Source organism: Nansenia antarctica (genome assembly GCF_963989245.1).
Source record: "Nansenia antarctica genome assembly, chromosome: 16".
Taxonomy (NCBI): domain Eukaryota; kingdom Metazoa; phylum Chordata; class Actinopteri; order Argentiniformes; family Microstomatidae; genus Nansenia; species Nansenia antarctica.
The window spans coordinates 4,051,627-4,119,317 of record NC_137686.1 but is presented as its reverse complement, the minus strand read 5'-3'; the positions used below and the strand labels follow the sequence as shown (position 1 = coordinate 4,119,317).

General features: G+C 43.5%; 4 protein-coding genes across 5 annotated transcripts; 3 read left to right on the top strand and 1 right to left on the bottom strand.

Annotated features, from left to right (window-relative positions):
• Positions 1–4,729: 4,729 nt before the first annotated feature.
• gjc2 (gap junction protein gamma 2) lies at positions 4,730–6,007 on the top strand (the record flags this gene model as incomplete). The annotated part of the gene is made up of 1 exon (XM_080546428.1): positions 4,730–6,007. The coding sequence occupies one exon, from the start codon at positions 4,730–4,732 to the stop codon at positions 6,005–6,007; it is 1,278 nt and encodes a 425-aa protein (XP_080402554.1).
• A 5,584-nt stretch (positions 6,008–11,591) lies between these two features.
• Positions 11,592–13,872, top strand: iba57 (iron-sulfur cluster assembly factor IBA57). The gene is made up of 3 exons (XM_080546366.1): positions 11,592–12,002; positions 12,771–13,120; positions 13,351–13,872. The coding sequence occupies exons 1-3, from the start codon at positions 11,626–11,628 to the stop codon at positions 13,731–13,733; spliced, it is 1,110 nt and encodes a 369-aa protein (XP_080402492.1). The 5' UTR covers positions 11,592–11,625; the 3' UTR covers positions 13,734–13,872.
• Positions 13,873–18,115: 4,243 nt separating this feature from the next.
• Positions 18,116–22,896, bottom strand: jmjd4 (jumonji domain containing 4). Of its 2 annotated transcripts, XM_080546222.1 has the most exons (6): positions 22,418–22,896; positions 22,039–22,204; positions 21,393–21,518; positions 21,024–21,291; positions 20,515–20,661; positions 18,116–18,704 (listed from the first exon to the last, which is right to left on the bottom strand). In XM_080546222.1, exons 1-6 carry the CDS (start codon positions 22,677–22,679, stop codon positions 18,381–18,383), a joined length of 1,293 nt encoding a protein of 430 aa, XP_080402348.1. In that variant the 5' UTR covers positions 22,680–22,896; the 3' UTR covers positions 18,116–18,380. The 2 variants fall into 2 exon arrangements, with proteins under 2 accessions (XP_080402348.1, XP_080402349.1); XM_080546223.1 differs by lacking the exon at positions 21,393–21,518.
• Positions 22,897–23,266: 370 nt separating this feature from the next.
• On the top strand, positions 23,267–30,058 carry snap47 (synaptosome associated protein 47). The gene is made up of 5 exons (XM_080546806.1): positions 23,267–23,391; positions 24,048–24,572; positions 25,332–25,852; positions 26,279–26,400; positions 29,910–30,058. Exons 2-5 carry the CDS (start codon positions 24,073–24,075, stop codon positions 30,054–30,056), a joined length of 1,290 nt encoding a protein of 429 aa, XP_080402932.1. The 5' UTR covers positions 23,267–23,391; positions 24,048–24,072; the 3' UTR covers positions 30,057–30,058.
• The last annotated feature ends 37,633 nt before the right edge of the window (positions 30,059–67,691 follow it).

The window sequence follows — 67,691 nt, the reverse complement described above, 5'->3', positions numbered from 1 at the left end:
ACAACAATAAACAAGAGCTTCCGCTTTCCATGTCACATATATCATTTTCCAGGCGAGCTATCATAACTAACTTTCTGTGTAGTCCCAGAGAGACAGGGAGACAGGTTAGCTACCTGACAAGAGATGTTACAGAGATGAGAGATGTGGCAGAGAGAAGCAGTCTTCATCATAATGTGTTACCAATATGGGTGTTGAGTGTAGGGGGTAGGAAGAGGTTGGGGGGGGGGGGGGGGGGGGTGTTGCCACTAACAAGCTCCCTCGACTGGGTGGTGTTCGTTTCAATCTGCAGTCAGATGTCCTTAAGTCTGACCCCTTGGATGAGGGTCACTTGCCAGGGGAGGATTTTTTCCCCTCCTTCTCTTTTTTCTACTTCCTTCTTGGGCAGAGGGCTGGCGTAATAGAAACCAGACCCAAGTCAGAATGTGAGGCATTCACAGCAGAAAGACTTCAGTTCCCGAGTGAGGAGGAAGGAGGAGAAACAGGAAGGCTGCGTTACCTAGTCTAGTAAGACGGTTTGCTGTTTTACCATGTGGGGATCAGGTTGGTAGCTAGTGAGGGGGTCATCTGGATGTACCCTCCATGTCATTGTGGACACTTGGCACAGGATATCTAGATGCAGCTGTGGAAATGTGGACAAAGTTATGTCTGGACAGAGCGTGTGCAATTTTCTCCAGGTGGGTTTTGTCAGTTCTTTATTGACATTTCGTCTCAAAACTCCCATGTGATGGATTTTTTGGGGGGGAAATTGAAGATTAACTTCAAACCTTAAACCACTTCTGAGCTGCTGACTACCAAATGGAACCTATACATGGTTTATTCTGAAAGACTGAATATAGAAAAAAAACTTTTCAGGAAATATGTATGTATACGTATCTGTTATGTAGGACTAGATGTTGATATCCCTCCCTATGTATATATGAATTCAAAAAAGAAAAAAAATCAAGAAAATTAACACAGTATTTAAAAAAAAAAAAATATATATATATATATATTCCATTTTTTTCATTGTTTTAATATAGTGTAAAACTACAATATACAGATAACATGTTGAGGATAAATTGTCTATACTCAAGAGATTTAAACAGCATCACAGACAGTTCGTCCTCTGATCGCAATTTCATCTCATGCCAAAGCACCACGACATTTACACTGAAAATGAAAGGCGATTAGAATCTGTATAATGAAAAGACTGGGGAAATTGATACCCTTACCTAATAATATGCAAATTTTGCTAATTTGTAGTCTAAATCAATCAACTTTTAAATACAAGAAGGACATTTGTGGCATAGTAAGAGTAACTCAAATATTGTATTGGTTGACCTCCATTGGCAAAACAGAGGTTAATGTGCAACATAAGAATACAAATGTGTAGAAATGTGTAGAAAGAGTGCAGAAAATACATTTACATTATTTCTGCATTGTTTCAATTTACCGCTGTAGACACAAGCCAAGCACGCAAGCCCAGAAACGTGTATTATTGTTGAAGGATCATAAGGTGTGTAATTGTTGTTTATTTTGCATTTTTCATTTGTATTAAGTGATCATTAATTATAGTTTTATATTTATATTGAAAAAGTACAACATTACATTATGTATTTAAATTAAATTAAAAGGGCAAATGATGTTACATGTGGCTGTTGGGGTTACAGTTTACTGCAGATCCATTTAGCCATCTGACCCAGCCACAAACCAGCAGGCTGACGCTGACTAAGATAACTCGCCCAACTGAAAACAATTCACTCCTTACGTCATATTGATGAGTATATCTTTAAGTCTAGTTTTTGGATACCAAAACTGCCTTTACTAGATAGATAGATTGATTGATTGTGATAGGGTATCACACAAGAGGAAAAACAAAATAAATGGATGGCCATTTACTATAGAGCATAATGCAGGTAAGTCATGGCTGTAGAGTTTGCAAGAATTTTTTTTATGCATTACTATTTGTAACCATATTCACAAAATGCTCTTTGCTGTGCACCTGTTTTAGACCTACTGTATATAACCAGGAATTCATTTGTCATAGGAAACACACTAACATAACAATATAAGGCAGTACATCATTCTTGAATTTTTCTATTATTGCAGTTGACACATGTTTAATGTTTTAGAATTGTTTTATTGCCATGCGATCAACTTGTCAGTCAATTCTGTATTTTATGGTCTAGGCAGGAGCTCGGCCATAGACGATGACCCTGGAGCAATTAGGGGGGTAGTGGTGGTCAATTAGGGGGGTAGTGGTGGTCTAGTGGATAATGAGTTGGACTTGTGATCGGAAGGTTGTGAGTTCAAATCCCGCCTGAAGCCACACCACTACTAGTGTGCCCTTGGGTAAGGCACTTAGCCCTCAGTTACTCCAGGGGGAATGTCCCTGTAATTCGTAATTGTAAGTCGCTTTGGATAAAAGCGTCTGCTAAATGGCAAAATTAATTAATTAATTAATTAGGGGTTTAGTCCCTTGCTCAGGGGCACTTCGACACATGGCCAGCCGTGATTCGAACCGCTTGGTTGAAATGAAATGAAATCTAACAGTACATGTTTACATTAACGCTTATTCCCAAAGGCACTCTTACCAAGCTTTTATGCATGAAAATACATGTTATTGCTTTCTTGCTTGGGTAACTTCCTCATACTGACGTCTCGTGTGTAATATACATGCAATATCGTGCAAAGTAGAGATCACACAACATGACCTCCGTTGAACAACATCATCAAGGGGGATGATCACATCAAATTAAATTGTATGTAATCATTCCTCAAATAAATGAAAATAAAATAACCACAAACCTATTTCTGAAATATGAGAGGGATTCCTCAAAATCTTCAATTATGGGACAGTTTTCATAATGAAGCTATAGTCTTAGTTAAGAACCCTATCCTTGCGGTCCTCAGGCAGATATAGCGTCTCTCGCCGTAGATGCCATCTGTGTCCATGTGGCAGCGCCCCTCCTCAGTGTCAGCTGGGTCTGGAGGGGAGGCCTCAGACCAACAAGCCTCTCCTGTTTACTCAGATGGCGCTGGAGACGGCACATCCCACTCCAGGGAACACTGAGGTACAGTCATGAGACCAACGCTGATCTGCTCTGTGGATGAGAGGAGAAATCAGCACCTCCAATCTCAGTATCTCAGTAGTAATTGCAAGGAGAATCTTTGACTGCGGGCCGATTCTCTACCCCTCTTCATGTATTTGGATGAGGATTGGTGTTAGCATGCCTAGGGGGAGTTTTCACAATAGGTCTTACTCTAATAAAATCCTTAAATCCAGAAGGAAAGGTGAACATCGAGCCGCAGCCCAAATGTTCCAAATGTCAACCCCCTCCCATACAGTCAATATTCTGATACAGTATTAACTGTATTTTGATGGAGTGATACAAACTTAATTTGTAAAGGTAAATTGGCACCTTAGACCCTAATCCTATTCATTTATATTTGGATTAGATGGATTAGAATAGCATGGTGAACAATTTCAGTCACATCGCTAGGTAGCGAAACATATTTCCTAAAAGGACAATGATAGTTTTAAAATGGTATTTTATCTCCAGAGGAGGTTATGGCCTACTTTTCCTCCATCCAGTGTGTTATCTAATAATAATAATAATAATAATAATAATAATAATAATACATTAGACTTATATAGCGCTTTTCTAGACACTCAAAGATGCTTTACAAACTGAAAAGATTGAGTAGTAATAATAAAAAGAAACAAACAAATAAATAAAAGGTAATAAATTAAGGTAGTGCTGGGGACTATCTAAACCTGGATTCAACAGTCAACTCTGATGATCAGAGAGCCGCAGGTCAACATTAGGGAACCTATAGGGATTCTCTCAACAGATCTGCACTCGCCCTCCGTATGCCTCATATCCTCAGATCACCCAGGTGTGTCACTACCCTCCTTTAACTTGGAGAACAATCTGAATCTAATTATGCCTTCCTTCCTTCAGTCATATCCTGCCTTGCATTGAATCATTTAACAATAGTTTGTTAAATCTATCTATTTCTGTCTCAATGAGAAATTGAGAATGTTTATAGAATTTACATTAATTTACTACTGTACAGTTTGTACAAATGATCACCAAATTGCATTAATCAACAGTGTAACGTTTTTACTTTTTTACTTGATTTCATTTTTACACAGTATAGTATCATGTTTACACAGTATAGTATCATGTTTACACAGTATAGTATCATGTTTACACGGTATGGTATACGGTATGTACGGTATGTACTTGTAGATTTTAAAACCTAACTTTGAACGAAAAATGCTTATTTTAATGCTCTTATCATACAGAATTGCATTGGTGATGAGGTATTGGAAAAAAGAAAAACTATGGCTTCATAGTCAGGCAACACATCAGTGTTGCACATGGTAGAAAGTGGGAGCTGTCAGTTCATCATTTGATTAATTTCAGATGGGGCCATGGGATTGAAATTGTAGTCTAGTTGTAGTCTTTTTAATTGTAGTCTTGTTGCTTTTAATTTAACAATATTTGGCTGTTTCCCTCTAAGGTCTTGTATGTCCAGCCCCTTGGTGGTAGTGTGAATTTAATTGGATTATGTTGACTGCTGACAGGTTGGGGTGATTTAAGACATCGGAGGTCTGAGTTTGCCTCGGCAAGTAAGTTTGGCATGTGCTTTAGCAAAACAAGTGTGCAAGACATATCATCCCCTAATTGTTCCTTTGTGTCTTTACAGATTCTAGTTGAAAAGCCTCTATGACCAAGCCTCTATGACCATGAGCTGGAGCTTTCTCACTCGTCTTCTGGAAGAGATCCACAATCACTCCACCTTTGTGGGGAAAGTGTGGCTCACGATGCTCATCATCTTCCGCATCGTGCTCACGGCGGTCGGGGGCGAGTCAATCTACTCGGACGAGCAGACCAAGTTCACCTGCAACACCAAGCAGCCCGGCTGCGACAACGTCTGCTACGATGCCTTCGCCCCGCTCTCGCACGTCCGCTTCTGGGTCTTCCAGATCATCATGATCTCCACCCCTTCCGTCATGTACCTAGGCTACGCCATCCACAAGATCGCCCGCACCTCGGAGTTGGAGCGCCGGAGGTACCGCATGCTTAGGAAGAGGCCCCCGCACACCAGGTGGAGAGAGAGACATCCTCTGGAGGATGTGCTAGAACAGGATGACGATGACGAAAACGAGCCCATGATCTACGAGGACACACTGGAGGTCCAGGAGGCCAATAAGCCCGAGGTAGTCAAGTTCCCTAGCAGGGAACCGCAGAAACACGACGGGCGCCGAAGAATTATGCAAGAGGGACTGATGAAGATCTACGTCCTACAGCTGCTGTCCCGAGCCGTGTTTGAGATCGGTTTCCTGGTGGGCCAGTATCTTCTTTACGGCTTCCGTGTCAACCCGTCGTACGTGTGCAATAAGGTCCCCTGTCCTCACAGGGTGGACTGCTTCATCTCGCGACCCACAGAGAAAACCATCTTCCTTCTCATCATGTATGTGGTCAGCTGCCTCTGCCTGTTCCTCAACGTGTGCGAGATGTTCCACCTGGGCGTCGGCACTTTCCGGGACACTCTTCGCCAGCGCAGGAACAAAGATCGCCGACGGCCTTCGTACAGCTACCCGTTCTCCGGTAACATTCCTGCCTCTCCCCCGGGATACAACCTTGTCATGAAGTCGGACAAGCCCAACAAAATCCCCAACAGCCTCATCACTCACGAGCAGAACATGACCAACGTGGCCCAGGAGGAGGAGCAGCAGGGCACCAGCCCGGAAGAGAACATCCCCTCAGACCTGGCCAGCCTGCACCGCCACCTGAGGGTGGCCCAAGAGCAACTGGACATGGCCTTCCAGACGTACAGCACCAAGAACAACCCTCCAACTTCCAGGACAAGCAGCCCCGTATCTGGGGGCACCATGGCAGAGCAGAACCGGGTCAACACAGCCCAGGAAAAACAAGGGGCCAGGCCTAAAGGTGCCACTACAGAGAAAGCTGGGGCCATCGTCAAAAACGGAGGAAAGACATCGGTATGGATTTAGAAATCAGTGTCATGTGGGAAATCAAACGAGAAGACATTTTCAATCTCCAGGGCCGTAATGTGTGGATACTGGAAGATATGTAAGATAAGGCATGGCGTTAAAGATGTTGGACCGAGATCAACTGCACTGCCTGGATAGACACATTGTCTTTGCCATGAGGGAGACATTGTGTCGTGTCTGATCTAGAGCACACAAAATAGACACTATCACATTATGTGAAATCAAAACAATATTGTACAGAAAAAAGGGAAAACAAATATGAAGACATTACCAAATACAGTAGTGTGAATCCTCTTATAAGTTTGTCTTTTTGTGCTTACAATAGCTTGAAAATAATTAATATATACATATTGCTTTGTCAAACTTTTCTAATTTTAGCTACTAATATAGGAAACATGTTGACAATATCTGTTGAAAATATTTGGGACTATTTTCACCAGAATGATTTACCCTTGAACTGGATTTTGCAAAAATATATTTGTAGTACCTTTTACTTAAACTATATGCAAGGGTGTCTGTTAGAATTGTGGCCTACTTCAAAACAATGCAGTGCTATACACTGTGTAATGGCACTATGATTGAATCCTGATGATTTGAAAAAGAAAAGGGCAGCAAGATAAAGTATGTGCAAGAAAATTACTTTAACATAACTTTTTAGATTTGCAACTTTTATCTCATCTTTAAGTTTTATTAAGACATTTTGAAAAATATGCATATATCATTTATTTAAGGAACCAAACATGTTGGATGTATTGTTGTTTTGTTAGAAAAAGAGGTGTGCATTGTAAGTGGAGGAATACACATGGTGGGTTAAACAACGTCAGCAGAAGTTTGTGGACTGTTATGGTACAGTCCAGTCCATACCTTTTCAAACCCATACTGTGTTGCATTGAACATTGCAACATTCAGCAGAGTTTGAAGAAGTGAGTTGGAAGGAAAAGGGGAAAGTAGGCTGACATGTGGAAAACTCGAAGTACTGTAAACCATGTTCTGGTCATTTATTCTGATATCTTTGGGAGATAATGCATGTGGTTACGTTACAAGATTGCTACATTTTTACACATATGGCCTACAGGGCACATAGTAAATCTATCACAACATGTGAAAAACATTTGCTTATGTTTAGGAATCTAGGAAGATTTTTTTTTGTTTCTTAGGGTTCCTGTGTCAATAAATCAAACTATTTTCAGAGTTGTTCCACAATAATTCTGCCTTTAGTAGTATGATGCTCCCAAAGTGCCTAAAACAGTCAAGATTGTTCTTGTGTTTTATTCATGAGAAATAAACCTAGATTAAAATGATTGGTGTGTTTTGGTTAATTAAATAATGTATATTGTATATGAATGATGGCAAGATATACACACACGCAACGCCACACACACACACACACACACACACACACACACACACACACACACATTTTAAATGCTTTATTTATGCCCACATACATGTACAATTCTAAAGGACATAAATACTAACAGTGCATTTTGATATCATGGAAACAATCTGTTACAGTAATGCTGGGCCAACAACCAGTTCTGCCACACACAGGATGTTATTCACACCAGATGATACCAGTGGGTTGACAGATACAGTATCAATACTATAAGACAGACAGTATCCCGCTCATGGGTACAGGAAGCACCGCCTTCTCACACACACACACACACACACACACACACACACACACACACACACACACACACACACACACACACACACAGTATCACATTCTCAAATCCTGGCACCCATGGGAGAATATACAGAATGAAATGGTCTCCAGCCAAAGAATAATAGTGTTTAAATTATCCACTAAACAAAGTCATAAAAAATTTCAGTCTAGTATGTCTGATTACTCAGGTTATGATTTCCTTAAAGTGAAATTGATTCAAAACAATGAATGTCTAAACATTTATGTTTGTGTCAAGCCATATTAATAATTTAGATGGCAAAATTGGCAAGTCAACAGAGCGGTCACAGTCATGAAGTGTGTGTCAAAACAGACAATGGACACATACTACACTTCGTCAGAAATTGATTAAATATGGTTTCTCTAGTTTATATCTGTATTACTGTAAACAAGATCATGTTCACATGTAATACTATGTTGGCACAGTAATGCTCTAGACACTTTTGCTCTCCATTTCTCCTTCTTCGGTCTGTGTAGCCTTCTTTGACCTACGTGATCTAGAATTTCTGGGATCTGGTGTTCTTGTGATTTCTGGACAATCATTTTAATTTTCACAGATCTTTCTGAGCAATCGCCAATGGGTACTCTGGCCGGAAGTGTTAAAATCCTTGAAATCTGAAGATACTGGGGTACGGAAGTCAAGTTTCCACGTTTGTTGTTGCTGTTGTTATTTTGATGTTCTAATACACATGTTCATGAGTTTGGAGTGTCATTATCAAAATAATTTGCAGTCATCATCCTCAATCACCTGCATCATAGTTAAAAGACGATTGGAAAGCTGAACCACGCAGTGACCCAGACACATCACTGTCGGAGACAACAAACCCTTCCCATTCACATGTATTGTACTGTACTGTATTTGTATTTTGTGTCTTTGAAAAAAAACGACATATACTGTATACATTTTTTTTTAAAGAAAGAAAGACGATTTGAAAAACGCATTAGAAACCACACTTCCGTACCCTTGCAAATGTCCAAAATGTAAAAACCAAACGTCCAAATGTATTAATGAAGTAAACTGCACAGCGTGTATAACTGATCTAGTATCCAAGAGGCGAAGGGAGGGAGCTGCATGGCAGCGCCGCCAAGGGAACTGATTTGGGGGGTTAGTGTTCGATGCAGAAATTATTTGTATTTGGAATAACTGTGACCCCTACCAGTGGCGGCTGGCCAATAGAGGGCGCTAGGGCGCCGCCCCCACCTTCCAACGCAGCCCCACTTCCTAGTTGCTACTTGTAAAATATTTTTAAAAATAAACATTGTTTATTCATAAAATGCGGCTGATATTCTGTCGGCGCCTATCAGCATTCATTAAAAATCCTCCAATACAATAAACATTTTATCTGTGTGTGTGTGTGTAAAATTCACTGTGAAAATACATAGGGGAGGAGTCGGGGCGCCGGCCGAATGGCAGTCTATGGCAGGCCAAATACTTTTGGCTTACACGTGAGCTGTAGCAGCGCTCCAATTGGCTGTCTCCTATTTCTCGGTCGGGGCGCAAAAAATGTGCCCCGAGCATGCGCAGATTATAGGCTTACCTAGGCTGCAGCCTAGGGCCACTACCACTAGGGGTAGTAAAAATTAAAAAATGCGTGAGACTTGAGAGCCCTGAATATCCGGTTGTTAAGTCTGACGGCAAACGTGACGTTTTGCAATTTCCGAGTCCAAACCAGAAATTCTCCGCACCAGAATACCAGTGTACTACAGTGGTAGAATGACAGTTTAATCGTTTTTTAGACTCGGATCTATTCATACAACAAGGGACACAGCACTTTCCCGTTTTCCCCATATTGTCAGGGTATTTGAGCCTCGGAAAAGCGCTATATAAATATAATTAATTATTATTATTACTGAGGCATTTCGAAGACAGCGCCTCAGCCAACTTTGGACCCGGAAACACATCGCGACTTAACAACCGATATTCGGACAGACAACAGGAGAGGAGAGCAACAGAGAGACAGACAACAGGACAGCAACAGAGAGACAGACAACAGGACAGCAACAGAGAGACAGACAACAGGAGAGGAGAGCAACAGAGACAGAACTGAGGTGAGGTGAGCAACAGAGATAGTTCAGGATGATAACTGTTTGATGATAACAAACAGTTCAGTATGACAGAGACAACTAATAGAAAGACAACTGTATGATTATAGAGTTTACATGTTCAAGGAAATATTGTATGATAATAGAAAGGTACACTTTAATTTAATTAAAGAAGTAACAAAGAACACATTTATTATCACAATTGCATTGTGTTCCATGTCTTTCTCCATTGAATAAATAATGCCTAGTTGAATGGCTAAACTGTCTGGACAGTACTGCTAGAATTATTCACCTTACCGCTGCACAGATAGACAAAGGGTATAAGTCCATTCTGTTAACATTAGGTCTACTCTGCTAACAAAGACTATTCCAGTTGATTTGTCAGTTGTGCATTATATTTTTGTTGTGTTTGCAGTTTGCCCTTTAATAAGTTATATATAAAAATAATTAAATTATATATATATTCTCATGCTAAAATTGACTGTAAATCCAGATTTTAAAGTTGATATTCTTCCCCGTGGAGCATGCCCCCATAACCTGTGCCCCACCCAACATTTTTATCACCAGCCGCCACTGACCCCTACCTGCAACCAAAGACCGCCACTGCAGCTGCCCTCCACCTCCCTGCAGCTGCCCTCCACCTCCCTGCCCTCCACCTCCCTGCAGCTGCCCTCCACCTCCCTGCAGCTGCCCTCCACCTCCCTGCCCTCCGCCTCCCTGCAGCTGCCCTCCACCTCCATGCAGCTGCCCTCCACCTCCCTGCAGCTGCCCTCCACCTCCCTGCCCTCCACCTCCCTGCAGCTGCCCTCCACCTCCCTGCAGCTGCCCTCCACCTCCCTGCACCTCCCTCCAGGACGTCACCTCCCTGCACCTCCCCTCCACCTCCCCTCCACCTCCCTGCACCTCCCTCCACCTCCCTGCAGGACGTCACCTCCCTGCACCTCCCCTCCACCTCCCTCCCCCTCCCTGCAGGACATCACCTCCCTGCACCTCCCTCCACCTCCCTGCACCTCCCTCCACCTCCCTGCAGGACGTCACCTCCCTGCACCTCCCTCCACCTCCCTGCAGGACGTCACCTCCCTGCACCTCCCTCCACCTCCCTGCACCTCCCTCCACCTCCCTGCACCTCCCTCCACCTCCCTGCACCTCCCTGCACCTCCCTGCACCTCCCTCCACCTCCCTGCACCTCCCTCCACCTCCCTGCAGGACGTCACCTCCCTGCACCTCCCTCCACCTCCCTCCACCTCCCTGCACCTCCCTCCACCTCCCTGCACCTCCCTCCACCTCCCTGCACCTCCCTCCACCTCCCTGCAGGACGTCACCTCCCTCCACCTCCCTGCACCTCCCTCCACCTCCCTGCACCTCCCTCCACCTCCCTGCACCTCCCTCCACCTCCCTGCACCTCCCTCCACCTCCCTGCACCTCCCTGCACCTCCCTCCACCTCCCTGCACCTCCCTCCACCTCCCTCCACCTCCCTGCACCTCCCTGCACCTCCCTGCACCTCCCTCCACCTCCCTGCACCTCCCTCCACCTCCCTGCACCTCCCTCCACCTCCCTGCACCTCCCTCCACCTCCCTGCAGGACGTCACCTCCCTGCACCTCCCTCCACCTCCCTGCAGGACGTCACCTCCCTGCACCTCCCTCCACCTCCCTGCAGCTGCCCTCCACCTCCCTCCCCCTCTGAAGCAGCACGTGACGTCACCTCCCACTCTGACGCAGCACGTGAGCAGACGAAAACAAACGCAGCCCGTTGTCGCGCGGTGCATTGTGGGATTCAAAATGGTGAGCGATAGGAAGATGTCATCGGAACAGTCACAGCTCAGGGTTATTTAACGGGTTTTAGAGGAAGATTCCTTTAGTGGGTTTTTGCACGCGTCCAAAACAATGCGCTGTCTGGGCTGGGCTCGGTTCGCCAGGGCCGCGGTGGGTTCAGAGACTTTATTTGGGCTTTACACGAGTCACATCAGCCATGCTGCGACATGGACCGGCCGGTACCGGGGGCTGGACCCGGGGGCGGGTGACCCGCTGGGGGTCCACATCAGGAAGTACAGTCAGGCAGCAAACACGGGTGGATCGGGACTCTATGTGTGTTATAACCTCCCTCACAGGACCTTGTTGAAGGTTCAAGGGCAGGACACCAGATCGTTCCTCCAGGGCATCATCACCAACGACATGGACCTGCTGGTAGAAGGACAGAGAGCGCTGTACGCGCACGTGCTGAACGTCCAGGGAAGGACACTGTTTGACATCATCTTGTACAGGTATGTGCGTCGTAAATGTCACACATGTCAATGTGTCACTCTCTGTAATACTCCTCAGCTCCATCTGAGAACGGATGAGCGGTGGTATGTTAACTATGTTGCAAACCTGTGACTACTATGAATGAATGAATGAATGAATGGTCTTTATTGTCATTGATACAGTACAGGTACCATACAACGACATTTAGGAGGGGGGGCTCCCCTGGTGCTAGGGGGAAAAAAACTAAAAACAAGAAGGGAAAAGGAGCTGGTTTACATAAATAAAGGCTATGTACACTATCCACTATACTATACTGTACAGATAAAACACTGTGCTGTACTCTATGCTATGCTATACCTATTCTAACATTTCCTATCTCTGAACCTTAGGTACCCTAGGGTTGTCATATTGCACATAGTGTTATTGCACATTAATTTAAAGTGTCGCAGTTTGCAGGTTTGAAATGTTCACAGTTGTATGTCAATATTGCACTTGATTACAATCTAGTAGCTGCCATCACATTGTCTACTAGACAGAGGGCCTGCAGTTTATTTTTTACGTAAACACAGGAACATCTAAGTGGGTGCGGAATGCTTATCTGCACCTTCAAGTTGTACTCCCAAGTGTGTATGCAGTGTGCCTGATAGGAGATGAGTAGCAATGTGTGAAATATGCAGCTCTGACACCATACGACGGTCTAACCTTTGGACTTGTAAATGCAAAAGTTAAAAGCACTTCTCCTCTCCCTTTATTTGATTTGACGTTCTTTTTTCATCATTTTCATTTAGCTTGAAAGAAACCAAAGAAGGGTGGGGTGTTCTACTGGAGTGCGACAGCACCATAAAGGACTCCATTTTGAAACATTTGAAGGTGTACAAGATCCGTCGCAAGGTGAACATCAGCCCCTGTCCAGAGCTGTCTGTGTGGGCTGTGCTGCCCCAGGGGAAGGCCTCAGGTCAAGACAAACCCCAGCTGAAGGTCACTGCCCCAGAAACTGCCTTGGTATGGGAGACAGATCCAAGAACTGAAGCCATGGGCTGGAGGCTGGTGGTGGACAGTCAAGTTGACCCGTTGACAATCATTGCGGCCTGTGAGCCAGGTGACATGGAGGAATACCACAGACATCGCTATGGAATAGGTAAGGATTGCTTGACTAAAAGTGTTGCCTACTAGGCTATATAGACATTGTGGAAAGGCTTAACACAACAAACATGGTAGCTGGCTCTGCTCCTGTGTGGCCATTTTCCCCTTGCTTTTCTGAATATTTTCCCAAGAGAGAGGGGTGCTAGAGAGTTGATTGGGAGGACACTTTTTTTGCAATTTTGTGTAATGTCTGTCTGTAATGTCTGTCCGTAATGTCCGTCCCAGGGCTTCCTGAGGGAGTGAAGGACCTGCCCCCTGGCGTGGCCCTTCCTCTGGAGTCCAACCTGGTGTACATGCAGGGCATCAGCTTCAGCAAAGGCTGCTACATCGGCCAGGAGCTGACGGCCAGGACCCACCACACCGGGGTGGTGCGCAAACGCCTGATGCCCGTCCGCATGTCAGCTTCAGCCCAAGGCAGCCTGGCGGAGGGAGCGTCGCTCCAGACACGGTCTGGGAAAGCAGCCGGGAAGCACAGGGCAGGGGTCGGAGAGCTCGGCCTGGGCCTGATTCGCCTGGCTCACGCCAAAGAGCCGCTGTCCTCCGAGGACACAGCAGTGACCGTGGAGGCCTCGGAGCCAGACTGGTGGCCCAAAGCCTCAAAAGACTAATAAGGCTTCTCCACGCAGGCTTCTCTCCAGCATGGTTGAACAGTTGTGACACTGGATTGCGTTATCAAAATCAAAAGTTGTATTTATTTATTATATTTTTATTTACTCAAAATGTGTAATCGTTACAGATAAAAACTCATCGAGGAACATATACACTCTTAAGTATATAGTTTGATTTGCCTTGAAATGTTTACGTAGTGGCACTGCCATGTTCGGTGTGGTGCACAAACTGAAATAAAACAACCCAGTCTGTTTTTTGTGGGCTGCCTATTTTAGAAAAACATGCGATTCAACAAGCCATTCAGATTCAACAAGCCATTCAGAGCTGCCTACGTTTTATCCTACGTAACAGAGGGGTCTCATTAGAATTACACCACCATATGAGTATCTCTGCCCACGGCTGCAGGATCCACAACAATGTTTACGGTATTATATTACACGTCTGAAAAAGAAGTGGTCAAACTGCAGCAGTTCCTTTGCTTGGCAACTTTGATTATTACCCAGCAGATAACCTGCTCAGACCATAAAGCTGTAGTAGCAAGGGCAGTGTGTGTGTAGTCCAACCCAGGCTAATACAACCATTTTGATCAACAGATACTTAGCTAATACAACAATTCTGATCAACAGATACTTAGCTAATACATACAACCATTCTGATCAACAGATACTTAGCTAATACAACCATTCTGATCAACAGATACTTAGCTAATACAACCATTCTGATCAACAGATACTTAGCTAATACAACCATTCTGATCAACAGATACTTAGCTAATACAACCATTCTGATCAACAGATACTTAGCTAATACTGCTCCGTATATAATACTGAATGAATGAATGAATGGACTTTATTGTCATTGCTACAGTACAGGTACCAAACAACGAAATTTAGGAGGGGTGGCTCCCCTGGTGTTAGGAAAGGGAAAAAAAACAAAACTTTTTAAAGAATCACAAGAAGGGAAGGAGCTGGTTTACATAAATAAAGGCTATGTACACTAGTGTCCACTGTACTATACTGTACAGATAGACGACTAGGGTTGTCATATTGCACAATAGTATTATTTCACATTTATTTAAAGTGTCACAGTTTGCAGGCTTGAAATGTACATGTTTGTGCCTCAGCACTACACCTGATTTTTTCAGGCCAGCAGCTGCCATCAATCCGTCCAGACTGTCCAGGGCCCAGAACTTAGGTCTTTGCTGTGTTCAGGGCCTGGACGGCCCTGTGGTAGAAGCTGTTCTTCAGTCTGTTTGTCCTTGCTGCCAGGGTCCTGAACCGCCTTTTCGAGGGCAGCCTGGTAAAGTGTTCGTACCCAGGGTGGGTCGGGTCCCTGGAGATCTTGGAGGCCTTCCTGAGACAGCGTGTGTTGTACAGCTCTTCCAGAGAGGGGAGGGGGGCGCCGGTGATCTTCTGTGCTGTTCTCACGACTCTCTGTAGCGCATTTCTCTCCGCTGTTGTGCAGCTGGAGAACCAGTTGCAGATGCCGTAGGTGAGGATGCTCTCCAGTGCGCCGTGGTAGAAGGTCACCAGTATCTCCTGCTTGCTGTGTTCCTTCCTGAGGACTCTCAGGGTGTATAGCCGCTGTTGTGCCCTCTTGATGGTGGCTTTTGTGTTGTCCTTCCAGGTCAGGTCATCCCGCATGTGCATCCCCAGGAATCGGAGGGTTGAGACTCTCCACGCTCTCTCCGTCGATGAGCAGGGGCTGGATCTCGGACTTTTTCCTCCTGAAGTCTACGATGATTTCCTGGGTCTTTGACTTGTTCAGCAGCAGGTTGTTAACCTTGCACAGCTTGCTCAGTTGCTCTACCTCATCCCTGTACGCCGCCTCGTCCCCCCCCCGAGATGCATCCCACCACGGTGGTGTCGTCTGCAAACTTTACGATGGAGTTGCTGGGGTGGACGGGGGTGAAGTCGTAGGTGTAGAGGTTGTAGAGGATGGGGCTTAGCACGCAGCCCTGGGGGGACCCAGTGCTGATTCTGAGGGCTGTGGAGGTGTGGGGGCCCACCCGCACCCTCTGGGGGCGGTCGGTCAGGAAGTCCTTGATCCACGCACATATACAGTGTGATAGACCCAGGTCTAGTAGTTTGGTCACTAGCCTGTCTGGAAGGATGGTGTTGAAGGCGGAGCTGAAGTCCACGAAGAGCAGTCTCGCGTAGCTGTTTCCCCTCTCCAGGTGGGATAGAGTGGCGTGGAGAGTCGTCGCGATGGCGTCCTCTGTGGACCTGTGGGCTCTGTAGGCGAACTGGTATGGATCCAGGTTGGGCGGGAGGCGTGTGAGTATGTGGGCCCGGACTAGTTTCTCGAAGCACTTCATGATGATTGGTGTGAGTGCCACCGGGCGGTAGTCGTTTAGGCAGCTCACCGTGCTTTTCTTCGGGACTGGGATGATAGTTGAGGTTTTCAGGCAGGGTGGGATGGTGGCCTGGGACAGGGACTGGTTGAAGATGTTGGTGAAAACCCCGGCCAGCTGGTCGGCGCAGTCCCTCAGCACCCGTCCCAGGACGCCATCCGGCCCCGAGGCTTTCCTGGGGTCCACCGCCTTCAGTACGCGTCTCACTTCATGCTCTGTGAGGGTGAGGCTGCTGAGAGCTGGAGAGAGTGGTGTTTGTGTTGTGGTTACCTCCGTTTGCCCCTCGTCGAACCGGGCGTAGAAGGTGTTCAGCTTTCCCGCCAGCAGGGGGTCGTCCTCTGCGGCTGTGAGCCTGTTGGCTCTGAAGTTTGTCATCTGCTGAACCCCCTGCCACATCCGCCTGGAGTCGTTGCTCTGGAGGCATTCCTCAATCTTCTCTCTGTGCTCTGCCTTGGCCGCTTTGATTCCGCGCTTTAGGTTAGCCCTGGTGGAGCTGTACAATGGTGTGCTCTTCCCTGCGAAGAAGGCGTTGTCCCTCTCGTTGATCAGTTTTTGGACCTTCCCAGTCATCCATGGCTTCGTGTTGGGGTAGACCCGGACCCGTTTGTCCACGGTGACTGAGTTGGTGCAGTTCACTATGTGGTTCAGAACCGACGACGTGTGCTGTTCCAGGTCCTCATGCTCATATTCCTGCCATGGGGTGTCATTTAGGCAGATCTGCAGTGGAGCGGACCCTTCTGGCCAGGTTCTGACAGTCTTAGTGGTGATGGGAGCACTTTTCCCCATGGTAGTGTATGCAGGGATCAGGAGGATTGACACATGGTCAGACATGCCTAGATGAGCTAGCGGACTAGCCTTGTAAGCACGTTTGATGTTGGTGTATACCTTGTCCACTGTTTTTTCTCCTCTTGTTGCAATACTGTTCATCTCCGTTGCAGTTCCAATATGAATATGAATACTGTCTTCAGCCCTCGGCCTCTCCTGTTGTGGTCATAATCTCACATTGTATTACGAACACAGACTCACTATGTAAATGTTGCTTTTTGCACCGGGACCTTGTATTTACTAGCTATTGGTATGTCACAACACAAGTTACACTTGAAGTAAAAAATGTTCTGTGTAAATGTTCTGAGTTTCTTCTTCAATAATTTATTGAATAAATTAACCGTAACCATGGTATCGAGGACGCACGGCTGGAAAGCTACAACCAGCTCATCTGCATTTATTAAAGATACGGACACAAACACAGCCCGTTGAGAATGGGGGCATTCCATCAATGTCGCTAAAGGAAAATCCAGGCTTATTTTGTTACATTTCGTGAGACATTTGGAATCTGGGTATATTTTGATACGTCTTGTGACGTTGATGGAATCACCCCCCAGGTCTGAAAAAGAGGGGTATAGAGGCATGCTAGAATGCCTTTAGATTAAAATCTGAGTGATGTTTTCAGCAAAAAACTTCAAAGACATGGTTTGGGGACCCCAGAGACCTACATGTATATTAACTTGTTGAAAAAGAGTATAATATGGGACCTTTAAGTTAGCTTCATTTATGTTACAAATTTCACTTAGACCAAATAATTGACAGTTACCAGAACCGAACGCTAGTAAAACTTACTTATTTGTAAAACAATGCTTATGTTACCCATTTGAGTAGCAATTTTAAAATTAATTGAATTTTTCAGGCTGAATTGGAATACAGACCACAATCTGACTGAACAACTTCGCCACTCTATTGACCTCTATTGACCTCCAAACTATCACATTCATAATATCTTCACAGGAGACGTCTAGTTGATGGAGGACTATGTTATACAATGTTACTCCACATCCATCTGTCCTGGTGCCCGGTATCAACCACATCTAGGTCAAAATTATTTGATTTGCACAACCAGCTTGATTTGTTTGCCGTTTTAGGATTGCTTGTTCTCCAATATTGGCCTAGTTATTGCCACAAATATTAATATAAGCTTGTCTGGGGGTAATAAACAATGTGAAAACACAGTCAAATTTTTTTTAATTGGGCAATTTCAAGTGCTTTTGCAACTTCCAAATATGATTTTCTGACTCATGTTCACCCAGGATCTCACATATGCTATACACACATATGGCATATATATTATATAAGCTCCACATACATTGGATGTCATTTCATCTACCTTTCATTCACAGCATATACAACTCCAGGAAAGTGTTATTCAAGACACCATTGAAGTCATTTACTTCTGAAACCAAAGGCCATGTGAAAATAACTTGTTGACACACAATAGGACACAGAGAGCACCCTACTCCTGCTAGAGGAGGTGCTGCCCTCTAGTGGAGTGCATGGTCTCTCGAATTTGCTGCAGAAGACTTTCAGGTTGTGAGCTCTGTGGTGAATGATCAAGTCTCTTAAAGTCCTCATTGCAGAGCATGCATTCAAGAATGTGAGCCACCCGTTGCAGGTCAAAGGCAGCATGGTGGGGGCCCAACGTGGCCAAGGTCTCTGAAAGTATCCGAGGGCAGCTGGAGGAGTTTCCTGAAAAAGAGCTCAAGAAGGAGATGCGGTTGTCTGCAATGGCCTTCAGGAAAGAGACAAACTCCCCATAGTCAATCCCAGAACATGACTTCATGATGACCTAGAAAACAAAGGATACTTATTCAGAGATGTGTTTTCAAAAATACATGTGCTTTTGTCACACAATGTACACTACCGGTAAAGTTTTAGAACACCTGAATTTCTCAGTTTTTTATACAGTTCGGCGAAAAACTGCAAAAAGGTCATCAACAAATCCCTCGATTGAATTGAGTCCATGTTAATGCAGTGATGATAATAGTTTGTCATTTTGGAATTCATGTCTTTGTTTTTATAGGGTCTCTGATTTGCATAGGAAGCAATTACACACTGTGTAGATTAGGGTGTCATTACCAGCTCAGCAAATTTCATAATGTTCTCTTGATCCCGACAAACTCCCCCAGTCCCTGCCGGTGACAAATATACCCATAACCTGATGCAGCTCCACTATTCTTCACACGAGAGATGGCGTGGAAACCGCATTGCACGTGCTGGATTTACACTGAACTTAATGTTTTGTAGTAAATCCAAATAAACACATTTCCAGCCACTTTCTTTATTATTTACCATCAAGGGATTCTTTTTATTATAGACCAATGTTGTAGAGTGACTGAGATGATGCTGTCCCATAGGGGTGTAAATCACCAGCTTCATCACGATACGATATTATATCGATTTGTTTGTATGACGATACAATGTTTGACGATATCACAATGTCAGTCACGATACGATTTCGATTCGATTCGATTCAAGATCGATATGACGATATGATCGATATGACGCGATATCATATGCCAATCTAACACAATTATCAATTGTAATAAGTGGTAATTAACATACAGCTCATTAACATATACACACACACACACACACACAGGTTCAGAGAGACATCCAGACACACACACACACGTCCACACACGTGTCACACACGTCCAGCAGGTCTGATATTGGTCTGACTGGATTCGCCTCGATGAGTAGATGTTAAAAAATATCTTTGGTGTCCAAAACGGTCAATGTATTCGCCCATTAGACTCCCGTTAGACGCACTCACACAAGCCGAACATTTCCGAAGATTACCGGAGATTGCCGAACGCGAGAGGAGGAGGAGCCGAGAAGTGGAGCCGAGTGTTTCTCAACCCTCTCCTCGGGGCGCCCCAGCCGCTCCACATATTTGATCTGTTCCACCACCAGCACACCTGATTCAACTGATCAAGTCCAAAGCAATTATGATTTGGACTTGATTAGTTGAATCAGGTGTGCTGGTGGTGGAACAGATCAAATATGTGGAGCGGCTGGGGCGCCCCGAGGAGAGGGTTGAGAAACACTAGACAGTCACACACGGTGAATGCGAAGTCATTGCGAACGCGAGTATGTGAACTTCCCTGGTTTAGAGAGATGTTCCAAAATATATATTAGAAGGGACAGACTTACTGTCTCTCATCAAAAATGCAAAACATTCGTATCTTTTTCAAGTCTCTCTCTCTTTCTGCGCGCATAAGATGACGATATAGATCGATGTTTTTACATTGCATCGATGTAATCAGATCGTTAGTCAATGAATCGATGTTACACCCCTACTGTCCCATCCACTGTGCTCTTTACTCTCCACTATTTATGTTGTGTAAGTCTCCCCAGGCTGCAGGGTCAGCAGTGTTGCTCCTCTCCATTTGCTCAGTTTATAATTGATTCCTATGCTATCAGACCCTATAAAAACACATTTATTAATAACAAAATGACATACACTATCATCCTTACATTAAGATGGACTCAATGCAACTTATTGAATGATTTGTTGATGACATTTTTGCAAAATGTAATTAAGTGTTCTAAAACTATTGAGCGGTAGTGTAAGTATCTCAAGGCGTTAAAACTACCTGGCAGTGCTGATGCCATGAGTCCATAGTGTTCCTCCATTCCTCTATCTCCCTTTGAACAGCAGAGAGCTCACTCTGGAGGAACTGCCACATCATGTCCACGTTACAGCCATTCAGCCAGTTATGGTTGATGGAGATGGTGTCCTCCTGCAAGACACACAGAGAGAGAGAGAGAGAGAGAGAGAGAGAGAAAGAGAGGGGGGGAGAGAGAGAGAAGAGGAAAGTGATGGTCAATACACCAGAATTATCGTACAGAAACGTACAGAAACTCGCTCTTTCTGTAATATTTTTCTTACAGGAAAATAGGTCATATAAAATAATATAATAAAATAATTACTATAATAATATTATTGTATAAATAATAAATTTAAATTAATAAATTATTATTAATAATCAAAACAGGTAGAAGAACTATACCTGCCTAACGATTTGTGACAGTGAACACAAGTGTGTTAGTCAAGTCACGTCATTAGTCAAGTGTGCAGATTGTGTCGCCCCACAGCTCTTACCAAATTATAAACCTGATGGTGCCAACCACTGGGCACGAAGATGATCTCCCCTGCCTCCTGGATGATCTCTAGGGGCTGACAGGCCTGGTCTGAGTGGGGGAACTGCCCTTTGTCTTGAAGCCCAGGTGCAGTGACATCATACGCAAGGTTGCCATGGCTATCACGCAGATACTCCTCCTGGCCTGGGGGATACAGGAGCCATTTCTTCCTGCCACAGATGTTCGCTGACCAGCTGTATGAGCGAAACACATCGGCGTGGAACGGGGTCCTAGAGACAAGAGAGAAATGCACAAGCGATCTTCAGTGAGAAAGATATTATAGAGCATATACATACACATCTATAGAACAGAATGATTTTTTGCTATATACCATGAGCCTTTAGGTCCCATGTAGACAAAACGATAGTCGTCCACCTCTAACGAATCCCAATATTCATTGAGCCAGTCAGAAGAAAAGAATACCGGGGCGGTGTAAACATTGTGTTCAGGAAAGTTCCTGTGGCAAAAAGATTGGGTCAGTTGAACAACTTGGAGAAATATGTTCTAATTGTTACTGATACTGTTTTAATAATAATAATAATAATAACTTAAATGTATATAGCGCCTTTCACAAACCCAAGGTCGCTTTACAGAGGATTGGGACAAACAGAACAGAGCCAGAGAGACAAACACACAAAACAAGAAACAGTAAAACAGCTAGAAGGGTAAGACTGAAAGAATTAACTAATAAGCTGATATGCAGACTACAGGTTGAATGCAATGGTGAATAGGTGGGTTTTAACGCCGAGCATTGAATATGTCCAGGGTTAGAGAGTCGTGGATATCCTTGGGTAGAGAGTTCCAGAGGGTGGGGGCTGCCACACTGAACACTTTGTACCCGAAGGTTTTAGACATAAGATTCTCCCTGCAGCAGTTTTTCCACGATTAAGTGCCTGGATCAATTCTATCAGGGGATGGAACCAGTTTACTGGCCCACCTCTCTAACCCCTTATGTTGCTTTCTTGAAGTAGAAATACCTTGACATGTGCCAATCCTTCAGATAGAGGCATCCCTTAGGTGACGAGTGTCCATTCTGGATGTATTCTTTCCAGTAGTGAATGAATTCTTTAAAGGGAATAATTTGCTTAGGGTTTGCATTGTATTCTTTTGCATTACAGTTCGCAACAGGAACAGGTGCCTCATCTGCAAGGGAACATAGGAAATGGGTTAGGGACGTAATCATATGAACGTTGTCTAACTGACACTGACACTCAGAAATTCAATGTGAAATTGATATCAGCTAGTTTCCATCACACAATAAATACTAGCTGTCAACTCAGATTCTACACATTAAGCATCCATTAAGCATCCAGGAGTTATTAGAGATGTATAGATTGCTTAAATACAATTGATTACCAAATTCTTGCAGCAGTTTCTGGAAGTTGGGCTTGCCCTCTTCAGTGACCCACTGTTTCCTACATGTCCAGTCCTCAGTGAACCTCCTCGAGAACATGCAGGGGTGGTTAGGAAGCAGGTACTTCTTAAAGAACTTAGAATAGGTCAGATCCTTCTCTATGTAATCAACGAAGTGTGCAGAGCAGAACTGTTCATATGACCTGTCTGTCTGTCTGGGTGTGTGGACCAGGCTGAGGCAGTGTTCATACGTCTGTCTGTCCATGGTCAACCTAATGACGCTAAGCTAGCAGGCTAGCTACATAATGACATGATATTTTTCATATTACACTCTCCTCTACCAATGCAATTAAAATTGCTTTGTATAGATAACTCCGACATTAGAGAAGCTATAATCATTTATATATCATTTCTATTATCTACGTTGATGCTTTACAACAACAAAAAGCAAGAGGCTTCAATCTGACGAGGCTACCGAGCTAACCAGCTACTGGCTGGGGAAGACATTAGACGGCGCACAGACAACATGTATGTTACTCTATTATGTTGTAAAATACTCTTGTAATTGACAACACATGTGGCGTTTGCTCTTTTAACAAAGCGCAGAGCGAAAATATACAATACTGTAGAACATATATGGTATTCAATTATTCCAAAAATACATCATGATTAATTCGTAATGTTTAGCCGAATACAACAGGGTCAATGTTTCCACACGGACTGTAAACATGTCCGTACCTGTCAGTGACAGTGACGCGTCTCCTCTTCCGACACAAACACATCCCAGTTGGCTGTGGCTCTTTATTATCACACCGATCAGCTGTCACAGTGATACCTAGAAATGTACATCGGGGGTTTCTGACACTCGTTCAATGATCGCAAGCCCCTGTTTGATCGTGATAATCCAGGTAATCCTGACAATCCTCGCCCTCCGCAGCCCAGCAGGCTTCCTACAGGAGGCGGAGGTCACGTGCCAGGTTTGGAAAGAGTAAACAATAATATGAATCAGAATCAGAATCAGATTCAGAATCAGAAGACTTTATTGCCATGACATGTAAACATGTTAGGAATTTGGTTTGGGACAGTGGAGCGCAGTTTACAGCAGGACAGGTGCAAGACAGGACAAGACAGTGCAAACCAACATCATAGTGCAAGAGTCATAATTAATATAAATATAAAGTGCAGAGATCAAGTGTTCATATCCAGACAGTCCAAAGCTCTCTGGGTGGGGGTGGAGGGAGGGTAGATAGATAGGGGTCAGGTCAACATACATGTTTCTATATGTTTGTGTTTGGTCGTAGCAATGCTTTAGTGTCAGTATATACAGTAGGACATGCCAAGACACATGCTATTGTTCTCTTATTCGCGGACAGATTTGGGTGTTTTATGTGTAGCTGTCAAATTCGTTGCTGCTAGCAAGCGACCTGCTCTGCAGTCAGTCATCTGTAGTAAGACATGGTGTCTGGAAACGTCATCGCTACCTCCCTTTGCAATTCGGTAACGGAAATTGGTATTGACTGAACGCGTCAGTTGTAGAAGATATACTTTAACAACTTCCATGTCACTTTCTGTGCGTTACTCATCTTTAATGACCATACACATTCGATAGTGAACCAGTGTGGCCGTCCTACAGCAGGTGAGCATCCAACAACGCCGAGATGAGCCGAGACGTCCCCATCCACACCTGGCCAGGCTCCTACTACATCAACAGTGAGAAGCGCTGGGAGGAAGGCGCCCTGTCCCTCACCCGCACCATGCTGCGCTTCACCTCCGACCAGAGCAAGGACAGCCTGGTAGGCTTCCGCCTCTCCAGGATCATGGAGATCAAGATGGAGTCTTCCAGCTTCATCTTCAGCACGCTGACCGTCCTGGAGCAGGGGAACGTCAAGCACTGGTTCGGCTCCCTGCGGCCCAACAGGGTGGTGGTCTACAACGTCCTGGAGCATTTCTGGAGAGAGCGGTTGCTGTCCCCCACGACAGGGGAGGGGGACAGCGCTGAGGCAGAGCCCACCAAAGGCAGGGAGCTGATCAACCTGGTGGCGGGGGCCCAGCGGAGGCTGGAGGACACAGGGAGGGTGCTGAACCACCAGGGAGAGCAGTTTGACAACGTCATGCAGGGCCTGGACAAGATTGACTCCGATTTGGGCGTGGCAGACAAGTAATGATCCTTGATCTTACATTTTTACATTACACCATTTAGCAAGACACTTTTATCCAAAGCGACTTACAATTAGAGATGACAGGGACAGTCTCCCTGGAGTCATTTAGGGCTAAGTGCCTTACTCAAGGGAACACTGGTGGTGGTGTTCCCAGGTCTTACTCAAGGGCACAGTAGTGGTGGTGTTCCCAGGTGGGATTTAAACTCATGACCTTCTGATCACCGGTCCAACTCACTATCCACTAGGCCACCCTTTACCTAACCCAGTTTATTGTTTTATTAATTTCACATATTGTATTTTACCTTCCTATCGATTTTGCTGTTTTATTGATCAACATGTTATAGCTAGCTAAGTGTTAGGTGTTTAGCCTTACCACTAGTGATAGGGACTGGCTGTTTTAAACAAGCCTTGTCACAATTACATGGCCTGATCATTCCAAAAAACAACTCAGTCTTGCATATGATAAAACAAATGACTTAATGTGTTTCAAATAGGCCTAGATTAGGCTGCGAATAAATGTCACTAGAACCTAGGGGATGTGTTATTGTCCAATAATCACCAATAAACACCAATGGATTATATTGCATGATACTGTTTCATTCTGCATCTGCATGTTTAATTGGATGTGTAAATCCATTGTAGGTGGTTGAAAACGATTATAGTTCCAAGAACGCGTCTACCTTTCTCAGGAACAACGGTTGATTTGCGGACCGCATTGGGATAGACTTCCCTAACCTACTGTCCCTTACTGTCTGCAGGCTTCTGTCGGAACTGGAGTCTCCTCCTTGGTGGCCTTTCGGTAAGCTACCCTGGAGGGCCCACCAGGAGGCCAAGGCCGAGCACGCTGCCCGAGCCGCCGCCTCCTCGTCCTCCGGAGGACAGGCTGCAGGGAAGCAGCGGAGGGTGATCACCAGCATCCCGGCCGTGGTCTCCAAAGGCGGAGGGGACGCCGCCGACCTGAAGCCGGGCTGCCTGACGGTGCTGGCGTCCGCCCTGGAGGTGCACAACAGCGACGGCCAGCTCCTCCACCGCTTCGAGAGGGACGAGGTGGACGACGTCCGGGTACACAACCCGTACGAGATCAGCGTGCGCCAGCGGTTCATCGGGAAGCCGGACATCGGCTACCGGCTCCTGTCGGCCAAGATGCCAGAGGCCCTCTCCGTGCTGGAGATGCAGTACAAGAAGAAAGTCCAGTTCACCAGCGAGTACTCCGCCTTCAGGACGACCCCGGCCGTGACCCTGTGTGGCGCAGAGGGTCAAGGGTCGATATGGAACGCAGGTAAGGAGCGTAGGCTTACACCCTTTGTCAGCCCCGGTGTCCTTAATTGTGTTTATTTGACAGCTCTGTGTTGTGTATTCCACCACCAAGTGGCAGCAAAGATCCATGTGTTTTTGCACGGCGCATCGGTCGACACGCAATCGTCAGATGGAACGATGCTGTACTGTAATACTGCCTTGACATCAAATGTCCTTTATTTCTTCAATCTCGCTTAGCACTTTGTTTGAGCTCGATTCGAACTTCTAATTGCACGTTATTGCTCATTTATCGGGGGTTTATATGGGTGTTACGGTGTAGCATGTTTTCCTCTTATTGTCATCAGTACTCTACATGTAGTTGGTTAGACGGGTGCCGGGTGGTGTTTGCTAGGGTGGCTTCTCCTAAGTTGCACACGTGGTCTGACTGCTCTCCCTCCCGTGGCTCCAGGCCTGCAGTCGTCCCAGGAGACCGAGGTGCCGGTGGAGGTGCCTGCAGGAGAGCTGTCCCAGGTGCAGGTCCACGTCCTCCTGCCCGCCGTGTCCCAGGCCGAGGCCCAGGAGCTCCGGCAGGTAGGGGCAGGCCCGAGGTGCCTTCTGCTAGCCTAGATGCTAACCTATGGGATGCTACCAAGGTGATGTGGTAGCCCAACAATTCCTCGTTTTAGATTTCGGTACAGTATATTTTACCTGTAGAAACCATATTTAGTCATATTTTATGTATATGGGATGCAAGTTTAATGATTGAATAAACATGTCACTTTGCATTGAACTGGAGCAACAGCAGGTTTTAGAGAAGGAGCGTCCAGTAGCTTGTCTGGCTCTGAGGACCAAGGGAGGAGAAATGCTATTTCCATTCCAAACCAGGATTCAGAGTAATGATTTTTATTTTTCGGACTATATGTTTTATATGTTCGTCGGTGAGACCACAAACCTACATCCCATTGGGTTAAGAGAGGGAGAGAGACATGGCCAGTTATTTGGTCAGACTGTATAAAGTCTTTCCATTCGAACCCTCATAACATTGAGCAGGGTGCTCTGCTGCATGGTCTATGGTCGCAAGACATAAACAGTGACGCAAATGCAGTCAATTATTTCTCATTTAACGCATTATTATGGGTTGCTCAGAATGGTGCGTCGCATGTTAAACATCTTCAAAACACAACATTTGTTTGTGTATGTAAGACCACACATAATTAGTTGGTGAACCATTTTCAGGTATGTTGGTCATTTTTCAAAATAACATGCTGTCTTTGGTGTTTCTTACTAGGCTCTTCCATAGGCAGTTCCTTTGCGAGCAAAGGGCCTAGGACGTGTCATTTTAAACTGAAAGATTTGGTTAGGTATTACTATAGTATAATATTATTAATAGTGGTTAAGTATTATTTGCCTCTTCAGAAAAGGTCACCTCACTATAATTTAGCATATAATCAGTTTTCAAACAAATTCATCAAGCCAATGACGTTTGCGTCAATTTGTCTGTGTACAATTGAGCGTGTGTATTGTTTCTCTATCAATGGCTTATTACTTGTCGCTGATAAGTCATAATGGCTCTTTGAACTACAAAGGCTAGCCTACCACTTTAGGCTAAATCGTACTCTTCTGGACGCGCCCCACTCTCAAAGTAGTTCATGTCGTGATGATTAGGCCCTTCTGTAGAGGGCCCCTTGTTGAGAGGCGCTTTCTGCCTCATTTCCTACCAGAGTGTTCTGTAATCTTGCGGCAAATAGCCCAGTTTAGATATTTCATTACCGATTATCTGATGGTTTATTGTTCAAATTGGTTAATATGTACAGTCCGCAAAGTGATATGGATTTCCTATACAACACTTCTTTTATTGTTGAATAAGGATATTACCTTTGAACTAATTTGTGGGTGGACCGTGTTTTACCTGCATCTCTGGCGTTCTAGGTGAATACACCTTGTAGAAACTTGTTTTAGACTATGGTAGGAGTGTGAAGACACACAACCAGCAGGACAGTCCATACTCTGCAGTCTGTTTCAAGTGTTGATATACGTTCAATTACAAAAGCTAGTTAGGAGACATTTACAGTGCCCTCCAAAGAGGAAGCATGTTTTCTTATTTTTAGCTCTATACTCCCAACAGGTCGGATTTGAAATCAAAACTCACTAACCAGAAACACCTGGCAAGCCAATTTTCCAATACTTTTGGTGACCTGAAATAAGGGGCAATGTATATTGGTCAAACCAATCTGAAAAAATGTAATATTGAATTAGGGAAATCTCTACTTTAACCTCACAGTAATTGGCTTGATTTCAAATTAACCTGTTGGGAGTATGGAGCTAAAACAAGACAACATGCTTCCTCTTTCCAATACTTCTATGTCTGTTCGTCCTGTTCCTCCTAGCAGACCCTAAGAAAGTGAAATGTCCGACAACCCCTAAGAAAACAAGTGCAGTTGTCATTCCAGTTGAGCATTGAAACCCTATCTGTTTGCTCACACTGCTGTCTGGAGCAGTTCCTCTGCTCTGTTTGCTGTGTCCGCGTTTACTGGCCGTTGAAACCTGACATAATGTCAATGGGTGTGTGAGCATATGTAGGATACCATAATATTAGTTTAGAAACCACGGTGGAGGGGTTTGGAGTGAGTGTTTATTAGGTTTTGCTTGGCACATCATGGTTTATTTAAGTCGTTCCATCAACCATAACGTACACAGCACCGAGATGGAGTTGCAGAATGCCCTGAACACATGGAAAGTTGAAATAACAAGTGTCATTGACTGCTATTGCTATCGATGACCTCAGGAGACTCAAGTTGAGACCTCTCTAAACACCATCAGCTTGAGTAAGTATATACCGTACTTGTCACAGAAATAGCTCTGACGATGATGTGATTTAGTGATGCGATTCTTGTAATAAAAAAAACAGAAATGTTGTTGTTGCTAGTCCCCTCATTGTCAATGATTGACGATAACACTTCAAACGTCCGTGTGTCCCGATACAGGCAGAACTAGTAGCAAAAATGTGCTTCGCTGTTTTCTGCTCATCCTCTTCATCTTTTCCACTGAGTCACTCCCTCCCTCTCTCTCTCTCTTTCTCTCTCTCCTCCCCGGTGCCTCACCACCGTGGCTCATAAGGTCTAGACCAGAGAACCTGCCCCTCACTTCTGTAGTAAAAGGCCCCTCTCTCTCTCTCCTTATTCTCTGACACGGGATCAGGTAAAGTCTGATTGTTTCCAATTTGGGACCGCTCCATTGGTTCCATTGTACCAGACAAACAAGTATTTGAAAGTTATTTGACACATTTGACCCCGGGTCTGCTCATCCATAATAACGATGTTCCTATTCTTGGTTCAGTACCGTCAAATCAAACGTTATTTTTATTTCATACACAGATTGCGATCCAATGCGATGCGCTTTACAGGGAAGCGTGCATTACAAACGGAGGGTTCAAATAAAAACAAAAACAATCACAAGCCATGGAAGTTGAACCAATCTCAAAACTAAGATGGAGTGAGGAACTGCACATACTTGTTGTTGTCGTAGGGTAGCAGTGGCCTGGCCTAGAGGATAGTGAGTGGCGCAGGAGGTAGAGCTGGCGTCTAATGATCACAAGATCAGTGGTTCGATCCCCGGCTGGCCACATGTCGAGGTGTCCTTGGGCAAGACACTGAACCCCAAATTGTTCTCAATGAGCGGGCCGGCGCCTTGCATGGTAGCTTGCCGCCATTGGTGTGTGAATGTGTGTGTGAATGGGCGAATGAGAGGCTGTTGTCAAGCGCTTTGGAATAAGGCGCTATATAAATCAGACCATTTATCATTTAAATGACAGGCCATTTGCTGGGGGTAGTAGATCTCGTAGATGTCTCTTAACTGCTCCTCCTGAGACATCTACTACCCCCCAGCACTGCGTCTCCTGAGACACCCGCTTTTCCCCCAGTTTTTTTAGTTGTTTTTTTTATCACAGAGACTGCCAATGGCCCCGGGCCTGAGCTAGATTACTCTTCCTGTTACGACTGGTGGATTGATGATTCACTTGCTTAGTCAAATGTATTGATTATAAGTCGCTTTGGAATAAGGCGTCTGCTAAATGTAAAAAATGTAAATGTCTGTGGCCCTAGATGCTGCTGCAGCTGAAGAACCTGGCGGTGGAGGCAGAGACGGAGCTGGAGAGGCAGGACGAAGCTCTGGAGGTCCTCACCGACTCCACCGACCGAGCCACCCTGCACATAGACAAACACACCGTCCGCATGAAGAGACTGCTGTAGCCCCCCCCCCCCCCCCCCGGGTCAACCATGAACACGGTTGACCATCATAACATGCACTGTAAGTGGCTGTACCGTTACCAAAGTGCTCTCCAAGCAAGTGATTTGTTGTCCGAGGGGGGGGGGGGGGGTCCTGAAGTTCTCCACACTAGAGGAGAGAAGGAAACCACTTCCTGTGTGGCTCTTAAGGGGTCATATTAAATCTTAAGCTCAGGTTTTTTTGTCGCTAGGAGGACTGATATTCTTCTCCTCATATTATTTTGTCAATGTGTTTGTTTGTTTTTTCGCTGGTAATTACTGACAAACCCACTAGATGGCATTTTTTATCCAAGGTAAGTCCAAGTACACTGTAATTGACAGTCCTGTCAGCATATTGTGGGGAGGTGCCCCTCCAGTACGGTGTGAATAGTTGAGGAATAGATGAGAAGAAACCTGCAAGTGACAACGGAAGTAGTCTCTCTGAATCTCACACGTTTTTCCTTCTGATGACCTCTCTGATTCGTTTATTACTCTGCTTTACAAGATTTATCTTTTTCAGTTACAGGTGTGTAAGTCAAACCATCCCGTCCTTCCTGCACCTGAAACAGGGTCTCACTCCAACCTCCGAGTGTTGCATGTCTCCACGCTGCTGCGGAGAAATGCATCCAGCGGGATACGCTGCATTATAATCAATGTCTGTTGTTGGAAGCGCAACAATTTAATATCCACCCCCATCCTGGGGTCCCTGGAAAACCTCCCAGAATACTGTACCACCCAAGTCTCACATCTATTCAGTTTTGTCCTGATATGTCAGAGAAAGCAGGCAGCAGCTACTAGATAACCACTCCCATAGTGTGACTGTAATCATATCTGTATGAGTGCAGACGTATACTGTGTTGTAAACCTGTAATGTTATTATTGTCTGTGGTGTGATCTTGTGATAAACTGTTATTTAAATCTGAATTATCTTGTATATTGTGTTTTTTTTTTTTTAAGTTGGTTCAGGGGTTGGTGCCATTACGTTATAATAACGTGTTTAGAGTGATAGCTATAAAAAAAATGTGCACAAGGCAAAGGTTATTTGGCCACAACAAAACAGGGACTATGGATGAAAACTAGCCTCCTTGGCTAAATCTGGTGCATTCATTGATGTACATTGTCTCTGCCAAATAAACAATTAATTAATGAATTCAAGTTAGGCTTAAATACCTGTCAATGGCAGACTTCTTCATTGCTGGTGTATTTAAATTGGCACAGGAAGCTTGAGAGCTGGATAATCGTCAGATAAAACATAGACAATAAAATATATGACAGACGGCCGGATAAAAGTTAGTTAATTGTACATGAATATAGAGCAAAGTGCTGATAATGAACAGAAAAGAAAATCCCTCAATATTCAGAGAAAGGCGAAGCGACCAACACCCTTCATAACAAGGCTCACATGTGACGTCTTGGCACGGAGGATGTCAAAACACTGGGCGAAATGGAAGCGGAAGCTATTTACTATTGAAACGGCTGCAGGCACCCGTTGAATGAGAGCAAGTCCCTTTGTAAACAAGCCTGTTATTATAACATCCTGTTGGCACCGGGAGCTTGGCATCTGCTCCCCACCACCCCGTTGGTTCGCTTTTCACGAGACCACCAGGAGCCAAGTGCACAGATTCATTTGATTTGGCAGGCGATGGGGGCCGCTCTCAATTATGACTCAGGACGAGAAGCACTGCTAAACAAGATTCTTTTTTTTAAAGAAGACGAACAGCCTCTCAAATGTCTGAGCTGCCATGTAAGAACTTCTCCTATCACTACTGTCAAACCTAATCCCCCTGATAAATGCGTAGCCCCTTCTAACAAGCGTAGCATGACAACAACAACGTCTTGTCAAGAAACGTCTGCTTCCCAAACGTTTACAAGCCGATCAAATATGGTTGCACTGGTAGAAACCATTTATTTGTGTTGATCGGAGTGATAAACAGTCAGATTTTTTCCCCCCTCCAAAGTCCCAAACTCCAGAAGCATACCACATGGTTATGTGAATTCCTACGCCACTAAAAAAAGGCTAAGGGAGAGAGTGAACACATACTGGAGCGGTTTTCGAGGCAGCCTTGCAATACAAGGAAGTGGTGGCGGCCTCGTCTGACCACAGATACATGAGATCCGGCTTTGCCTTCCTATCCTGGCGGATGGTATGGAGACACAAGGGATTTAGCTGGCCTTGACTTCCAAGCCTGTTTACGTGATAGTCCCTGTGGTAGGGTTCTCCAACAAGGAGCGTGTCTACGTTGATGGCCAATCAATCAACTGCTGTTTGCTGGGAAAGGCTCCTCGCAAGTTTGTGGAATTTTGTGAGGGCACATGTGGGTTGCTCTCAACTCCGAAATAGGGAGCCAGTATTATTGTTATACTCAGTTAGATTTGTCATTTCCCCTACTGGGGTGAAGTTGTTTTTTTGCCTTTAGGAACATATCTATTTCCATTCAGAAATGCATTTGACACATTCTCTTACAGTATGATAGGGGAAGTATACAGGCTGTATAGACCATTATCTTGTCTATAAATCATCAAATGAAGTAATCAAGATAATGATGGATCGTTTTCACTTCATTATGCAGAGGAACAAGCTTTGACAGTAAAGTTGATAAACATACAGGCAATAGCCTGTTTGATAATCAGCTGTTGTTAATGATGTATTGTGGTTCATTTTGACAGTGGATTTAAAGTTCTCTATTTGGAAGTCTGAGAAATACACCATTCAACTACATTCCATATTTCAGTGCTCTATTAGAGCATGTCTGAGTGTAAGAGTTGGATTATTGACTCATGTCCTGGCTGGCCCTCTGCTGCAGGTGTTGCTATGTTTCCCCTTTGCTGAGGGAGTATACAGTTTCAGGAAATAAGGCCTGTTGGTTAATGTTAGAACTGGGAGGGAAATCGTTCTTCGAGTCCAACCGGTGGGACGGATCCACTAACTCTCAATATGAGAGAGATGTGGGACCCAGGTCATCTAGTTGTGTTTGGTCCAGAGAGGATTCGGGGTTTACACATACAGTATATTTTCTGACCACTCTTGTATTCCTCCAAAAGATGGGGTTTATCTCTCCGGTTTTCATTTACCTGTTGCTCCGGATAGGGATATGGATATGGCTCCAACATAATCTGACTTGCCAGAGGATCCAAAATGGTCTTCTCAGTGAAAATAAACTTCTCTATATGACAGTCAATATGATACTTTCCCAGATGCTGAGAGACAAAATGATATCATATGCCTCTTGCACATGTTATTGTTATCTTTCCTTTGGTCTTGGAGGTGCACTTTGGATTTTTGTTTCTCCTTATTCAGAGAGCGAATCCTCTCGTCTCTGCTAGAGGGTGTTGACTATGAGTCGTGGCCAGGCCAAAATAAACTTGAACCATGGTCCGGACTTTCTCAGCAACTCACATTAGGGGTGTACTCCACAAGCATAGACAGTAGGTGTTACCGCTCAGTGAACAGGCCAACTTTAATGATCTGTGTGTGTGTACATATATATATATATATACTGTATATATATATATATATATATTGAACATCTGTTTCAAATTTGATATTTTGCTCTGCATGTACTGTCTAAAGGTAAAAACTAAAGGTTTTAGTTTAATAGAGAAACCAATTTGGGTTCCCTAACCACAATTGACATACCTGTAGTCAACATCTTAAGAGTATACAGTAGGTCATGTCTAAGCTCTCTCCCCCCCTGACACTGAAGCACTGCAGACTGTGTCTCCTCCTGAGTTCACGGACATCTTCAACACCTCACTGGTCCAATGCCAGATACCTGCCTGCTTCAAAACATCCACCCATCCATCATCCCCCGTTCCCAAAAAGCAGAGGTTCACAGCCTTTATGACTACAGACCAGTCGCCCTGACCTCTGTGGTGACGAAGACCTTTGAGCGTCTCGTGCTGACCCACCTCGAGGCCACCAACCCCTTCCTCGACCCACTGCCGTTCACCTACAGAGTCAACCGGTCTGTAGACAATATAGTCTACTCTACAGACTCCACTTCATCCCCCAGCACCTAGACTCCCCCGGCACCTATGCCAGGATACTGGACTTCAGGAGGAGTCCAGCCCCAACCCCCCCCCCCCTCCCCCCTTATCATGTATGACTCCCCAGTTAGCAGTGAGGAGTCATTCAGATTCCTGGGGACAATCATTTCACAGGGTTAGGGTGGGCCCGTTAGGGTGGGCCCGGAGAACATCACCTGGACCAGAGAACATCCACCCTCAAGAAGGCCCCGGAGAGGATGTTCTTGCTGCGGCAGCTGAAGAAATCCAATAAGCCGCAGAAAGTGATGGTCGGGTTCTACAAACCCTAACCCATCCATCCTCAGCTCATCCATCACCGTCTAGTACGCTGCCTCCACTGCTAAGGACAAAGCAGACCAGCTTGACTACAGCGGACCATTGGGATAGCCCAGAAGAACATCGGCTGCAACCTGCTGTCTCTCCTGGACCTGTTCCACCACTCCAGGACCAGTAAGAGAGTAGGAAAGATCATCGCTGATCCTTCCAATCCTGGCCTCCAACTCTTCCAAAGACTTCCATCCGGAAAAAGGTTTTCCGGTCTATCAAGACTAAAACCTCACGCCACCTGAACAGTTTCTCCCCTGGCAGTGGGCCTCACAAACAAGCCTTCAGCCTTTATGACTACAGACCAGTCGCCCTGACCTCTGTGGTGATGAAGACCTTTGAGCGTCTCATGCTGACTTCCACTCCCGTCACACATACACACACACACACACACACAATGCATTTACAGTGTGATTTATATTATTTTACATTCATTCTAATATTCTAATATATATACTTATATATATATATATATATGTCCTATGTGCAACCTCACCAAGTCAATTTCCTGTAAGTGCAAATATACTTGGCCAAATAAAATAATTCTGATTCTGATTCTGAAGAAGGAAAATTGTGCAGGACTGTTAATGGGCAGATTTTGTTTTAGTTTGAGCCAATGATATTATGTTAGTGAATGTATCCTCCTGAAATGAAACTTGTTGGCTACGAGGGTGAGCACCTTAGGAAGCAGTAGAGGGCAGCAGTGAGTTGCTCATTCATGGTAACATGAACAATTAACCTCTCATTTCCAGGCGAATTGGACTTAGTCACATTCAACCTCATAATGAATTACACACTATCTGATACTATTACTATTATGAAGATGTGCCAAGATTGTGCATCTATCATAAAGAAACAGACATGAAATCATCTGAAACATTTATCTCATTTGAATGGGCTAACATCTCTATTTCATGCCAGTTCTAGTTCATTTGATTTCTCTTGGTCATGATCTAAAATTAGAATTCTGCTTGTTTAAAAAGTGTACCCCTCCTTTAATGTTTCTCTTTCATATGGAAATGTACAGTGAACAAGGTAATGGAAACCGTTTTCTCCCCAAAATGTGTTCTTTACAGCTCTTGTTTTCTTTCAGAAACCTATACTGAAAATGCATCGCGCTCCTCTGCGTCGGGTGAACAAAAACACAATGCTCCCGAGTCCCACCTTTGGCAAGTGTCGAGGAGTCTTTTTTTTTTGTGATGACTGGATTATGTATTCATTAAAATCTCATCTATACAGCTCCCCAAACAGGTTGTCAGGCCAGGAGCCAGCTCACACCGCATCAGTACTTTTTACGAGAGGGCCCCCCAGAAACCTGCAGCGAGACTGTTTTTAGTGGCTCTTGCTGCAAATGGAAACACTTAGCTCCCACAATAAATTACCCACACCGGGTGATGCCACACTACACAGACCCCCAGTTCTGCCACTCAGGACCAGTCCTAGAGAGAGAGAGACACTCTTGAACAGCAGAATTTTGGTCCACGCCCCCCCAAAGCAGTTCTGGATGCTGATGACAAATAAGATAAGGGTTTTCATGGTATATAGGAGAAGATGTGTTTTGTGAACCGATGTATAAATAAGGAACTAACACCCAAAATGAAGGACACGGAGGTTGTTGTACTAGTGTGACTCTGGTCCATGGTCCTCCTCGCTTCTGCGGGGGATTGAGATTAGGGTCATTTCAGGAGAGAGCTGAGAGTCTGGTTTGTCACTTTCTGTGAAAAATAGATAAACAGCCATTAGTGTGGGGGGGTCAGTACTCTCCAGAGCAATACCCACATCTCATCCAAAATATTATTTTTAGTACACTCAATTAAATGAAAAGATACATCGTAGACTATATGAATAGAAAAGAATACAGCAAAAAAATAAAAAAAATAATGATTGACTCACTTTCGACCGCAATTTTAATGAGGTCAAAGTTCAAACATGATGGCAACACTTAAAGGTACTTAAGTTAAACTGCGGTATTAGACATCCAGGTGCATAAGGAAACAATAGATAGGAAAAAAAGAAGACTCGCATTGCTCATGCTCAAGAGTGCTAGATAAATAATCATGATAACTGATAAATTATCATGATAACTGCTTGCTTGTGCTTGACCACCTATAGTGTTGTAATTGCAGCTGACCAAACAGATTGTTGTTGAGATGTTGCCCCCGGCTGTTATACCTAGGTTGTGACAACGTCGTGCATTCTACCCAGAGGGCCCTGGCGGGCGGGCGGCGCAACCATAACAAACACAGCTGAAGCCGGGGTTTACATTTCAGCTGGATGACGGGGCTGCGCGCAGCGTCTGGGTGGGACTTTGGGAAAGGGATCTCAGCCCAGTCGGTTCGTCTGGCAGCCTGCCAACATGGTAAGCATGAGCCTTGACAGTGCGACCTGTGAAGTCATTGTCCAGATGCACTTCTCCTAAATGCAAATATACTTAAAAAAAAAAAAGAAGTCAGTTACAGGTTTGCACAACAGAAATGCAGGGAGCATGTTTGACAAAGTCAAGCTGTGCCAGGAGGAGGACAAAAGGGGTTTGGCCTTTTAATGAGGGTGTGGCCCGCCAGCAAGGTCAGGTCAGAGAGAAATGTGATGTGGACTTCCAAAAGGGAGCAGCCACTGACGGGCCTGATACCGCTGTCTGCTCACCGCCTCATACAGTAGGCTCAGTCATAATGTTGTTGTTGACTTTCAGATTATTTTTAAAATCTTTTTTTCAATTATTTTTAAATTAGGTTAATTGTTTCCTTTGGGACACCGTTGTTCTCTCATAGAGCGGTGCTTTAAATGAGATGTTTGGTTGATTAGGTTTTGCTAAATGCTCTTCTTGCAATTGCACCCTTCAGCCCTCCTCTGAGTTGTTTTCCAGTTTTCCTTATTGTCTGAGACGGTGTGATGATGAACATATTTCCAGTAACTTGATTATGTTTGCATATTCTTTACCCTTTGTTCAGTCACATAGAAAACTGTATTCGCAATGAGGTGATTATGGAAAACTGGCATACAGATGGCTTCCATTTAAAGCGGAAGATTTCCAAGATTGAATATTCTGTGTAGGACACGCACCCACACATGTAAGCACGCAAGCACACACACATTCTCTCTCTCTCTCTCTCTCTCTCTCTCTCTCTCTCTCTCTCTCTCTCTCTCTCTCTCTCTCTCTCTCTCTCACACACACTCTCTCCCCCTCCCTCCCTCCTTTCCCTCTATCTCCAATCCGTCTCTCCTTCTTTCTCTTACTGTGGGTTTATTTCCATAACTGCAAGGAATTTTTGGACAACACCTATTTTGTGGAAACCCCTTCCTCAATCCCAAACGGTTGGTTGGTCCACGTAAACCCCAGGGGAGCAGCAAGCAACTATGTAACTGGAGGAGATTGAGTACACACACCACACATGACCATAGCCCGGTGAGCTATTGAGAAGCCGAAACAAAGATTACATGATGTTTACCCAGTCCTACTATACAGTATGTGACTGAGGTGGATCCACCGAACTTGTGGGCAAAATGTGAGTGCTAGAGAAAAAAAAAAGGGTGTGTGAACCTTTGACCCAGTGTTCATTACAGGCTGAAAAAAACCCAATGTCTATTGACCATGGGCCTAATGGAAAACAATGACGTGCTCCATCGGATGGTTTTCCTCTCGAGGAAATGTAGTGTTCCTCAGGATATCTGTCAGGAATCCCCTTCTCACTGATGGAAACCATGGTGCCGTCAAAACAGCGCTCTGTAATTCCGCAGGGCTGGTTTCAATTAAAGCATTGAATATCAAAGACAATCACTCCCATTTTAATGTGCATTTTTTATGTGTACCCAGTTTATTTTGATGGAAATTTTGTGGGTGGAGCACTTGCTAATTGGTATGGAAAACTTGCACCTGTGGTAGACCAATGTTTTGAGAGTCAGAAACATTGAATATTTGGGCTTTTTGAAGGAGGAGTTCACGTTTATCACAACACATTTTTCAGGCAGCATCTGACCACATTTGGCCGATTATGAACAAAATAGATGTCTAAATGGTAGTTACGCTTACTTATGTATAGGATACATAATAAGCTACTATTGTATCTTCGGGACCATTACTACCCTATATTGTATTCAAATAATTTCTTGTACCAAGTTCTGGATACAGGATGAGAGACACCTGCCATCACACTATAACTTGCAGCCAGAGAGACCCGGTACTGCCCCACACGCTTAGCCAAAGAATGCCACCCCATTTGTAGTAATAACTAATGAAAATGCCAAGTTCACATGATTAGATCATCACATGTCAGATTTGAGTGCTTGCAGATTGCGGAAGGATATTATGTCAGTGTTTTCACAGCTCACAAGGCAACCTTCGGGGACATTTATTTTGACGCATTCTGTATTATGTCATGTTATGACTCGCAATTCCACATCACTGTCACAGATGACACAGAGGTTGAATAAACACTCTACATGAATTCATAAAGGATGAAATACTACTTGTACATTTCTTTACACTGAATATTTCCAAACCAGAAAGTCATCAAATCAGTTTATTGGTCCTATGCACAGGGTACAGGTTGTAAACTGTACAATGAAATGCTTGCTTTGCAAGCTGCCTCTCAACAGAGCAGTGAAACTATCACAGAGGAAAGAAAAAAAAAATCAATACACAATAGACAATAAGGTAAGGCACAATATAAACACTAAGTCAATAAAAATATTTAAATAAAATATAGAAGCAGTAAACTAGGAATAAAGCAGAAGAGCATTAAAGTTAGTTGTGAAATATACACAAAAGAATCATCATGCGGATCATGCTTCAGTCGCCTACAGTATGATCTGTACTGTACAGTATCATCGCCATAACGTCTTTCTCTCAGTGCTCATAAGGCATGTAGAGATGAACATTTAGTTTTCTTCCTCTCAATGAGAATCTATCAAGATATTCATTCCATTCTGGTGAGAGAATGAGAGGTGGAAATCACCCTGTCACCCCATATGTGTCCCGGCTTGGTGAAAAGGTCCGCATGTCGGGAATTGTGAAACCTCACGATCGAGCAAAACAAGTCTTGTTTTTGCATATGACGAAAATGTAAGTGATGAACAACCCACTCAATATAATAACCAACAGCTTTACATTTACTAAATACCTACATATTCTTAGCAAACTTGGGTGGGGGTAGTATTCGTATTTTTGAGTGTCCGTGTCCCTTTCAGTACTCCACATCCTCATAAATAGCCATGTGCGTGTGTCTGTTTGTTGACAAGACTGCTGCCATCAATGACTATCCTCAGAGAAAGTTTCGTCGAGCAACATACTTACTATTCACAGGACTGTGGTCTGTCAATACACCTTCTGCTTTGTTTTTGGGTAAGTGAGTTACATGCGTTGTTTACTAAGCTGTGTGTATGTACAAGTTTGTATGTTGTACAAATATGTATGCCGTATGTATGTATACTGTATGTATATATGTATATACATATACATATACATATGTATGCCGACACACCGACAGTGAGTTACATGGCATAGCCAAACGTGTTAGTTTGTTAACTATGTAGTGAGTTACATGGCATAGCCAAACGTGTTAGTTTGTTAACTAGTGTTACATGCTAAGCTGTGTCAGTGTTTACTAGGCTAGCCACACAGGTGTTAGCTTGTTAGCTAGCTAGATTTGTTAGAGATATAGCACTCATATTTAGCAGCTTGATGCTGGAGAATGTTGCTGATTTGGAGACATGGGGAGATCTATATCCTTTATATTCATGGGGAGATCTATATCCTTTATATTCATGGGGAGATCTATATTCTTTATATTCATGGGGAGATCTATATTCTTTATATTCATGGGGATATCTATATTCTTTCTGGACATAGGGAGATCTATATTTGTGTTGTCCGGCAACACTTTCTTTATTTTCTTTAGAAAAAGTTAAAAAGTTCATATTTGATTAAAAAACGATTTTGTATAGTTCATAAAGAGAAGTAAAGTTGATAAGATGTATTTGTTGCTAAAAACGAACTATTTACAACTGTTAACAATGTATATAAATATTTTAGTTGATATTTGATGTAGTGACATCACTTCCTGTTTACCGCAAGTCTACTTCCGGTTTGGGAGATCGTTCTTTGTCAGAGAGAGACCGAGACGTTATGTTTGTTCTCTATTCATCATTCAACATCCATGTTCAGATTTACACAAGGCAATGTTGTAAGTACGAAATATCAAGTGTTGGATTGGTAGCTTTATATATTAGTCATAATTTGTTGGGAATATTATGTTTTTAGTAATTGTTTTGTAGCTAGATTGTTAGGCCAAAAAGCGGACTTTCTAGCTAACCACTGTTTGTTTACATCCTGTTGAAACATGTTTTGTGCTGTTTGTCTTGCAGTTTTTACCAGTTCAATATACCTGATTTGAAAAGCCACCCTACGCCTCTTTCTTTGATGGACTTTATTGACAAGGTTTAGCTTGATGTTAGAGAGAGAACATCACAATATTCTTTCTGGACATAGGGAGATCTATATTCTTTCTGGACATAGGGAGATCTATATTCTTTCTGGACATAGGGAGATCTATATTCTTTCTGGACATGGGAAGATCTATATTGTTTGTTAAATGAATCCTCCTGGTGCTCCTGAAGGCCAATCCACTCCTGCTGCACGGACCTAAACACATAGGACTGGTGTCACCATCGCCACTTACACCAACACTATGCTTTTAAATCCATGCTAGTGGACGAGTGTACACTTCAGGGAAAACGGATGGATAACTGGGACACAGGGATAATCTGCTAGGGTCTATTGCGGGAGATTACCCTTCCTCAAAGACGGATTAACTATAGGCCGATGTCTAGATCAGATCTCTCTCATCCTACTCGACAAGAGTTTTGATTGTTATATTGTGATAACACACTAATATTGTCCACATACCAAACACAATGTGATAATGATAAGATAACAGATTCAGTGAAGTCCTCCAAATCCCTATTTCAACAAAACACTACCGGTACCCTTAGTGCAGGGTGATTTATTTGAGTTTAACAGCGTTGAAATAACCTGCTAGTATTTTGTATGCCATAAAGAATGCGCTGAGGCAACCCCATCCAGATAAAACACTGAGACTGGAAACATGTAAATCCAAAGCATTAGCATAGTCTAGTAGCATTAGTATAGTCTAGTCTGCATTAGTATAGTCTAGTCTGCATTAGCATAGTCTTCTGACAGACAGAGGGCTCCTGACCACACTGCAAGTATGGTGGCTGGACGGGGGTACATGAAAGACCACCCATCGGGAGACAATATGAGCAAATGTAAAGTATTAGATCATTAAGTACTGACATGGTTAGTATGTAAATCAGAGATGGGTGATGACATTGGGTTGAATGAAAGAAGAAGAATTTGTTCATATCAACTTTCAGAACAAAAGGCTGTTACTCATTCGGATATGATTCAGAGCTGAAACATATTCTATTGAGAAATAACCCCAATAACCTTTTATTGAGTATAGTACCGTGAAATAAGTATGTTGTATCTAAAACACTTCAGGGCTTTGAGCCACTTTAGGGCTTTAATTTGCTCAAACGGAACTAAGTGAAACAACAGAGTCGTTGGGTCACAAGCTCACACCCATTGTCACTAGTCTCTTAACTTGATTTATAGGGGTCTAACATTTCACAATATAAAAACGAGAATTTATTAGTTTGGTCCTCACAATTTTGTTTTCCGGTGAGGCACGCATGACCTTTGTGAGACTATGAAAAATAAATTTTGGGCTTGTTAGATCAGTTACAGAACTATTAAGCAGCTTCCTCCCGATAGGACCCATAGTCAGGGGAGCACACAAACACATTGCTCAATGATTGCATGAGAACATTATACTGAGGTGATATCAAAACCCACCAACACCTATTCAGTATGACATCATGAATTATGTCAGTCGGGTACTGTTGGGCCAAGAGGTACAACGTTTTACATACGTCAGCATGTGTTTGATCATCCCTTATGACGTTCTTTGTTCTGTCTAGACAAAGAAAGGCACTTGAACTGTTTTCTGCAAAGGTTTACCAAAATATTTCTCTTCATACCAGTGTGCTGTATTATTATAATTTCTTTCAGGTGTTGAATCAAGTTATTTCATCTCATTGTTTTTGCAACGTCATTTTTTTTTTTATCATGTGTGCACACCTGCTCCAGATATACATTGTCTGCCTGGAGGTCTTTGGGGAGGTAGTAACCACTGTTGATTATGGGACACATACTGCGTTTTTACAATCCATATAAGAGGTGCTCAGAGGCATAGATGCAGTAAATGAGTGAGCTCTGCTATGGAACTATGTCTGGTTTTCTTATTACATGGCACAAGTCATAACTTTTCACAATTCTCCAATTATACTTCAGTCTATGTTTATTTATTTGTTAGTCCTTTTGGTCCAACCTTAAATTCAGTTGGTCCTTGGATTCATGAAGCCCTGAAAAAGAATAGACCCCTGTTTAAAAAAGAGAATGAGTGAAAAGTGAGAGTTCACTATGAACCATCCATTCCAATACGAGACATGCATTGAGAAAAGTGTTCCCTGGAGAGGGTTGGGGGGGAATTTCCTTTTAAAAAAGACAACCTTCTGGTTGTCTTCTCAAACTAAAGCCACATCTGGGGAGATTTTTCTGCAGTGAACGGACCCGTAATTTAAGACTTGTGACAGACTTTTGGGGATGGTGACCTCCTGTGAGGATGTCCGTGCCGCAGAGAGCGCGAGGCAGTCCAGGGCCAGAGTGAGGGGGACACGGCTTTTTACGGGCCCACCCGCTAGGCCAAAGCAACTATTTCCTCTCCATAAATCAAAATGGACACACTCTGTCAGGGGGCCGTCAATAGGAACAGAGAATATCCATTTTCTTCAAATAAGGTCTATAATGAACTGTATGATTTCCCCCAGGCAGTGTTGATGTTTTTTCTGCTTTCCAAAATGTATGTTGTGGATTCTTCAACACATCTCCACTCCTACTCTTCCCATGGCTTTATCTCCAAACCTTGTCAGAGTTACACATTTGGATCTCTGACCAAAACATTCATCCCAACAGACCAAACCTTGGATATAGTCAACCCCTTACTCCTTACTCTTAACCTTATCTCCAAAGGAGTGAGAATAAAGAATGCCTTTGGTCAACTGATTTGGTCAAGTGTTGTATGAATAGTCAAGTCACTTAAACTTACATTTGATCAATCTAACATTCCATATTGTTACATAACAACTGTGTTGATGTCTGATGGGTGGAAAGTCCAAGGTATTCCTTTTAAAAGTCAATATACTGTACTGGGTTGACATCACAGCTGCCCCCGAATGCGTGGGATGTCACAGTTGCCCTACCAGTCCCGTTGGTTGTGTCTGGTCATTAATATCACTTCAACAAGAAGGGGGATCATTTCCAAAACAGTTGCTCGTCTGTGCCTTGACATCTACATTTCTCCTCCCTTCACAAAAACAACTACCACCATTTTCCTTGTAACGAGATTCTCTACAGGGACAAGTGGCTATGGAACACATACAGACAGAGTCAGATGAGTCACTTCACCAAGCGGTGTCTGGCAATGTGGTGCCTGAGGTCCATGACACTGTGTCTTAGCCACGAAAAGCATTCACAACTCACAGAGAAACAGACAGTAAGTCATAGGCTTAGATATGATATATGAAATTAATTAAAAGAAAATAATTAAAAGGCTTCTTGTTTAAACATACTATCAGGGCTAGGTCATCGAATAGTTATTCCAAATGAGTTCTAAAGGACTCAGATGTATGCTTATTCCACTTCACTTGGACCGCTCTTTAATCCGTTTTCTTTTTGACACACACCATAATAATATGTACAATTTGGACATCGTCAGATTGTATTTTTGGATCGCGTACAATATTCCAGCAATAAACCATCTTGTAAATGTCACAGCAGTTAAAAAGAAACAAAACAAAATAAAAACAAAAGCGAGCCAGAGGCTCACAACCCACAATGCCAGTTTACGTGGGACGGCCACTAAATTGGCATGTGCAAAATCAATCTCCGACGCCCCACCATGTCCTCCCCTCCCAGCCGTCTTTTTTCAAAGTATTGGTGGTTGATGAAAAAATGTCAGTCCTTGACAGCCCATATTTCCAATGTAAAAACCCACAGGAGGATGTGCTGGAACAATTCAGCCAAGGCGTCTGGCTGGGAATCCACAGGGCTGTGTGTGTGTGTGTGTGTGTGTGTGTGTGTGCGTGCGTAATTGGTCCAGCAGCAGAGGAATGACCTTAAGTTTAGATTCAGGCAGTTGGGAAACCTTGGAGACAGCCTTGATCCCAGCCCTGTCCCTCGCATGGCTCTGGTTTGGAGGGGGCTAGTAATACTATACCAGTGGGGAAAAAAACACACGCACACAGACGTAATGATGCCTGCCACAATTACAACATAATGTCTGATATAATGTTGAATGTATCGTTAATCCTTTTTACTTCTTTATGGACGAAATCTATATACTCATACTATGCAATAAATGTCATGGAATCGTTATTGTACTGTTTGTGTGTGTGTGTGTGTGTGTGTGTGTGAGAGAGAGAGAGAGAGAGAGAGAGTGTGTGTGTGTGTGTGTGTGTGCGTGTGTGCACTTTCATATCAAACTGGTATTCCTGGTATAATGACATGAAATCTCCATTTCTGTTTCCAAAGGAAAAGTCAACCAGTCAGTGATAGTACGTTTACATCGACAATGGGAGGAGGGTGAGAGAGGGGAGGAGACAACACCCATTACCAGTGAGGAAGGGGGGCTATGGACCTAGCCTAGTGGCCCCAATGAACACGTCTGCGATGAGAAACAAAGCATGTCTCCAGTCTGACAGTGGGTGTGAGGGCCTTACACACGCACTCCCATACGGCTCCAGTCGGAGGTCGCGTGGAACGACTGAGGCTCAGAGCGTAAGGAGGTTGTCAAAGGAAATCAGATGCCCCCCCCCCTCCATATATACATCACCAGTAGATGATTCTGGAAGGATGGGGAGCTTGACATTGGTCAGGGGGAGAGCAGGGTCCCAGCAGCTGGGGGCTACTAGCAGGGGGAAGCCGTGTTCTCCGAGATGAGGTCATCCTCCTCCTCAGACATCTGCAGCAGGTTCTAATTATGCCAGATGCTTCGCAACAACTCCGTGTCTGGCCGCACTTTGCGGAGTGGTAGAGCGAGTAGCCAATACAAGCCGTTCTCTTGTTGGAACAAGTCTAGAGACCAAGACCAAAGGGATGCCTGGCTGCCCCTTTATGCCATCGTCAACGGTTGGCTCGGTCTCCATGACTCATTCTAGGTGCAACATTTACTATCTCTCCCAAGAGAGTCAGTACTGTAAGCACTAGTTGATATACCGTATAGAATGACAATAATCCTCTTTGTCTTTGAAAGACAATCTGATAGTAGTGGTGATCTTAAATATTTGTATCTGACCATTGTATAGAGTGTAAGATAATTATGATTCCGCTTTTAGTCTTTGATATGGAAAGGTACCTCTTGTCCTGGTCTGTCTTGTCCAGAACTAGCCTAAACGAGAGTGACATATTTACTTTTAAAGCATAGTTTGGATTTTTCAAAGTTAGAATTGAACATACGAGAAAAACAACTCGACTTTGTAACCTCTGACTCAACGGTCATGTCCACAACACAAGGTGGTGCTACTGTATCTCCCAGCCCAGGCGCTGCATAGCAGTCACCTCCCCCCGGGGTAAGGCCATGTGTTTAAGGTCAGAGTTGTTTTATGATCTCAGTAACGGTACTGATTTCCTGTCAGGTGGGTATGATTCAGTTCGGCCTGAAAGTCAAATTTGCCTCAGCTAAGCCTAATACAGCATGTTGTTCAGTTCGAGTCGCTCTCTGTCTCTGTCTTTCTACTCACTGGATTCCCTCAAAAAACATTGAATGACTTTTAGTTTTCTCACAAAAATGGACATGAAAGTTCCTCCATGCCAAAATTGAGGGTTTGTCAACAAGGCCTAGTCTTAAAATAAGGTGGTGATAGGACCAAAGCAGTACTTCTGAAACCCTTGATTGGAGAACGCTGTAAACTGTAAGTTGACAGTGATTAACACAAACCATTTGCTGCTATAGTAACCAATTTACACACACCGAAACAGAGATCACTGCGAGGCCACTACAGATATACCTGGTAATTATGTTTAATCTGTCTTAATTGTCCCAGTGAAAGGCCTATAATTCTACTTTATTAAAGAGAGGTCGAATTTTCCTGTCAGGTTGACAATGTGTGGGATCTGGGAAACGTAGCAGACTTTTTTGGGTTTTGTTTGTCCATCAATGTAGTGTTACACTTTTGCCCTCTAAACCTCATCCCTACCCCTACCGCCCTCTGTTCCACACCCACACCCACACCCCCCCCCCACACACACACACACACAAACATATTTAGCACTGTTTTCAGCCCACCAGCAGTCGTGCAAATTAGATTAAAAAAGAGTTTCGATTACACACACACGTAATGTGGGTGAGTAACTTCAGAAATCTCATCACTACCTATACCGCAAGGGGCGATAGAAAAAACAACAACCAAGTAGTCCCACCTCAGAAGTAGAGTGGTGACAGTTTAATGGTCTCTCAGCCCAGAGGCACCACACCCTTGCCACTCTATATAAAGGACCCCATTTCCATCCCCCGCCACTTCTAATGACTAATCTCATTGGTTGGAAGTGGCCTGACTAGGATGTGGCTGTGTTGTGATGTCAGGTGGTTGAACCCGTGGCTCCTCAGCGGCCCCAGCCCCGTCTCTTGGCCTGTTCATTTACAGGGGGTGTAATTCCCTCTGAGCAATGACATGACTGTGCGTGACTGAGAGTGGAACAGGAACGGCCCCTCCGTCTCTGTCAGTGGCTCCCAACGCTACCATTTGTGCTCTCATTTGTTTATGCTAATCAGTAACAAATGGACGTTTCGCTCTTTACGGATGCTGAGAGGTGATGTGATCGAATCGTTAATAAAGAAAAAACTAGAAGTATACTTTGAATGAATGTGTTTATCGTGTGAGGGGATTTTTTTCTCTTTTTTTGGGCTGATATTCGTGACTCACGCAAAAGGCTTCTCGTAATTCATTCTCAGTCTCGGTTTCTGTCCCGACATTTCGTACTAACAAACTATTTTCCCCCTTGGACTTTTTCCCCTAATCTTGGCTGCTTTTTTCCACGAACAACCAGAGATAGAAACTTGGAGATTCACCGTCTCCATAGACTCTCTGGCTCCCCCACAGGGCCATAAGCTGCAACAACATCAGGACCTGGTGGAGGTTAAGGAGGGACTGTTGAAAGTTTACTGGAGCCCCCCTGGCGACCTCAGTGGCCTGTCAGCGTCCTATGTGTGAGACACACTCCAGATGGAATCCCACACTTGGAGCTGTCATAACGGACAGCATCACCAGAAAACCCAGAAGTAGAAAAACTGCTGATGTGACAGTGAGAGTGAGAGAGAAAGAAAAGGGAACATCATTAATAAAGATAATGAGGCAGATGGCTCCTCTAATGGGATGGTTGGGACACATTCGCTGAGATTGTCAGTGGGGGGCGAAAGGCGTCGGGTGGGCTCGCTGGGAATGGACTCTTAATGGAGAAACAGGCTGCTTACCGCGGCATGTTTTTTGACCTCAAAAGGCCATAGTAAACAAATGTTTTGGGTTAGACTTTGCCAAAGGAGCACATTGGTCTCCCTCCAGGCCCAGGACGGACCATGTGTGATTAATTCTGTGTCAGCGGTGGGGGATATGGATATAATTAAATGATGACACATTCCAATTCAAATAAAGATGACTCCTCATTGTTCTTCCCCCAGATGTTAAGCGAGGCTGAAGACCTCGAATTTGGAAACATGATGGGAATCGGTCCCCTCGGGGTTGTGTCAGTGTTGCTTCTCATCAAGTCACTCTGAAAGTGCGCTAGGAGTTCCATTTTGGCTGGCTTGTGTCCTCTGTTTAAAAGCTCATCAGAGAGGGTGATGAGATTGTGAAGGGCTATGTTGTCATCTGTAACTGTAATCTGTTCAAACCGAAGTCTCCTGCACACCACAAGGCTGTCAGCCTGCCGGGTGAAAGCCTAGAGCTAACCTAATAAGTCTTCAGGCCTCAGGGAAAGTTCCTCATCACACTTGTGTAAATTATTTATTGACTCTATCTGATATTGCTCTGTGTTAGCGCTTCAGCGAGGAACGAAAGCCAGTCAGATTCTACAAAAAACGGTTTCATTTATTATCAATTTGGTGATAATGCATTTTGGTTTTGCCCCCCAATCGTTTGGTACTAGAGTACATATCCTCCTCCTTGTTTCAGGCACCGAGGCCTGGAGATAGAGCGTCTGAGAAAGGGAAACTCTGTGTTGATACGCCCAGGGCAGCAGTGGAAAAAAACGCCTGTGTGAACTGTCAGCACCAGATAGCCGTAGGAGTGGCTAATCTCCTCCCGGGCCGCGATTCATCGCCATGTGCCACTTGCACTCTCTCTGACCGAACTTCCTCCAGACGCACTCAGAGAGGAGGCGCAGTAGGTGGAGAAGGGCTGAGTGGACCCACAGCTGGAAACCCCGAGCATTGTATACACGTACATTAGGAAGGCAGATGGTGTCGAAAAACACGAGAGGCCGGAGAGACGCATTGCACTTCTTGGGGCGAGGCCGGACACACTGGTGTTCATTGTGTACAATACGTAGTAGGCACAGATTTTACACGCCAAGACTCAGAGAGATGACTGGATTATCTCACGCTTGCATGCCCAGGGAGATGTCGACATCAAGCCCTGTAATTGAATATCCCATTTTTCCAGACAATGGAAAGTAAATCATTTAATCAGCCACTCCCCACCAAATGAGAAGAGCAAACAGAGGGATTGTTTGCACAATGACTACGAATTGGGATGGAAACGTCTCAATAAACGAAGGCCGAGAAGGAGACCCAGCCCCAGTGATTTCATATCCTTACAAGCTCTTCCATGAAACCCTCGGTGGTTCATGACTTTATTTCCGTGGAGAAGTGTTTATCTTTTCATCGTCTTGGGTTAGTATGGAAACCCATGAGCAATCTGTTGCGCTCAGTGGAGAAGAATTTGTATGATCGTGATCACGTCCTTTCTTGTTATTTGTACCTTTTATTCATATTGAAAGACGCTAGCCTAGCACTGACAAAGACGCTAGCTTAGCACAGATAGCCTAGCACTGACAAAGACGCTAGCCAAGCACAGATAGCCTAGCACTGACAAAGACATTAGCCTAGCACCAGGGTTCGAGTTATAAGCTGAACTCTGTGGGGGTCTCCAAAATAACAGTGCGAAATGTTCTCATGCACGCGCGAATCATGCCCACACAGCGATGGGACTTACAAGTTTTAATTAGCTATAGGCAGTAGCGGATTAAGGTGGTCAGTAGCCCTAGGCTACTCCTTTGTGTGAGGACCCCCCGCCCCCATACACAAGCCTCCCCCCTCCCCAAAATATACAACTCACGAGCACCCTGCACACACACACCACTCATAATGCTTTTCCATAAAACACTTAAACACTTTAATAACACAATAACACAACAGTGTTAATAATGCAAAGAATAAAAAAAAGGTTCAGTGCATTCAGTTCTGTCTCTATTGCTCTCCTCTCCCGTTGTCTCTCTGTTACTGTCCTGTTGTCTGTCTCTCTGTTGCTGTCCTGTTGTCCGTCTCTCTGTTGCTCCCCTCAGCTCTAAATGACAGAAATGAATTAGCTAATTAGTTGGCATGTAAACATATAGTTAGGGTTGGGTACAGTTTGGGTTTTATTCGATACCGGTGACAAATCGATACTTTAAAAACGGTACCGGTACCGAAACATCATCCTCATCCTCAAATCCCAACATATCCTGACGCTACAGCTGCAGGCTACTCATTTCACCACATCAACAGCCCCACATGAAACAACAGCTTTAAAAGCGATAGTCACACATGTATCTCGGCCAATAATTTTGTTATTTTTGCTATACAGAAGGAGCGAAAAATACATTAGGTTAGTACACTAGGTTAGTAAAAAGTAAAAGCCACCTTACCTTTACGGAGACAAGATAGACCAAAGTGGTCTGTTTTCAGGAGGCTGCGGTCGCGGTCCTGGAACCCATGATGCTGACGTCCGATGTCCTTTCTTTATCCAAGATTGGATGAACGGGAGAGGGTCAAATTTGTCTTTGATAAAAACCCGAAATTTTCTAGGCTTGATGACCCGGTCTGCAGCAGTGGCCTTTTTTTGGGCGGCATGGTAGCTACTACTGTATGTATATACTCCTGTATAGCTAATGAATGAATGCTTGCTTCTCAATAATAGGCTAGGTGCACGATCTCACTACTTCCTGAAAGGCAACTGGTGTCTCACTCTATTGGTTTAATTGATTAATCAGCTGTGCACTGTGTGTTCCAACGGTTTACCGCACAGCTGATTAATCAACCTTTTGCTGTTGCACAATATTCTACTGCGCCCCATGGTGTCTTGGTGGTGAAGTGCAGGCAGTCAAAGGCATACTGTCATTCACAGGAGATTAATGGTGCGCGTAGTTCTTTTGGAAAACGTGTTTATTTTACAATATTTATAATATAAATTAAATAATATTCATTACATTGACATTTTGATCAAATAATAGTTGTGGTAATGTATTATTAGCGACCCCCACAGATTTTTGATTTTACTGCCTTCATGGGAGCTCAGAGAGCCTCAGACCATCTCTATGGGAGCTCAGCTCCCATTGGCTCCCACATAACTCGAACCCTGCCTAGCACTGACAAAAACTCTAGCCTAGCACAGATAGCCTAGCACTGACAAAGACGCTAGCCTAGCACAGATAGCCTAGCCCTGACAAAGCAATTATTCAATATATACCTCACTCTCATCACGATCACACCATGACACATTATCGTTTTCATATTCAAGCATTTACACTTTGAAGAAGGTCTCTTGACCAAAACATCAGTGATTATTAAACAGCAGTGTTGCTTGGAGTTTTTCTTTACAGTTTCATATCCTTTTCATATTTAACCGAATGGATTAAAATGTTGCTTTGGAATGCAAACCTGTTGTTTTTTTGGGAATGTAGACAAGTCTCCTACACTTCACATACTGTAGTACCTGACTAATATGACACTGCATAGTTCTGTTGTATAAGTGTACCTGGTTTTATGTAATGAAAGCGATCGAAGGTTTGACTTGGCTTTTAAAGTATCTAGACAGGTGTTTTTTGAAGGCGTCATTGTTGGAACCTATAACAGGGTGGCAGGCTGATCCTACGGCCCCTTCTGCCAGCGAGAGGCTCATGGGAGTAGGTCTGCAGACAGATCAAAGTGGGAATCATGCCCCACCAACAGAGATAAATACACACTTCCTCTCTTCCCTTCCACACTGCTTTTTCCCACACCCCTGGCTGGAACCCCCCCCCTCCCCGCTCCCTGCCTCCTCCCCCCCCCCCCACCACCCCCGTCCTGTAGCAGGGCCAGAGCAGAGGAAATGACAGACCACATCAAGAGGCTTTCTGTTGCTTTGACAGGAGCGGCTGCGCCAGCGTTTCGGGGAGGGAGGGAGGGAGGGAGACGCAGAGACATTCATGAGGGGGGATTGCATGTTATTTGTGTGTATTCTGCCAACGTTCACAGCGGTAACATCCAAATGAAACAGATTAATGCTCATTTTGACCCATAACCTACATTCACCATGCCCACACCTGCACATGCCCGTATGGCAGCTCGGCCAAAGGTTTGATCACTGTGTACTCTATATTAAAATATGAACTGATTATCATACACTTACAATATCTGGGTACAGTACATTAACAAAGACAATATGAGGCCCCTGGTTAGCCCACATCCACGTTTGACAGGCTATCAAAATGAAAATAGTAGTGCGTTGTGCGATTTGTGTTATTCTTTGTTGTTATTTTACAAGCCAATGAACGAACAGGCATAATTACATCAGGAAGACCTGCCTGTGACCTCAGTGAACGGAACGCACACAGCTGACTAAAGCTTGTAAACTGCTCTTGGTTCATCTTGAACCTACTTCCCTTCTCCTCTCTGGATCCATCCTCTTTTTTGCCCTACTTGCTTTTATAGACTCCCAGTTTCATTTGGATGACTGTTTGATGACTTGCCAGTGGTGTTAAGGTGGCAAAATGTCAAACTTTTACACTGAGACTAATGGCTCATTATACAGTCACTCGCTTTGGTTTATTTGAAGTGAAAGTGCCAGGGTGAATACCTTGTGACTGGCCAGACCTACAGCACTCACACATTAGTGACCGACCTGATGATTTCCCTCACAAAGGCCCTATCAGAGACAATTAGTTGCTATTAGTTATTGGCATAGTAGCAAGAGCACACTTAAAATGCATGTAAATCCAATACTACTGATCCCACAGTACAGCATAGATGGGAATCTATAGGATTTTTATTTATTTTTTCTCTAGATTGAAGGTTCTTGTAGTGTATTGCCACATGAATACATTACATTGGAATTCATTGCCATAACACGTTCTCATTAAAACGTATATACAGATCGGATGCAAATACAATACAGGTATAATATACTGTACGAGACACAAACGCACACAGTCATATTAATCACACAGTCATATTAATCACAGTCATATTAATCACAGTCATATTAATCACAGTCATATTAATCACAGTCATATTAATCATAGTCATATTAATCACACAGTCATATGAATCACACAGGCATATTAATCACACAGTCATATTAATCATAGTCATATTAATCACAGTCATATTAATCACACAGTCATATTAATCACACAGTCATATTAATCACAGTCATATTAATCACACAGTCATATTAATCATAGTCATATTAATCACACAGTCATATTAATCACAGTCATATTAATCACAGTCATATTAATCACACAGTCATATTAATCATAGTCATATTAATCACACAGTCATATTAATCACACAGTCATATTAAGCATAGTCATATTAATCATAGTCATATTAATCACACAGTCATATTAATCAAAGTCATATTAATCACGCAGTCATATTTATCACAGTCATATGAATCACACTGTCATATTAATCACACAGTCATATTAATCATAGTCATATTAATCACACAGTCATATTAATCATAGTCATATTAATCACACAGTCATATTAATCACAGTCATATTAATCACACAGTCATATTAATCACACAGTCATATTAATCACACAGTCATGTTAATCACAGTCATATTAATCACACAGTCATATTAATCACAGTCATATTAATTACACAGTCATATTAATCACACAGTCATGTTAATCACTCATTAATCACACAGTCATATTAATCACAGTCATATTAATCACAGTCATATTAATCACATAGTCATATTAATCACACTGTCATATTAATCACACAGTCATATTAATCAACCATAATCTAGCGCTCAAGTATTGTAGTTTCATAGAGCAAATTGTCCAGTAATAAACATGGTAAATCTGCATAACATGGTAAAGTGCTAATTGTCCCATTTCCTCCTCTCATGTCAAACCTGACTGATACCAGGCTTCTCAAAGCTGCATCAGCCATCATCCTCACTGTCATCCTCTTCTCTGCCAATACCTGAAATCTTCCATGGAGGTCAAAATGACGGGGTCAATATTTCAATGGAAGCTTTAACCTTCAGAAAAAACAGTAGTTCCGAAAATATTCCAAGCTGTTATACTACGTTTGGCTCTGACATTCACCTGTTTCCTCAATTTGTGCCTTACACCAAAAAAATAATTTAAAAATCTCATTTTGACCAACTGAAGGAGTAAATCAACAAGGTTTCTGGCCAGGCCATTCCAACAAGCTCCATCAGAGACATGTTCACCTTGTGGCAAAAAATGGCAGCTGCAAGGAAAAATCCCAGTCGGGCCAATGAATTATGTTCGGCCATTCCCTAAACAGTGCCTGTTTTTATTTTCAGTGAGGGTAGTGGAGCTGTGGGGGTGGGGGGCAGGGGGTGTGTGGGTGGGTGGGGGGGGATACATGAGGCCACCCAAAACAAAAATTGTGTAACGTAAGATTATTCCAGTGCTTTACTTTACTACAAACAAGAGAGCCGTGCCAACTCCTTCTAATAGGATTGCAGTGCTTTTCCAGATTTCGGCACTCCAGTATTTTATGCCTCTTCCCAGGAAATCCACCCAAACTCTTAAGTTTCTCCACCTGTTTGGAAAGACTTTGAAAACCTTTTCGGTCCCTGTGAAAGATCATAACCGGGGCACTTAATGAGCAAACAGAGTTTGGCCGTGCCCTGCGCTTGTGTTGGAGCTTATGAATCACTCTGCGGATCCGTCTTTGGTAACACCTAATATTGTTTGTGATTCATGCAGACATGTCAAGCTACAAAGAGAGTCGGTGGGGAGAAAGGGAGAATTGAGCCGCGACGTCCCAACGCTCAGCTCTTTTACACCTCCTTGTAGCCATCTTAAATAGGCACGCCCAATCATAAGCACCTCTGCAGGACTTAAGCCCTGGTTGATAACTGCACATGTGTTGAAATGTATCTTCATGTATTTCTCATGTGATGAAATTAAGATTATGATTTTTATAGAAGTAAAAAGGATATCTTTGCTTAGGGAGATCATATAATCGAGTTATTGGCCATTATAGGCATGAAGGTCACTACTATGGAATACAGTGCTGCAAACTACCTGAACATGCCATAGTGGACAGCTGAACATACAATACAAAAACATATGCCTTGATTTGTCAAATTATTCAATAGAGAGAGATGCGTCACATACTTTCTCAGTGAAATTATGTTGAAAAACAATTGGCATTCTAACCATGTACCTCAAATAGATTTTAAAGGCACAAAATATCACTTAGCAAATGTTCAAATTATCCTAACATTATTGTTACAGCTATGGTTTCAATGTACTGGATATAAAAAAACTACACTTTCAATACAAATGATGAGAACTAGATAGGTGTAAGTAGCAGAAAAGGAATAATAATTTGGGGTTCTGCACAGTGTAAGGAAAAGACTGTTGAAAACCACCCGGAACTGTCCCTGTCTGCCAGCCCCGTCCTAGGCCTACTGAGATGTGGAGGGATACCAGAAGTATGTCCAGCCAATGAGAAACAGGTGGCTGGCTAGAAGTGAATGAATTGTAAGGACAAGTGTAAATTGCTGCTGGCAATAATTGGAGGAATCTGACACTGAGTGGGAAAGTGGCTTTGGTTGGAACTATGGCTTTTTTTTTTTACATTTACATTTCTACCATTTAGCAGACACTTTTATCCAAAGCGACTTACAATTAGAGATTACAGGGACAGTCTCCCTGGAATAACTTAGTGCTAAGTGCCTTACTCAAGGGCACACTAGTGGTGGTGTTCCCCAGGTGGGATTTGAACTCATGACCTTTTGATCACTAGTCCAACTCACTGTCCAGACTAGGCCAACCACTGTCCCCTATGACACTTGGTAGGATGTCAAGCCTTGCAGGTGGGAAAGTAAAAGCGAGAGGATCTGCTTACATATGAGCCCTAGTCAGCGCAGCTCTTCCACATTCTCTCACATCACCAACACCGACCCCAGAACCCCGGCTGTCTTTGCTGTCTTTTGTCTTGTCGCTGTTCATCATCGAAGAAGTCTCGAGAGCCCCCTTCCACAACTGCTACTACTACTACTACTCCCCCCCACCCCCTCTGCATTCCTGTCGAGGGAAAGTCAGAGAGAAAGAAGCACACCAGCGCGTTCCTTTTTAACCTGACTTTTTCCAGCCAATCTGTTTATTTCCCTTTGCTATTCCCCTTGTGGGTCCTTTAAAAACCCTTTGGCATTGGGTGACGATTCCGCCTGGCAGTAGGCCTCTCCCCCCCCCCCCCCCCCCGGCCACCACACACCTACCCTTTTTTGCCATCCGTAATTACCACACTGGTTGAGTCCTGGCCTGTCCAAAAGCCACTGCAGGTTGGGATCTTTTTTTCTTTTTTTTTCTCTCGCTGGCTTGGCTCGTCTCTGACATGCCTGGGAAGGGCAAGGAAAGGAAATGGGTGGACCAGCCCAGGCGCTCTCTCCCCGTTCCCCTCAGACCAGACCAGGCGCTCTCTCCCCGTTCCCCTCAGAGCTGGGCCTGCCCGTGAAGGAGCCAGCAGGCCAGTGTTTTTCGACTCCACCGACTCCGAAGCTTGTAAGGGAGCACGGCCCCATCTGGTTCTAATAAATCCTCTGTGCATGCGGGCTCCGGCAACTGGAATTGCCTGACCTGTTTGGGGACGTGATCAGCCGACGATGCAGTAATTTTTTGGGGGGGAGCAAAACAACAGAGGGGGGGAAAGGACGTGAGAGGGGTGGTGAACGTCATCAGACGCACGTGGTCCCCCTGAACACTTTGTACTCTCAAGGCAACCGTGATCACATAAAACCGCCCACCACCACAACCCTCAACCCCCCCCCCCCCCCCCCCCCACACCCCGCACCCAAACCCCTGTTGAGGTTTGTGATGGATATGGGATGTTATAGTGATTGTATTGTAATGATGCATTCTTACCAATGGTGGGCAGTGTGTCACTGTCTCTTCTATTGGGCCCCTTCTATAAGGACCTGGAGAAAATATGAGTTATGTGCTTGAAGACATACATAATGCAGAGCAAGGACACTTGGTCAAACCGATGTTCTAATTAAGGTTATGGCAGCTAGAGTCGTCCACCATTTATTCGTAATTTCATTGCCATTTCAGGAACAGGGTCAAGGATACTTGACCATATAGGCCTTTAAAACGGCCCTCAAGTCCCACCTGTTTGCCTAGGCCTTCAGCCTCTAGTTTAGTTGTTGTTTTGTATGCCTGATTGTTTGTCTGACAGTTTTTTTTTTGTTTTCTTGTATCTCTGTAAAGCGACCTTGGGTCCCCTGAAAGGCTCTATATTATATAAAGTTATTATTATTATTATTATTATTATTATTATTATTACCTGCTGTGACAATATCTCAAAACAGGCCCTCATCTTTCCAAGAGAAGTAACTTAAGCAAAATGAATTCACTATTAATGGAAAAGTGAAACAAACAATACCTCACACCTGTATTAGCTTGTATTGAAGCTGTAAAACCAATTTCACAGCACATGCGGCCCACAGCATGTACCACACAGCATGTACCACAGCATGTACCACACAGTGCGCAGTTGAGAATGAGTAGCACGGTAGAACGAGTAGCACACCAAAACAACACACACACAACTGCCGAGCCTGCCCAGTGCCAGATTAGATCATTCACTACTCTGTTGGTAATGTCTGTCTCCCCCATCCCATGCCTTGTATTTATGACCTGTTGGCTGTGTGTGTGTGAGTCCTGCTGACTCGTGCTTATGAGGTCAAAGTCATCAAGGTGACCTCAGCGTGGGAGACAACATAACATCTGTCCTCATCTTTCACACCTTTGGTGGCGGAGTTTCCTTCAGACCTCCCTGCACTTTCTGTAGTCACTTCCTTCTCATTAGGCCTGTTTGTTTTGTTTCCGTACACCAAACCCACTTCTTCATCGACTACGCTCAGCGTCAGGAGTAGACACTGACAGCTGACTGCCAAAGGCTAATCATTACATGAAAAGCTCACGAGGAATGCGTAGCATTCAGGGAGAATGCTAAACCCTTTGTAACGGCTACATGTATACAGTATACTACTGTATTGTCTACTGTAGCATAGTCTGGCAGTGACCAAACCTTCCGGCTTTAGCGGGAGAGTGAAAAGGCGGCACACATGAATATCATGTGCTTGCACTGTCAATCATTCGGACATGACAATAGTAACGATACAATATCCCACAGGTATTATCCTGTAATCAAAATGTGGAATAATAGGATTTAAGTTTTGGGGTTTGGGGTAGGGAGACCACACATGGGGTAAGCTTGTATTGTACATGCATAATCTGATTAAAGCTTTAAAATGTGATTATGAAGGAGAATGACACAAACTTCACAGGAATGTCTACCGGTTCAATGCATTGTTAGTGTGCCTCCCCAAAGGGCCGGACCTATTCCACTACAATTTCACCAGCCACAACTTTATGAGATATTCTTGCGGTGTTTGGTGACGCTTTATACCTGATATGGGCTGATACTATCAACTATACAAGCGATCTGACTGTCAATATGCAGACGCACATCTGTTTAATGATGGTGTGGAATCTGTGAAACAAGCCATTGTGTAATGAGTTCTGTACTTTAGGGTAAGGGAGTCAACGGATGATTCATCCCTGTCTGTTGAGCCATTGTTATTGTTGATTCGCGGAGTGAATCATATTGGGTTGGTGTTATAGCACCTATGCTGTAACACACTCTAATGAAACGTGAAAAGGGCTTGTCCTGGCGACTTGATTAAAGTGTTTTTTAAACACTGTTTGGGTGGACAATGTCATGACTTCATGCGTCTACGCGGTGTGATACGGTCATGCAAGTCGAGGTCTCCAGCAGCCTCTAATCCACAGCGAGCCCGACACCAAAGGGACAACAAAATTAGACGGGAAAATTAGATTTCCGCACCATGTAGCAACCATTGTATGAACTGCATACAGGAGGCGGATTGTGGTTGCTATGTCCATATTGTGGCGATGACTTGAAAACATCTACCATCGCACATTGTGTTCCCACAGTATCCGTGCTTGCTTTTCTTTGTGGATATACTGTAGTAGGATATAGGAAACGAACAAAAAGTGCCAATCAATACGAAATGAGAATAACATGTCTATAAACCAAGCTGTCCCATAATATCTCATTAAAAGGGTTAGGGTCTCCTGATGTTTACTTGTTTGTGTTTGTTTATTAAAGGGACACTTCGCTATTTCTTTTGACCTCATTATCTCCAACACCATACAATGTCCATACAGTGTTGACATTATGTACATATGTACATTCTGTAGTTAAGAGAAAAGGTCCTAAGGACATTACACCCAATGGTGTCATTGTAGGCAATTAGTGTTCTTCTTCTTCCTTTGTGATTTATAAAAACTACAGCCCAAATCCACTCCTCCTGGTTGGAGTTTCTGAAAATCACTGAAAAAAACAAAAAAACATAGACATTGTTTTCACATACGTAGAGACTGGTATGGTACTGCAGACAATTAATATGAGGTTTAACATTGGTGAAGTGTGTTAATGCACTGGATTGAGTAGATTTATTTAATTTGGGGGATTGACTAGATTTTTTTAATTTGGGGGATTGACTAGATTTATTTAATGTTTTAGGTTGAGTAGATTTATTTGTGTAGACAACATTTAGTCAAGAGAAGATTCACAGATCTCTAGAACTTCACCACAATAAATTCTCCTTTCTTTAAACCTCTGTAACAAGAGAAGCTCTAATGAGCACATACTTAACCATACATTTATTTGACATGACAGTACTTTTAATTAGCAAAAAAACACAAAAAAACAAAGCCTGTCCCACAATGCATCTGCAGAAGGCTACATGAAAAGAAAACCACCTGGTACATATCAATATATTCAAGGGAGGAGAGGAAAAACCATATGGCGTGAACCATATTCAGTCTTCAGAAGTTAGAATGCATATCAAAACTGTTCCACGGATTGTAACAATTCCAGAAAAGGACATTTTTTTTGCTCTTCTGGCATATTATTTATAAACATGAAACGCTGGACAGTTTCAATTGAAAGCAATGCCATTTGGTCTAAGCATCTGCATCATTTAACACATAGTGGCCCAAGGCGAAGCATGTGTGTTTGCAGACTTTGTCAGCTGTATGCTAGGGATAATTGCTCTGTTTGATCAAAGCTAAACAGACTCAAGTCATATCAGCACCCGCATGGAGGTAGAATGGTAAATATTTCTGACCGTTGACCCTTTGTGAAAGCAGGCCGTTACATTGAAATATCACATACATATTATGGGTATTTTTCAGATGTTAGGAATAGCCGAAACTCCGTGAAATGTATACCTAATCTTTGATGGTATTCATAGTGATATCACTATCAATTCTATAATTGAAAATATATGTTGAACAGAAGCCGACTTCACTTTTGGAATAATTCACAGATAAACACAACAATTGTTTCGCTCAGTGCTGTGAACCGTTGCATATACTAAACTAAATGGAAATTTGGGAAATGAAATTAACAGTTTACTTCATCCTGATACCTTTGCCTGCTATTGGACTACGTTTCCCAGATTGCATCTCGAAAGCATCTCTATAGAGAGTTACGTCTTCAGTGACTGGTGACTTCTAGGACCATCTAGGCTTGTCCTATGACAGATGCCTTGTAAGTAATTTTGTTCAAACAAAGATAAAGTCTACCTATCAACAGAATACAATAATATTAATTAATATGAATATAATATTAATCATATTTTTCATAATGAAGGAGACTTTCATTAACTTCAGTTTTCAGTTTATGATAAACCTACCAACATTTCTGGCACTGTAAAATCATGGGCAGCTAGCTTATCTATATACAAGCTTAGTTAGGGCATATAGTCCCATATTCATCATAAGACACCATGAATACGCATACATATCATAAAACACCAATAACACAAAAACAAACATTTGTATTCTTGTCAACAGGCTCAGCAAAGAATGATCAAACAACTTGAGTGTTCTCCCTACAGGCCTAGCCTACATAACAAGTTGTGCACAAAAGGCTGTCAAGTTAAACCTCAAATTCTGATTTTAAATGATTGCTCATCATGTGCCACACAGTTATTGACGATTGGCACGTTATACCTCTACGCCTATTTTCAGGGAATGAATGGTGCTGCATTCGTGGATGTGTAGCTCTGTAAAATAGGTTGGCTGAATATAGTGATGGCCTAAAAGTGATTCATATTTGAAGCTATTGTTATTGGCTGTGTCTGTTACAGCAGCTAATTGATTTATATTGGTGATATTACAAATGTCCCCTCCAGAAAGTAGTCCAGAAACTAACTTCCATGTTTGTGGGTCCCCCCCCCCTAAGTTGTAATGAGATCTGTGCCCTTGTGGGTAGCTACGTTGTAAGCAGTAGCAACACTGTACTGTGAATCATGCAGTGCAGTGCAGTTGTTTCCCAAGGCACTCCTAAGGTGTCATTGTAAAACAAATAACATGTACCGTACACTGGGTGGGATGATAAGTGGGAAGGAAGATCATTATTTGATGTGTACACATGGAGGTTAGAGGAACTTCAAACAAGGCATAGACATCTGGAGAGGGGTTTGGTGTGTCTCTTTAAACCGGAAAGGAAATGTTTAGAAAGGAGAAGTCTGCTCCTGATAACATGTATTTGTGATGTGTAAACAAGGATGGAGATATTTGTTGTGTTTTGCTGCTTTAAATGAGGCAGTTGACATTGTAATCTTTACAAAATCAGTCAGTGCAGTTTAAATATGTATCATGGTAAATTTGCAGTCATTTGCAATATCTGTATTTCCCAAGCATTTGTTTTTTTGGCCGGCGTGATCTTCACTCTGCAGCTGATGGTAGTTTTGACTTTTTGACATTGTGATTGATTAGGCGTACTGTATTTAGAAGCCCAACGCAGCCAAACGCCTCTCCTCACCTCTAGGCTGTTTCCTGATTGCTATTCCATCCATTCACAGTAACTATGCAAGAGGTCTCTTTTCAGGGTGAAGGTAAATACATTGTTGAGAATGGTAATCCTTCCACACAAGGCTGGAAAAGTAGGTAAAACTTGAATATATACACAAGGTGAATTATGTGGCCTAGTCAATGAAAGAAAATGGTGTTATGAAATGAATACAATTCCCCCAATTCTAATAATAATTATGTACATGAATTTAAAAAGAAAATGCTATTTTGAAAGGACAGAATCATTCTAAGGTATTCCTTTTTTTTCCCAATGTCAAAGTTTCCACTTGTTTATGCTTTATTTGGCCTGGTTAAAGAGGGCGAGGACATGAAGCAACAGCACCGCTTGGAGATGAAATGAGACAGGTTTTTCCTCTCTGTTGCTCTTTGCCTAATCCTAATAATGAAATGATCCAAGCTTCAATGAGAACCTCCTACAGCCCAGGGTCCCACAGAAATTACAATGTATCATGGCTTACTCAACTCTTCACAAACCCTTAATAAACCCTTCACAATAAGCATTTTCTATAAACATATAAACTATGAATATGTTTTGACATGTCCTCACATCTGGCAAATACTCATAATCGATTAGTGAAGTATCTATCATTATGTAGGCATCATAAAGCCTACATTTGTGATTCTACAGGATATACAGTCATTATTATATTATTATTCTAGTGTTTTGAATTGCGTGTGTTATTGTGGCTTTAAGTGGTAACAGATTTACATATTTTTTCCGTAACACAAATACCGAGATTGGAAGAATGAATGAGTGGAAGTCTGCAATTATTGCATGAACTATTCATATTTTTCATTCATGATCTATTCATATTTTAATTACGATTTGTGCACAACTACGAAGGAATTACATCTAATGACAGACCACATTGTAGTTTCTTGGGTGGCTTTGTGGCCAATTAACATTCAAACCATATGCCTGTCATTAAGTCGACGTTAAGCGATCATCATTAAGGGGTGTGCCACCATTTAGATGTGGGAGCAAGATTTGTTTTATAGCAGCATTTCACTAAGATAGAAACACTGATCCCTACAACTCAGAGGCACCCGTGTCTGGGAGTCCTGGACAGGCCAACATGGTTCACAACACAGCCTACATCCTAGATATATTAGATCATTGCTAGAATTATAATATTTATTTAATATCATATTTATAATATGAATAATATATAATTCATTATAATTATAATGCAAGTGTTCAGGCAAGGTGACACGTCATTCACACATGGTTCATTGAAGCACTCTCACTGAACTTTCGATAGTATCTAAAATACAGATCTGTACGATGGAGAGGATCCATCGGAGTCTTTCAACGGAAGTCAAAGCTCTCACCACTATTGTTTGGCCATGTCACAGTGCGTACTGTTTAATGCAATCAGTGAAATCAAGGTAGTGTACAGGGCTTTTTATTCGTTTTGATCATTTTAGCAGATGCTTTTATCCAAAGCAACTTACAATTAGATACGACAGGGATATTCTCCCTGGAGTCATTTAGGGCTAAGTGCCTTCCTCCAGGGCACACTAGTGGAGGTGTTCCCAGGTCTTACTCAAGGACACACTAGGGGTGGTGTTCCCAGGTGGGACTTGAACACAAGAGACAGCATGTTTGTGTGTGTTAGTTGCATTTTGAAACTTTTCACACCATTACCGCGAACCACCTGCCGAGAATTCGACATCATCATCAGACCATTAAGTAGGGGAAAAGAACTCCAAATGCTTCCCTCACTGGCCAGCACTCAACGCTTCAAGACAGAAGGAACACACAAACAATTAATTGGTTAAGCAAATAAACACCAACAAGTTGATAGACGGGCCTTCACACACTCCCCTGTTTTCCTGTTTGTCTGGAGTGTGTTTTTGCTTTGCGTCATGCTTACCTCCTACATGCACTACCTCTCCCTCTCTCTCTCTCTCTGAGATGCTACTCTTCATGGCCCCCGCTCCACCCTAACAGGACCCACAGCCTTGCCTGTGTGGCAGCCGTCAAGCTTACACCAACAGATAGCATCATAGCAACTCTGACGGCTGCACAGACAGTGAGTGATGGTTTCCCCTCGACCAGAGGGCCTGTTATGTGTAGCGTTTGGCCCGGGAGGAACAGCAACAAGTTCTTGACGCAGAGAAAGGGAGTTCCCTCCATATTGTCTTCAAGGGGTTGGAGCCTCAGCCCCCCCTATGCGATACTGCATTTGATGTTTTGTTCTTTCTTTCTCTTACAGCGTCACAACATGAGAGGAAAGCTCCCGCTGATGCTTGCAGCTTGTCTTGACGACATCAGAGGCAGGGAAAACACCTCAGACACAACTGACCGACCACAGTCCCCCCCCTCATAGGATAGGCTTGGTCAATGATCAATCTTATAAGCTGGAGGGCTGGAGGGAACAAAATACAATCGAGTCATAGTTTCTCATGTTTCCGTTCTTCCAACCCCGTCCTGCATCAGCAACATGTATACTAAAGAAAACAACCCGGGCCTGAACAGTGCTGGGTGGGTTTATGCTTTGGGTTTCGAAAAAACCTTGGCTTGGCACTCGTCGGGGCGGGGGGGGGGGTGTAGGGGGGGTGGGGTGGGGGAAAAACTGAGCGGAGGACGGTCGCGCCCAGGCAGTGTCAGGTGAGTCATGTTGTGTGGCGGTTCAGGTCGCGGTCAGTCCAAACCGGCTGGCTCGTCCCGCGGCCGTAACGGGTCACCCCGGGAGATGTGAGGAGAGAAAAACTGTGAGGACTTCATTCACCCTTGTCAGTGACAGGTGTGGGTTGTTGTTTTTTCTTGCCTTTTTCTTTCCTGAAGAGGAACCCTCCTCAGAGCGGAGTGGACCAGACCTTGGTGGCTTCGGCCAAATGACTGCACCTGCTCCTTTGAGGGTTTACAAAAACGTCTTCGTCTTTCAATTCAAGTCGACCTGTTGGAACGCTGTTACTTTGAGAGCGTGGATGAAGTGGATATACTGTACTGGATACTAATTAATATTCATACATTAGGTCCAAAAGATGATCTTTTATCTATAATTACAATTAGTTAGGTCTGTGTGTACAATTCACCTCAAATGAGTAGAATTGTTCTGTATACTTTGAGACTAGACTTTGAGATGATTTGAGCATGAAACTTCAAACATGCTCATTTAGTTTTTTCATTTCATTTCAGGGCAAGGAACCAAATATGTGATCTTGTTAGTTCGGTGAACTATTCCTTTAAACCAAACCTGCAATGTCTCAGATTAATGGTGAATCCAATTAGACAGGAATTTCCATGCAGATTATGAAGCGCACCAACCAAGAAAAGAAAAAAGGAGGGACAGGGTTGCACAGGGGAATTTCCAGCCATGTGTTTTTGTTTTAAAAAACATTTATAAAAGTCTTTGTTTTAGAATCCAGGGGTTGACCTACGGTATACCTACACCCCCACCTCCCCCTACCCCACCCTCTCCAATCTCGTTTAAGCCTTTAATCAAATGCACATCTGGATTGCATTCCGCGGCTGAAGAGAGAGAGGCCTGATTGCTGTTTAGCCGACCAAGCGATGATGTCACTTCTCATTAATAACGATTCTGCCCAAAGTAGTCACATTCATCTCCCTGTGTGAAGACACACGGTCGCCGAGGACATTTCAGCAGGTCGCTCCATTGGTCAAGAGAGATAAAGAGCATGCTCTGCATGGCAGCTGCTTGTCCAGATTCCTGGTGCTGCCCAGAGTACCATTACACAGCAACACCTTATTGCTGCTAAGGACATACAATATGCCAATCATGTGAGGTGAATATTTTGTACATCATTTTTGTTTTATTTATGGCTACATACTGCATGTGTATTAATTGAGGGCAACAAGCAGAAAACTAAAACATTTGGGCACACATCATTACACAGACAATATGTCTTCATCACTGGGCAAGTTGCTGAGGAATCAAGAATTTCTGTAGTACAGATGACTAGGGACTTTCCTGTGTCCGAAACTATCCCACCAAGTCATGAACAGCATCTCAGGCGCCCCCACAAACAGTGGCATTCTCCTCTCTTCAAAAGAGCTGAACTGGAGCTTTTCAGTTTCCAAGAAAGCTCCCAGAAGTTGATAACTTGTGGACAAAAAAAACACTGAGTGACTTTCATTACCAAAGGCTCTTTTAAGCCACTGTGCGCCAGTCGCTAACAAAAGACAACTCTGGGGGATTAAGACCACACAGCAGTGATGTGATAAAGGACGGAATAATGCTGTGTTCCACTTTGCTAATATAACACACCAGACCAGTATAATAGACGTATAGCGTAAAGGAAAGAAAAGCGTATTAGTCATTGGCTGAATGCATCAACACCAACGGTGGGTGAAGATATCGTATTGATTGTGGTTTTCAGCAACCTTGTGCACCTGTGATAGAGTACAGTTCATTGGATGTTAGCCCAGTGTTTAGACCAGAACTACTCAGGGGTGAGTATCATGAAAAAACATCTTGACAACCAAGCCCCACAGCAGTAGGAGAATGGTCAATCTGATGGCCAATCATCTAATTTGCTAAGTCACCAAAGAAAGCACTTCACAGTTCAATGCATGGTTTGAGCCTGGTGATGAAGAACTCCTTTAGACCCCAATAGAATTCTACAAGTTGTCTAAAGCTTCCTGGGTTTTTACCAAACATGATTTCTGTTATGTCTGAAATAATGGTTAATAACTCAAAATCTAAAGATAAATGTCAATTATAAGTTCATTTGTTTTGAAAGATGAGAGGCTCAACTTTATTTTAATATGAGATTCACCTTGACAATTTGCATTAAATCATAACCATAACAATCAGATTGTACAGTAGGTCACTGTATAAAATATACATAATATATATATATATGACAATCTCACTGGCATCGCCTTGTATTTAGCAGCTAGCGCAGTTAGCTTGTTAGCTTGGTGTAGTGCCAAATTTAAGCTAGATTGCTATTTCTAATGCATGAAACAACGTTGTAAATTGTAAGGGTGAATATTCCTATTGCTTATCTGATACTCACATTTGTTTTTGAACTACTTGAGATGTCTTAAAAATTGGAAGATAGCCTCGTTAGGCAGAAATGAAGACTAGAATCTGAGCAGGACATTTATATTTTGTGGCAGTATCATAATTATTTGAAGATTTTCCCATGACAACCTATGTTTTTTCCCACTCAAATGTTAAAGAAAGAGTCATGTGTTTTTATTTAATTGATTTGACCTTTCATGGTTTAACACTAGAAGTCCCAGGCCATCATTACTAACCAAAGCATACGCACACACACACACACACACACACACACACACACACGCACGCGCGCGCGACATACAGTGTGATGAAGAGTACGTGTCTCTTCTTTGGAGGCTGGGTGCTCACTGGCTTCTACTGTTGTCTTTCTGTCTATGTGTGTGACCCATTACAATTGAATTGGGTAAGCCATTCATAACTGCTAGGTCAGTTTAGAATCACCATCATGTGGTAACGCTACAGCGAGACTTTTGGGAGAAAGTTTCATCGTGCCACAAGAAATGACTTGGTGATGTTCTCTATCAGAAAAAAGGAGTGGTTGTCATAAAAATTCTTCCAGATGTTTTCTATATCTGTGATTTTGAAATTCTAACGACGCTATTATGTTAAAAACAGACATTTAAGAAAAGTCAGTGAAGGGGGGGGGGACATGGGTTTATATGTTTTATTCTAAAGTGTCACATCACACCCGTGGACCTCCAATGGGA

Coding starts and splice junctions, on each gene's coding strand:
- iba57 (XM_080546366.1), top strand. CDS start 11,626: ATGCGCTGTCTGGGCTGGGCTCGGTTCGCCAGGGCCGCGGTGGGTTCA. Junction 12,003..12,770: donor TTTGACATCATCTTGTACAG/GTATGTGCGTCG, acceptor ATTTTCATTTAG/CTTGAAAGAAACCAAAGAAG. Junction 13,121..13,350: donor CAGACATCGCTATGGAATAG/GTAAGGATTGCT, acceptor TGTCCGTCCCAG/GGCTTCCTGAGGGAGTGAAG.
- jmjd4 (XM_080546222.1), bottom strand. CDS start 22,679: ATGGACAGACAGACGTATGAACACTGCCTCAGCCTGGTCCACACACCC. Junction 22,205..22,417: donor GAAACTGCTGCAAGAATTTG/GTAATCAATTGT, acceptor GTTCCCTTGCAG/ATGAGGCACCTGTTCCTGTT. Junction 21,519..22,038: donor AAGGATTGGCACATGTCAAG/GTATTTCTACTT, acceptor TTTTTGCCACAG/GAACTTTCCTGAACACAATG.
- snap47 (XM_080546806.1), top strand. CDS start 24,073: ATGAGCCGAGACGTCCCCATCCACACCTGGCCAGGCTCCTACTACATC. Junction 24,573..25,331: donor GATTTGGGCGTGGCAGACAA/GTAATGATCCTT, acceptor TACTGTCTGCAG/GCTTCTGTCGGAACTGGAGT. Junction 26,401..29,909: donor AGGCCCAGGAGCTCCGGCAG/GTAGGGGCAGGC, acceptor CTGTGGCCCTAG/ATGCTGCTGCAGCTGAAGAA.